At 43.9% G+C, this 72,089-nt stretch overlaps 4 protein-coding genes across 4 annotated transcripts in view; 1 reads left to right on the plus strand and 3 right to left on the minus strand.

Annotated features, from left to right (window-relative positions):
* Positions 1-1,786: 1,786 nt before the first annotated feature.
* On the plus strand, positions 1,787-5,468 carry LOC117548217 (N-acetyllactosaminide alpha-1,3-galactosyltransferase-like). Its single transcript, XM_034219358.1, has 6 exons — positions 1,787-2,165; positions 2,733-2,832; positions 2,972-3,061; positions 3,167-3,262; positions 3,738-3,875; positions 4,445-5,468. The coding sequence occupies exons 2-6, from the start codon at positions 2,828-2,830 to the stop codon at positions 5,127-5,129; spliced, it is 1,014 nt and encodes a 337-aa protein (XP_034075249.1). The 5' UTR covers positions 1,787-2,165; positions 2,733-2,827; the 3' UTR covers positions 5,130-5,468.
* Positions 5,469-25,218: 19,750 nt separating this feature from the next.
* On the minus strand, positions 25,219-55,009 carry si:dkey-264d12.5 (coiled-coil domain-containing protein 30). The gene is given in 16 exon segments (XM_034219211.1): positions 25,219-25,255; positions 25,355-25,405; positions 25,502-25,638; positions 39,061-39,202; positions 43,980-44,135; positions 44,266-44,363; positions 44,496-44,585; positions 45,120-45,194; positions 50,436-50,491; positions 51,386-51,457; positions 52,390-52,546; positions 52,986-53,082; positions 53,300-53,510; positions 54,787-54,839; positions 54,841-54,905; positions 55,001-55,009. Coding segments are annotated over 16 exon segments (1,500 nt in total). The 3' UTR covers positions 25,219-25,224.
* A 1,390-nt stretch (positions 55,010-56,399) lies between these two features.
* Positions 56,400-63,216, minus strand: LOC117548160 (double-strand-break repair protein rad21 homolog A-like). Its single transcript, XM_034219212.1, has 2 exons — positions 63,016-63,216; positions 56,400-56,461 (listed from the first exon to the last, which is right to left on the minus strand). The coding sequence occupies exons 1-2, from the start codon at positions 63,200-63,202 to the stop codon at positions 56,400-56,402; spliced, it is 249 nt and encodes an 82-aa protein (XP_034075103.1). The 5' UTR covers positions 63,203-63,216.
* Positions 63,217-70,223: 7,007 nt separating this feature from the next.
* Positions 70,224-72,089, minus strand: part of LOC117548161 (double-strand-break repair protein rad21 homolog A-like) — a 13,173-nt gene continuing 11,307 nt past the window's right edge. The window contains exon 3 of the mRNA XM_034219213.1: positions 70,224-70,285. Coding sequence (XP_034075104.1) covers positions 70,224-70,285 — 62 coding nt within the window. The remainder of the gene's footprint in view (positions 70,286-72,089) is intronic.

Here is a 72,089-nt window from a genome sequence, read left to right on the forward strand (position 1 = left end):
GTCTTCTGAGCTCATAAGCTCTTTCAGTACTTCCATTAACTTCTTTACTTGTTTGTAACTGAAGTTTCTTGCTTTTTGGCAGTTTGCAATAAACAATTCCAATCCTTTGGCAGTGTGAGTGATAATCCTTTTTTCTCTCACAGATTGCAGTCCTACAGCGCCATCTTGTGACGTGACGTCAGATGTCACAGACATGATTAATGTTCACTGTCCCTTTAAGTTTCGTTCTCAGGAATTGTCCGTTAGCTGACAGCGCGCTGTTTCAAACAGCTGACAATGTTGCAGCACCACATCCATTTACTAAGCCATTGTCCAATACAGCTTAATATCTCTTTTACAATCTACTTATCATGCTGCACGGTGCACATACCCGGCCGCTTTCCCAGTCCTCTCTCAGCCTCTTCGGTCCTCGCAGGTGGGAACAATCTCCAGCTGATTGTGGCGTGTGCAGCTGATCCGTGATGAGAAGTCGATGGTGCAATAATCCAATTATTTGTTTTCCCCGAAAACGATCCTTAATCCAATTTGAAGTGAATCCAATTGTCCAGTTTCACTCAAAAGTGTGATTCCACTTATTGCACGTGGCTCCTGGTTAATGGGCAGAATACTGGAGACAAAACCAGACGCACAAGGTATTGTGCGCACAGTTCGACTTCAAACCAAGAGCAACATCTTAGTGAGACCAATAACAAAGATATGTCTGCCAATTCCACTTAATGTAATGGCAATTTCCTTTTCCTATGTCCTATATATTTTTGCCGTTACTTTCACAGAAGGGTTGAAAAGTGATCCAGACGCAGACACAAACAGATGATTTTCCGGTCCTTAGTTGTGGTTTATGATGATGTTTATTCGTCTTTACATACCAGGGTTAATTTAGCGTTCTAGTGATTCTATGAGCATCTGCCGGGCTGATGGAATCGGTATGCTCTTCTCCTACTGTGTCCACCCCTCTCCTGTCACCTATGACCTCCTTATATACACCCGGTGCAGCTAAACCCCGCCACCCCGTGTTCATAAATAATATTGCACTATACATATAACTTAAATAAACTAACACACCAACATCACCCACAAAATGGCTCCTACACTTGGTAAAGCTAGTATTTAATGAATTATGGATGAATGCCGGTGATTCTCGGATAAGTTACGTTTGTGTGTCAATTTAATTATGTTATCCAATATCCTGTGTGCACAATTGGTCCGGTGAACAATATCTTTCTTATCTTTAAAATATTGTCTGAATTCAGTTTAAAGGTGTTTCCATACTATGAGTGATATTTTTCGAACATTGACAATAAATTGCTCCTGTGGGACTGGGGAGTGCCCACAGTATTGAGTAAGTCGCTTTGGATAAAAGCGTATAACAAGTAACATACAATGTAATGTAATGTTATCACAAGAAGTACAGCCTTGGGGTTTTTTAAATAGCTGATGGAATCATCTATGAATTGACACAGGTAGGAAGTTAGACTAAACAATTAACGTGCTTAATTCTTCTCAGTAAACACACAAATAATGACAGCGAAGACAAAATAAAAAGATCCAAATGTTAGCCATAAAATCGTTATCCACCGGTGAATCAGTGTGTGTATCCAGGGGCGCCGTTTGCCGACAGGCAAGGCAGGCAAGTGCTTGGACCAGAAGGGGGCCCCCAAAGAAGGTAGATTAAGAAGGTCCACAGCAACGACAACATGAAACACCCTTTAATTTACTGCAACGAAATGTCGGGAAATCCCCTCAAGGCGGCCCCATGCATAGTGCGCCGTAAGAAACTGCTTTCAGTTCAATTTCAGTTTCGTTGCTCCGCTCCGTTTCTGGGGGACTTTACTGGCATTTATCCGGACCAGTGACCTTGTATAACATTCACAAGTGGACCTTTAATAAAAAGTTTGAGTACCCCTGGTGTAAACATAGTAAACACTTAATGAGAAGCGTATTGGAGCGGTATCCGTCGGTAGAAAACATACCTGAAAAACAGAGGGGGAGGTAGTTTTCCTGTTAACGTCAGAGAATACCTTTGAACAAGAAGCTCCCCCTCTGCATTTTGACCCAGAACACAAAGCTGAGCCGCAGGGAGACGAATCGTGTCTTAAAACAACATCAAGGGTGGGGTACTACTTACCTGGTAAAGCTAGTATTTGACGAATTATGGTGACTCTCGGGTAAGTTACCTTTGTATGTCAATTTAATTGTTATCCTGTGTGCACAATTGGTCCGGTCAACAATGTCTTTCTTTGTCTGAATTCAGTTTAAAGGTGTTTCCATACTATGAGTGATATTTTCGAACATTGACAAGAATTTATGAAGGTTTTTGTATAATTGTTGGACGCTGGGCCTATATGTTTTTATTTACACTGGCAATTCCCGTAAAACGCAACATAACTACCACTGTTTGTGTATTTTCTAACTAAACTCTTCCAGAGAATAGGGGAATAAAAAACATATATAGCCTAAAATCAAAATGTTACCACATTTGTGAGTGTATTTTATTTTTGGCAAACTTCTTGAATGGCTGCTTGTGTTAATATTCAATAGTTTATTCTTTGAGATCTTATATTGTAAAATATAATTTTGGAATTAACACCAACATTAAGCTACCCTATCACCTCCACTATCTCGAAAGTTAAAAGAAAAGCACTGCCATACCTAGATGGGCGAATTTGAACCAATGAGGTTCAATGAGAATTATTTCAATAGGCTAAGTAAAATACTCCCTCTTCTTTTCTCAGGTGCGGGCCGTTTCATTCATGAAACATCAGCTGCTGCCAGTTCTTTCAGAAGAGAGATCACCTTCAACTGAGCCTTGACCCCAGCGTTTTCAACAATGGGGTATTTCACATCTTTAAAATAAAAAACGAACAAAATAAAGACTACTTTGTTGTTTAAGCTACGGTGCCACATACATGTTAAGAATCAGAGATTTCTGTTTAATCTGACTAATCTGACATCTTTGGCTCTTTTTTCGCAGACATCTTCAGAGGATGAGGAGTGTTTGGAAATGTGTGCTCTTTGTTCCCATCACACTCTGTGCAATCTACTTAATACCTGCATCTGTAAAGTGAGTCTGTGTTTAAATTGAGGGGACACTACATGCAAGAACAATTACTGTAAGCCTAAATGCTAACATTACTTAATGGACAAGTTTTTTTATTTTTTGTTTTAGACTTTTTATTGGCTTCCTACCTATGGAGAAATGCCATTTGGAAAGTGCAAAGATGCTGAATCTGGACAGCAGTGTGGACGCCAGCCTCAATCTCCAGTAAGACCAGAAGACCTGTTTACAATTTGGCTGAACAGATAGTCCTGAGACCAACACAGACATTTATCTATCATGTTGAGAAGCCGCAGGTTTCATCTGATTGGACATAAAGCAGCAACAACAAATAAGTGGTGGTTTTTGTATTTCACCTTTTTAAATAATTCCTAAGAAGAAGGTGTATTTATAAATAAATGTTGGCTGAATTAATGGAGCCACATAAAACTATTTTTTCTTAATCCATATCAGAAGGGTAGCTATTTTATATGTTTAACCTGAAATTGCAGTTAAAGTTTTAGTGCAACAGAATTTAACTGAATCTAAGTTGAGTGTAAATATAAAATAATACTACTAAAAATATTTAGATGCATATGACGTGTTTGAGTCACAATTTACCTGTAGTAAGCTTCAGGTTGGTAAAGAAGAGTATTATAAAAGGGAATTCAGTCTAAAAAAATACATTTGTTTTATATTTCAGGTCCAGACCTGACGTGCTAACCTGTACATATTGGAAAGCTGCCATCATCTGGGAAGGGATGTTTGACCCCCGCCTCTATGACGAGATGCACAAGATGAGAGGATCCTCTGTGGCTCTAACAGTCTTTGCTGTGGGCAGGTTGGTTTTCACATGAATAAAGTAATAACTCTAAAGATAATCTGTCATCAAACCTAAATACCTCCTGCTCAGCCAACTGTATTTTTAGTGCATTAATGTTTAACTGGGTGATGGTTGGACAGATTGTAAAAAAAAAAAAAAAAGTTGGCAGCACCAGGTTTCTGTTATCGCAGACAAACTGTATGACAAACTGTAAAACATGACAAAAAAAACACAAAACATAATGACCCTCCAAAAAACCCAGTGCTTATAGTTACTATAGCTAACTTAGAAAATATATGTTTTACTGTACTCATAAACATGTGAAGTGGACATGCTGCATCTAGTCTTAAAATTAATTGTAGTGCAGTTACAGATAAAGTCATAGGCTACTGTTTGTTTGGTCGGTTGAGGTCACCAGATCAGATACCACTGCCCCAGCACATTGCAGCAAACAGTTTTTACTTGCAGCAGCAGACTAAATAAGATCTGCTACATTTAGTTGCACGCATCAATGGACCTCAGTTTCCTCTGGAGGTAGAGTGATAAGAGTCTAACAGAAATGTGACTTGTTTTCTTTTCCTCAAAAGATACCTTGATGCTTACCTACACACATTCCTGAACTCATCCGAGCAACACTTTATGGTGGGTTTGCCCGTGACCTACTACGTGTTTACGGATATGCCAGAGAAGGTGCCTAACATCAAGTTGTCTCCTCTGAGAAGCATGAAGGTGATCAAAGTGGAGAAGAACTCCAGGTGGCAGGACGTCTCTATGATGCGAATGAAGAGCATATCAGATGTGATAGAGTCTGATATTCGCCACCACTGCACGCACGTCTTCTGCTTTGATGTGGATCAGGTATTTACTGGGAGATTTGGATCAGAGGCTCTTGGGGATTCAGTAGCTCTACTCCACGCCCACTACTACCGCCTTCCAAAGCATTTGTACACCTACGACCGCAACCCAAACTCCAAGGCGTACATGGAAACTGGGGATTTTTACTACCACGCTGCCATCTTCGGGGGCTCGTGGAAGAATGTGAAAGCGTTGACCGAGGCCTGCTATCAGGGCATCATGGAGGACAAACAGAACAATGTGGAGGCTCTGTGGCACGATGAGAGCCATCTGAACAAGTACATGCTGCTCCACAAACCCAGCAAGGTTCTCTCTCCAGAGTACTGCTGGGATACCAGCATCGGTTTCAGGAGAGACATACAAGTCACCCGATTACTGTGGGCACCAAAATATTATGACACACTTCGCACACCTTAAAAACTTGACAAATGCTAACAAATGTAATGTCTCAGGTTCTCATGCTCCCTGGCTCATTTTGTTCTCTCAGGAATTAATTTGCATATCTTCAAGTATTTTCATAATGGAGTGACAACTTCTTATATAAATACACACTTGTCTTTTATCCGGATATCAAATGTTTTGGTTGCATTTTTTTCGATGTATAATATATATATATAAGTCAACTTTTTACATGTTTGATCAAACTGGCTGCACTTATTGATCCAGCTTATTTATTTGTATGTCACTTTAAAAAAAAAAAATACTGCTGTTTTGTTTATTAATTTTACTCGCAAATAAATACAATTCTGTACAGTGTATTCATGTTGCAGATAAACATGACATTTTAGGAACTCAGATCTTTTGAGCTGCTGAGAGTCGTGTGGTCTGAGTGTCTCTGGGGGGGAAGTCAGATTCATGTAGCACATCTCTGCTGATCGAGTCCCACAGACAAAACCGAGAGGGGGGGGAAGTCACGTGTCTCTGCTTGTTCTGAGTACTGTCCGAAGAGCCCTGAATATCAGACGTCTCAGTCATCATCACACTAGGGACACAATCAAAGTTCATATACATTTAATGGTGTGTTTCTAAGCAGGCAACAGGTTGCGCTAAGATTCTGAATCAGAATCACCTTGAATCTTGCAAAGGGATGGATTTTAAAATGTGCCTGCGATTAGATGTGTTTTTAAGTTCTTAAAACAAAACAAAAAGTACGTGAGATTAATAGTTTATCATTCCAAAATAATTGTGTCTTTCTTTATAAGACTTAGCAAAGGTAAATCATTTTTTTGTAGAATCAAAAATCTTAGCAGTCATTGTACGGATAAATAAAGTATGGTTCCCCAGAGCTTTGTTCAAAACTTGAGATAGGGACAACATCATTTAAAATTAAGATTTCATATGAGATTAACGGTGATTAAACATGTTGTGCTAACTTTCTAAATATGAATGTGTACACCTGAGGCTGACAAAGGGCAGCTGAGCCTGGTAACCTGAGGCTTTGGTAGGTCTGAACAGATTAAATATCTCATAAACTACAGTGCTGAATGAATATTTTGTAGAGAGTCGATCACTTCCCAGAGGACGACTTCAGTGTTCTATGTCTGCAAACACACAGCCTTTCAGATGAGCATGCATAGCTACAAATGTATGGTCGTGTCCCTTGTTAGAAAGCTGATCTAAAGTTGCCTTACCATGGCAAAACTATAACAAAACAGCAGCAACTAGTGTGTGTAAAAAAGGAGGTGACTTAACTGTGCCTGTTACCTCAGCAAAGTGGAGCGACCTCATGTTTTGCAAGCTGCGTTCCAGGACAGCTAGCTAATTGACACGAAGGACTCACAAGAACTCAGATGCACGATTCGGTTGACTTCCAAAAATATCTTTTATTAATAAAATACTTTTCAAAAACAAAAGATCACTAGGTTCTACTAGGATTCTCACAAGATCTCTAGGTTCAACTAGGATTCTCACAATATCTCTAGGTTCTACTAGGTTGCTCAACAGATCACTAATGTTTACAGACATGGACTCGACGTGGAGACAAGACGAACCGACAAAAGGAGAGCAGGGCTATAAATACACACAACGGTTAATGGGGGACAGGTGAAAACAATCAGGGGCGGGGCTGGTGATGATGAGCACATGAGACACACAAGCTGGCAGGTGACACACAACGACAGGAAGTGTAGACACCTGAAAAGAGAGGGTAGAGTCAATAACAAAATAAAATGCAAGGCCACAATAATAAACACAAAACAATAAACTAAAATAACTCTAACGCTGAAATCTTACAGTACCCCCCCTCTTACAGACGGCTCCAGACGTCCCTGAAGCCTGAGACTGTTGTCTGTCAAAGTCCGATATTAGAGTCTTGTCCACAATGAAGCTGCCTGGGATCCAGCACCTCTCCTCTTATCCATACCCTACCCAATCGACCAGGAACTGTCTACCTCTGACCCTCTTACTTTCAGACAGTATTTTATCCACAGTGTACACTTGACCTCCGTCGACGATCCGGGGAGGTGGAGGGGGCGTGGAGGCAGGGACCAGTCTGCTCTCTTTAACCGGTTTCAGCTTTCTGACATGAAACGTGGGGTGGACCTTGATGGACTTTGGGAGACATAAACGGACAGCAACAGGGTTAACCACTTTGGCTATAGGAAAAGGACCAATACGCATACTCAACCCAAATCAGACTTTTACTCCAGGTGGTAGGCTTCTCGGACACCAGGCATCTCTGACAGGTCTCCAAATCCTGATTCATCCTCTCCGCTTGTCCATTAGACTGTGGGTGTTATCCGGAGGTCAGGCTTACAGTGGCTTGGATTAGGCGACAAAACTCCTTCCAAAAACGTGACACAAATTGTGGGCCTCGGTCTGAAACGACATCACAGGGAAAACCATGGATCCTGAACACATGGGACAACATGGCCTCTGCTGTTTCTTTGGCAGTAGGTAACTTGGACATGGCGATAAAGTGTACCATTTTAGAAAACCGATCAATCACAGTGAGTATTGTGGTATTACCTGCCGATGTTGGCAATCCTGTCACAAAGTCCAACGCAATGTGAGACCATGGTCTGTGGGGAATGGGCAGAGGTTGGAGAAGACCTGCCGCAGCTTGATGAGAAGTTTTGCTCCTGACACACACAGGGCACGCTGCCACATATTCTGCAACATCCTTCCACATAGCTGGCCACCAGAATCTGTGTTTCACCATGAAGATGGTCCTCTTATTTCCTGGATGACAGGTAAGTACAGACGTATGGGCCCAATGAATCACTTGAGATCGAAGTTACTCCGGCACAAACAAGCGATTCTGAGGACACCCTCCAGGCACAGGATTCCCGCCGTTTGCCTGTTTGACCTTGACTTCAATGGGCCAGGTCACACTACCTATCACTCGGTCTGGCCGCAGAATGGTTTCTGGACTCTTGGGGACTGGCTCAGGATCATACATTCTGGAGAGTGCATCAGGCTTTCCGTTCTGTGAACCAGGTCGATATGACAGAGTGAAACTAAATCTATTAAAGAATAGAGCCCATCTGGCCTGCCTAGAGTTCAAACGTTTGACCTTCCTGATGTATTGCAGGTTTTTGTGATCCGTCCAGACCAGGAAATCCTGCTCCGCTCCCTCCAACCAGTGCCGCCACTCCTCCAAAGCAATCTTCACAGCCAACAGTTCCCGATTTCCCACGTCATAATTCCTCTCAGCAGATGACAGCTTTCGGGAGAGATAGGCACAAGGATGAAGCTTGTTGTCCGACGCTGACCTCTGGGACAATATAGCCCCAACGCCGTCGTTGGAGGCGTCTACCTCTACCACAAACTGTCGGCTGGTATCAGGTACAGTCAGGATGGGAGCTGTTGTGAACCTTTTCTTCAGTTTCTGGAAAGAGTCCTCTGCCTGTGAAGTCCACACAAACTGAACATGGGGAGAGGTAAGGGCATGGAGAGGAGAGGCAATGGCACTGAAATTGCGTATGAAACGTCTGTAAAAGTTAGCAAACCCCATAAATTGCTGAACTTTTTTTCTGGAACTTGGCGTTGGCCAATTAGCCACGTCACTGACCTTTGCTGGGTCCATTTCCATTTTGTTTGGGGAAATCACAAAGCCCCAAAATGACACTGAGTTGACATGAAACTCACATTTTTTGGCTTTTACAAACAAATTGTTCTCAAGGAGTCTCTCAAGAACATGGATTTTCTCATCAGGAGAAAAGATGAGAATATCATCAAGATACACAAAACAGAATATATTCAGAAAATCTCTTAATACATCATTGATGAGTGTTTGGAAAACAGCAGGTGCATTAGAAAGTCCAAAAGGCATAACCAAATATTTGTAATGTCCTGTAGGTGTATTGAACCCTGTTTTCCACTCATCCCCCTCCCTGATGCGCAGTAGGTGATAAGCATTACTTAAGTCCAATTTGGTGAACAACTTAGCTCCTTGTAATAGTTCAAACGCAGTAGAGATGAGTGGAAGGGGATATCTGTTCTTTATCGTGATCTGATTTAGTGGACTGTAATCAATACAGGGCCTTAATGAACCGTCCTTTTTCCCCACAAAAAAGAAACCTGCTGTTGCTGGGGATGATGATGGCCGAATCAAGCCAGCTTTGAGTGATGATCCGATATATTCTTCCATGGCCTCCCTTTCTGGACCAGAGAGAGAGTACAACTGTCCTTTGGGGATAGTAGAGCCAGAGAGAAGGTCTATGGGGCAATCATACGGTCTATGGGGAGGCAAGGAAGTAGCTCGTGTTTTGTTAAAGACCTCCTTAATGTCAAGATAACACTCAGGCACTTTGGACAAGTCAGGAAAGTCAGAATGTTTCGAAGAAGTGACACTGTCACTACCTGGCGCCTGTTTAAAGTTCCTAGATCTGTGCCGTCCACTCAAAACTGTATGAGAGGCTAAACATGAACGAGAGCAATCACTCCCCCACCCCTTAACCTTTCCTGTATGCCAGTCAACATGAGGGTTATGTTTAACAAGCCAAGGGTAACCCAAAATGAGAGGATGTTGCGCAGAGTTAAATAAATGAAAACTAATCTGCTCACGGTGTTCCTGATCTATGGCAATAACTATGGGCTCAGTGCGATGTGTACATGTACATAAAAGGCGGCCGTCCAAAGCACTAGCCTCTAATGGCTGATCTAAAAGGACAATGTTTAAGTTCAAACTTTTAGCCAGCTCCCAGTCCAGGCCCGGACTGGCCATCGGGAGGACCGGGAGGTTTCCCGATGGCCTGGCCTGCTAAGTGGCCTGCTGGCCTGAGATTTTTTTTTTATGTATGTATTGTGAACTCAACGCTGCGCAAATGTGGGTCTGACTCTGCCTCACAGAGGGTGACTGGCTGTCTACATGATGTGGCCTGCCGACATAGCCACTTTCATACAGATCATACTAATGCCCTCGATTGGTCTGTGTGTCATTCAAGCTCGGGAGGGTGTGTGTTAGTGCAGTGGTTCCCAAACGGTGTGCCGCGGCACACTGGTGTGCCGTGAGGCAAGTCCGGGTGTGCCGTGGGATTTTGTGACAACCATACGTTATTATTGCAATATACAACTACACAAACAATTATTATTTTTTTATTTACTATATCAGTACTTTGTAGGTTTATATGTACGTAATCTGCGCGACTTGCGCGTCCACATCTCCACGTGTAGTGCTGCATAAACATGGCTGAGTCAGTATGCCCATTATTTTTGAGTTCGTCCGAAGAATAGACAGGAATGTGACGGTGAGGTGCAAACTGTGTCCAGGCCAGAAGCTGTTATCCACTGCTGGAAACACCACGTCAAACGTCAACAAGCACCTGCAAAGAACACATGCTAAGGTGAAGCTACCGCACAAGCTATTTGTTGTTTGTTTATATCACGTAGTCTGTTCTTTTTCTCTGTCTTCCGGTTGTTGCCTGTTTTGAATGACAAATACACACTACCGCCGCCTGCTGGTAAGGAAAGTTATTGCCACTCACGCATGCGCAGTTCGTACGTGCTCGGGCGAGTAAATTAACGAGTTACTTTATGTAGATAGTAACGAAGTACTGTAATATATTACTTTAAAAAAAAAAAGTAATATGTAATATATTACATTTTTTTAGTAACGACCCCATCTCTGGAGTTGGCGTTCTCTACTATGATTTACATGAAGAACAACAGGAGGTCACTGCTCTGTTGAACAGGACTTGCAAGTGGCCCTTTTCTCAGTGCCACCAAGAATTAAAGAATTCTGCGCGCCCCGACAGGCACATGTATCTCACTAATTTTTAAGTCTGCAAAAATATTTACAATAGCACATGTTTCAATTCTGATTGCTGAAATGTTACATGTATAATTTGTAGTTCAGGACCATGGACAATGCAGCTTCCTTGCATTGACAGTTATCTGTGCTGAATTTCCTTTGCCTCGTTTTTTATTTTGTGACCTGTCTGGTTTAAATGAGTGTGTTGCTGCTTTGATGAAGCCTAATTTGATAAAGTTTACATGATATGAGTGATAACACGTGTTATAAGGGCTATTTTGCACAATAGGTGTGCCTTGAGATTTTTACTTGTCCTTTGGTGTGCCTTGGGCACAACAAGTTTGGGAACCACTGTGTTAGTGTATGTGTGGCGCGAGCGAGTGAGATAAAGCGCGCGCACTGGTTACGTGTATTGTTGTTGTTAGCATCTGGTGCTAGCTAGCTGCGCTAAAGTATATAAGGAGCTTTTTCAACAACAAGGTGGAGGAGAGTCCTCTCCTGTCAGACTGAGAGACTGATAACCTCAGCTCAGGTGAGGTAAAGGACTCTGAGTGTTTAGATAGTTAACTTAGTCTAAGTTATCTCAGTGGGTCTCAAACGGTTTGGTCACCATTTATGTAAACACATATTTCCATTTGAGGGGGGAGTGATTAGTAAAATATGCATGAATAATAAAAAAAAAAGTTAACTAGGTGAAAAAGGTAAGATAAACTATTAAAACTTGTTGAGAGCTAAAACTAGTATTTGCTGCTGCCTCAAAGAGGAGCAGGGGGAGAGGAGGGAGACAGGTGAGGCTGGTTCAGGAGCACAGACACACTCACAACTATAAATGAACCAAAAACAAATAAATAAACAAGTTTCAATGTTTTTTCATATTGGATATGGTATGTTATTGGTTATGGCCCTGTTTTTATGATTTTATGATTATTTAAATGTATACAGTTATGTTTCATATGGGTGTAGTCTCTTTATTTCCCCCTCAAAATGCACCAGATTGATGCATTTAAGTCCAACATTTAAAAAAAAAATCTTACCGGGGAGCATGCCCCCGGACCCCCCTATAGGATTTGAGGTCCACCCCCACTTAAAATATGTTCACATAGGTTCCTAAATAAATGTGCACATTTTTAAAAATAGTAACCCATGTCCATATTTTTATTTTTGGGTAGTAGATTTAGAGGGCTATCACTACGGGCAGCAACGCTGTAAAAATTGACAAATAAATTCAGCAAAATGGCACAAAAAACTGGTAGTGGCCTGGCTGGGTGTATAATTCCCGGCCTGATTTATTGTCCCAGTCCGGCCCTGTCCCAGTCTAACAAGCTCTCATCAGCCCCTGAATCAATTAATGCATCCTGAGTCACAGTTTTATCATTAAGTTTCATTTGTACCTGAATCAATTTTCTCGAGGGAGGGTCGAAAGAAGTCACTCGGCTCACCAGCGTCCCTCTTCCTGCTGATGAGCCTGATCTGTTGCCGAACAGGCTGCCAGAAAATGACCCTGCTGGCCGCAGTAGAAGCACCGCCTCTCCCGTAGACGGCGCTGACGCTCCTCCAGGGTGAGTTTGGCTCTTCCGAGCTGCATCTGTTCCTCCATGGCGGCAGGGGGCGCTGGTCGTTCTGGAGACGTCCGGGTATTTCTCCGCCAAGCGTAGTGCTGCCTCGGTAACTCCCGTCTGAACAGTGGAGTGGATCCTGCATTCTCTCCTTTCTCCCGGCGTCTCTCTGCTAGGCGTTGGTCCACCCGGATAGCCATGGCGATGAGAGAGTCCAAATCTTCAGGCAGCTCTAATGGAGCTAACTGATCCTTTATGGGACCGCTAATCCATGCAGAAACGCATCAAAAAGAGCCGCTGAGTTCCACCCACTCTCCGCTGCCAGGGTCCGGAATTCGATAGCGTAATCCACCACTCTCCTCTGCCTTTGTTTGATGTTCACCAGGGCTCTCGCTGACTCTCTCCCGGGTGATGTCTGGTCAAAAATCTTGTTCATAGTATCCATGAATAGCCTTAAAGACTGGCAAACAGGCGAGTCTCGGGCCCATTCTGCTGTTGCCCAGGCTCCCGCTCTACCCGTCAAGTGAGACACTATGAAAGCAACCTTAGCTTGATCTGTGGGAAATGCTGCAGGCTGGTGTTTGAAATGGAGATCGCACTGTACCAGGAATGGACGACAGTTTCCAGAATCCCCGGAGAACTTCTCTGGCGAAGCGAGGCGGAGTGTAGACGATGGCATGGGTACTTGAACTGGGATATCAGCAAACCCGACCTCCGCTGGACCAGAAAACTCTGCCGCAGGAACAGCAGGGTAAGCCTCACGGCCTGTCCACACAGCGGCGTGCGTTGAAGCTTCCAACGCTTCTGCCCATTCACTTTGAATGGGGTGACGTCACTTTTAGCCGAACTGCATTTTGGGAAGCGACGTGGAGCGTTGCTGGCTTCAAAAGTTGAGCAATGTTCAACTTTTGACGCCTCGACGGAGGCGTCAGCCAATGAAATCCCGTTTATGCAAATCTGCCAGTACAAGCGCTAGCCAATCAAACCGCGTGTATTCTGGGAGAGACTACGCAGGTCATTTCCTCATATTCCAAAAAATGGAGGGAAAATTCATTATAGCGGTAGTGAATCACCCGGTGCTGTATGATCAGTATTAACCGTACACCCCAGCGCGTGCACTACGCTCTGCATCAGCCAAACGACTCGTTGCGCCCTCGCTGCGAGGGGGACCCAAGTTCCCATCGGCGAAAACACGTGGGTTTGCTATCCTGGCTCCAAGATGGTGGAATGAGCTCCCCATTGACATCAGGACGGCAGATAGCTTGCACATCTTCCGGCGCAAACTGAAAACTCATCTCTTTCGACTCCACTTCGAGCGTTAGAACGATTAACGAAGCACTTTTATACCAATAAAGGACTGGATTACCTAAAGCCAGTTGAGTAGCACTTGAAATGTTTGGCTCTATGAAACCTGATATACTTATATGATTCTGTTTTCTTCAAGGTTGTGTCTTCCTGGTCGAATGTACTTATTGTAAGTCGCTTTGGACAAAAGCGTCAGCTAAATGCAATGTAATGTAATCAGTCTCTGTTCATCTACCCATTCTACCGGGATACAACCCGGAGGAGCGAGGCATGGAGGGAGGTGGCAGAGACAGTGGATGAAACTGGTAGGTTTTCGCCTGTTTGGGGATTTTATATCCATTTTACTTCGTTTTAACATTGCTATTGCTTTGTATGTCGGGGGCGGAAGATTCATGTGATTGGTTGTTGGTCGCGTTGCCCCAAGCTTCAGATACGCCCACCTCCAAGCGTCAACGCACGCTGCTGTGTGGACGCTCCGTAAGTATGTCGTGCATTTTCTCAGCCAGGTGATTTATCTCCGTTGACACTGTTGACTGGAAGTTGTGCTGACGGGCATTTAAGTCCTGGACCCCTTGATTTATTGCTGTCAGCTGTCCCTCATGTTGATGAAGGAGTGTTCCTTGCGACTGCAAGGCTGTCTTTAACGCGGTGGAATCGGCTGAGTCCATCTTGTAAGGTCGGTTCGTTCTGACACGAAGGACTCACAAGAACTCAGATGCACGATTCGGTTGACTTCCAAAAATATCTTTTATTAATAAAAGACTTTTCAAAAACAAAAGATCACTAGCTTCTACTAGGATTCTCACAAGATCTCTAGGTTCAACTAGGTTACTAGGTTCTACTAGTGGCGCGTTTCCACTGCAGCGGGTAGCTCGCTTTAAGCGTGCCAAGCCGTGCGGGGCCCGTTTTTGGTTGCGTTTCCACTTGGCCTAGTACCGGCTAGCGGGTCCTAATTCACAGTTTTTCTGGTCCCATAAAATCGTGGTTCTAGGGCCAGGAACAACCAGGCTGAGTCGGGCTGAGTATGCTAAACTAGAGAGAGAATCGATGGCAAGGGGGCTACAACTACAACAAGATGAACATATTTGACCGTGATTTAATTGTAATACACGTTTCAAAATGATGCCGAAGTAACAACATACTGATACCGGTTAGTAAAAACCATGAATTAATGCTTTGACAAGTCTGTAGACAGACGGCAGGCGAAAAACCCTTTTAAAATGCGTGTTTTCTAAATGGAGCTTGGCTAAGCTAACGTTATATATGCTCCGACCGTCCACACTCACAACAACGGCCTATACAGACATAAATAAACCAGCGACTGTATTCTCCATGACACAGGCAGTCTGTGGTTTGTACTTGTTTAACTTGTTTCTAGTTTCTGAACAGATATGAGGAGCTGTGAGCTCTGAGTGCTAAGAGCTAACGGCTGTGTTGTTTTTCTGGGGCTCTCATTGAAGATGACGTCACGGCTCCGCCCTACACTGCGTTACTATAGTAACTACCCCAGTTCCTAAACTGTAATGGAAGCGCAGCATTAATGTGAGCCGGTGTCAGTACCAGATATGTTCGGGCTACCAGATATGTTCGGGTGTATTTCCGTCGCATCCGTCATCCGTCATATCCGTCATATACTCACCTCCCTCTGCTCCCAGCGCTCTGCTGCCACACACCGGCCGTCTGTGGAACTGCAGCCGGAGGAACTCGGGAAAGCTTGTTATGTGTGGCGTGCTGTGATGGGGTCCCATGTACTTGTGCACATAAATAATGTTTCTAATTATTTACAATTAAAAAATATATATATTCTGCGTTACTTTAGCCAACACTTTTATAAGGCCACTAGATTAGATAATTACGAAATGTGTAGATGGAATACATATATTTCAGGTTGTTATTTTGTCATGATGTTTAATGTTTTATTTACCTTTTAGTATTTTTATATAGTATCTGAACTTTGGAGAGGAGTTGGGAGACACACGACACATCAAATCACATCTACAGATCAAGGCGAAGCGAATGGAAGTACTCCCATACTCTATATACTAGCGTGAAAATGTTTGTGAAAACGTGTGCAAAGTCTCCGAAAATCCTAAAAATAAGCTCATATTTTAATTCCCCATAAAAAAAACACATCATTCAGTAAAAACAAGGCCCCACTGATCATCTACTCTCTGAGACGATTCCAGGGATGTCTGGCTTGAGTTTCGACCACCAGGGAAAGTGGACAAAAGTGCCCGAGATCAGCCTCTTAATTTACCCAGGGCCTAGTGCTTGGTTTTGGGCATGAAAATTCAGGAAACTCCCCTGAGTATTTTATTAAATATCTGAACTTTGGAGAGGAGTTGGGGGACACACGACACATCAAATCACATCTACAGATCAAGACGAAGCTAGTGGAAGTACTCCTAGCGTGTGAAAATGTTTGTGAAAACGTGTGCAAAGTCTCCGAAAACGGAGCAGTGGCTGTGATGCTAGCTTTGCGGCTAGCGATTAGTTGTTATTGTTTGAAGTTGTTGCTATGGAAACAACATGACGGAGAAAAAAGTAATATCTTCTACATATAATAACGGACAAAGTAAAGAATGAAGTGTAGGCTATGTCTGTTTGAAGTTGTTGCTAAGGAAACAACATGACGGAGAAAAAGTATAATCTTCTACATATAATAACGGACAAAGTAAAGAATGAAGTGTCGGCTATGTTTAAATGTTCGGAATTTGACCGTGATGGCCCTCTTGAGTTGCCGTAAAATATGACGAATATGACGGATGCGACGGAAATACACCCGAACATATCTGGTAGCCCGAACATATCTGGTACTGACACTGGGCCTAATAAGGCCTAACCAAACCGAGCGAGGCCGAGCGAGGCCTGCAGTGGAAACGCGCCATATGGATTCTCACAAGATCTCTAGGTAGCGATGGCAGTTTGACACAGAAGCTTCGAACGGAGCTTCAACCCTGGACTTCCTATTCCATAGAAGCAGTGCTTCGAAGCTTGCTTCAAATCACGTGACATATGACGTCCGAAGCAGCAACTGCTTCAAATCACGTGACATGTGACGTCCGAAGCAGCAACTGCTTCAAATCACGTGACATGTGACGTCCGAAGCAGCAACTGCTTCAAATCACGTGACATGTGACGTCCGAAGCAGCAACTGCTTCAAATCACGTGACATGTGACGTCCGAAGCAGCAACTGCTTCATTTCCTCAATGAATCACTTGACTGGTTCACGGTCCATTCACGCGATTCACTGCCTCGTCTTGATTCTGACAGGTGACAGGTTGAAACAGTTTCAAACTTGAGTGCTTCAACACTTTATGACCGCTCTAAACAATGCACAATGTGTGGGTTGTTGTCGTAGTTTGCGTTGTTGCTGTTGAGTTGTTGTTGGCATTGCATTTGATATCATTATAGAGCAAGCCAGGAAGAAAGATAGGTCGTTCTGGCTCGGGAAACACTTCGAAATGTGGAGAAGTTGTGAACAAAAAGACAATTATCAGTAATATAAAAACAGTTAAATATTTCAAGGAATAGATCAGTGACGTGCGGTGAGGTTCACGGCTGGTGAGGCACTGTCAGATTTACAAATATGATATTTTGACCTTAATCGAAATATTCGGTTATTTTCAAAAGCTTTTTTAGTCTGATGCTTCGATTCATTTTAAACAGACTGTTCAACAAAAGGATACCCAACATCTAAATATTGGATTGTTCTTTCTTAGTAAGATCCAGTGGCGACTGGTCATTAGGGGCAGGTGGGGCACAGCCCCACCTAGTGTCAGCAGAAAGTATTAAAAGTAATGATTACAAAAAAATGCAAAAAATAAATTAAAAAATATATAAAATATATTTTAAGATCATGTTTAATCATCTGATTCGTCTGTACATTGCTGTTTTAGTCTGTGTTCTTCTAATTAGTGTCTACAGTGTGTGCCTATTGAGCTGTTTAGAGCCATGTGGGACAAAACCCGATCCTGCCCCTCCCTCTCCCTGTTTAAGTCAATGGTGACTGTAAAAACTACACTGCGCATGCTCAGAGTATTGTCCTATTTAATGTGTGTGGCAAAAAAATAATGACCATAGGGGCATAGTGCTGCCATCCCCACCATACGTCATCTCACATCATTCAGAGCTGATTGGCTGTAAGTACGTGTGCCGCGAAAAGTGTGGTGTGTGAAGAGGAGGAGAGAGAGCTGCAGTGAGGCGTCCTACAACCCGGAAATAAACTGCGCATGGCTTCCCTCCACAAAAAAGCAATGATATTTCTCCATAGGATTTTAGAAAATAGCTCCAAATAAGATCTGTGGGAAACAAACCTGTTAGATAAATGCACGTTTTGTTCAGCCGGATAATATCCACATGTCTACCCTACTTTTATAATTTTCGAATCATAAATCTATTGATTAGATCAGATTTATGATAGACTTTTGAAACTACAAGAACATAAGGAGGACTTTTACAAAAAAGTAATAGAGATTTTTGTCCAGAAGGATAGGCAAATGGACTTCATCTTCATGTCAAGGTAAGACTGCAATTTTACCACCGCCATGAAAATGGGATCTTACTAAGAGAGAACAATTCAATATTTAAATGATACAATTACATTTTTTGGGTATCCTTTTGTTGAACTGTCTGTTTAAAATTAATTGAAGCATCAGACAAAAAAAGCTTTTGAAAATAATATTATATTTTGATTTAGGTCAAAATATAATATTTGTAAACCTGAAGAGTCAGAGCCTCACCAGCCATGAACCTCACTGCAGAAGCTTATATATAGACATCTAAGTTTTTTGTGCCCCACCACTTTTGTACATATAAAAACGCCACTGGTAAGATCCCATGTTCATTACAATTGTGGTCTTACCTTGACTTGAAGATGAAGTCCATGCTATCCTTCTGGACAACAATCTCTATTACTTTTTTGTAAAAGTCCTCCTTATCTTCCTCTAGTTTCAAAAGTCTAGTTTGTTGTTCGTGTCTACCGTCTCTGCGTAGAATAACAGTAGCAACAAGAACCTGTGGGCTCACTTGCGCCCCCTTCAGTGCGGCAGAGGTTATGGCTGCCTCTCCTGGTGCTTTTTTCATTGCCGTTGTATGATGAGACCAGCGGGCCTAAATATCATATATACGTGAAATAAGTTATTTAGAGACTATGGATGGCGAGGATAAATGTAATAAAGGGATCTACAAACATTACATTGGTGACATACAGTGAGATGGTGCAGGCATGCGCTTAGTGCCCGCTTTCCAGCCAGTTTCTGTGGGGTGACGCATTCTGAGGTGAGGCAGAGCTCATCTGTGCCTCACCTCACCCCAGAGTAACTGGCTTGAGCGCGCTCACAAAATTAGTGCCCGCGTTAAATTAGTGCCCGCGCTCCAGCCAGTTACTGTGGGCTTACGAGAGGCAGAGCTCGTCCCTGCCTCTCTTCTCATCGCTACCCGTAGTTGTAGCGGAGCTCGGCAAATTTGCTGATTTTGACTATAAAAAGCGATTGGAATCATACATAAATCACACTTACAACACAGATCAGTGGAGACATTTTATTATTATTACTATTTCGTTTTTCTTTAGTTGTTTTTCCGTTACATTGGAGTATGACAGGTGAGGCTCTGCCTCCCCTGCCTCCCCTGACCGCACGTCGCTGGAATAGATAGCCCAGTGGGTACAGCCGGCGGCCCGAATGCGGCGATGTCCTCCGCACAGCTGGTTCAAAGCCCGGAATGGATGTATTTTAATCATTGCTTTTCAATTTTAATAACTGATAAAAGGCCCTCTCCGTCTCTTCTCAATAACCCAATACACACAATTATCAATCTTTAATTGCAAATACAACATGATATTCAGTCTTAGTGTGTGTGTGCATCGAATATTTTTCACGGCAAAGATACGTTAAACCCACTGCAGCCTTGCACTTCGTCAGGAGAGGTCGCTGTAACTGAAGCTTCGAGAAATGAACCTATTTCCGACACAATTGTCCAAGTGGTTCGACGCTTCATTCAAAGCTTCATTTTGCCATCACTATCTCTAGGTTCTACTAGGTTGCTCAACAGATCACTAATGTTTACAGACATGGACTCGACGTGGAGACAAGACGAACCGACAAAAGACAAAAGGAGAGCAGGGCTATAAATACACACAACGGTTAATGGGGGACAGGTGAAAACAATCAGGGGCGGGGCTGGTGATGATGAGCACATGAGACACACAAGCTGGCAGGTGACACACAACAACAGGACACCTGGGGGGTATACTACGAAGCAGGATTTTCGCTTAGCCGGCTAAATTCAGGGAAAACTCCGGCTTTCCGGTCCTACGAAGCTGGATCTCTTTTTAGCAGGCTAGATCTCCATGGTAACTTATGCTTAGCGGCTAACCTGGTCGGGACCAGGTTAGGTTGCAGGCTAAGAGCTCAACTCAGTGAAAGCACTGCCTGCTGACCAATCAGAGCTCAGTGTACGGAGTTTAAAGCGATCAAGTCATATTACAGGAGAAAGGAAATACAGAAAAGCTGCCGTCGCAGGAAAGACGGCCGGCAAAAATCACCGACTGTGTGAACGTGAACATTAATAGAATATTGTAGTGCCGTGAAAAGAGAGTCGGAGGCGGTGTATTAAGAATGGAGTTCCAATCTTTATTATCCATTACTTTCAGAGAGGTTAACACATGCACTGCTCTGCCTGATGAGCTAGCAGGAATGGCAGCTAAAGCTACCGGTGTTCCCCACTAAAGGGTCCGTGTGGCAACACAATAAGCAAGGTGAATTATGTCCAATAACGTGTCACCACACAAGCCCCCCCAGAATTCACACATAAACAAAATCAGCATGGCGGGGAGGAACGACACGCCGACCCCCACGACTCCTGAGCACGGGAGTCGGAAAAGTGACTCCCGCCTGTGCGGCCCCCGGAAGGGGAGGGACCGGAACAACAGGTTTTAAATCCGTGACAGGGGACGAGGCCGGGGGGCGGCCCCGTCGCGGAGGTCGAGCCAGCACCACAGGCTGGTCCAAGTCCAGGTGAGCAGCCTTCACCCGGTCCACCGAGACGTGCTCGGCCTTGCCACCCAGGTCGACCGGTCGACGGAACCTGGGACACCTGAGTACCGTGCTGAGTAGTAGGGATCGGAGCAAAGGCCTCAGCGGCGTCACGCAGGAAAGCCCGCTGGGCCGACGCCGACCAGGGAGCCGATGCATTTGGGAGGAAATCCCCCGGAACTCTCAGCGGCTGACCGTAGACCATCTCCGCTGTAGAACACTGCAGATCTTCCTTAGGTGCGGTCCTCAGGCCCAGCATCACCCAGGGCAGCTTGTCGACCCAGTTGCCTTGAGGGCCGCCTTCATGGAGCGATGAAAGCGCTCGCAGAGGCCGTTAGCCTGAGGGCGGTAAGCGGTAGTCCTGTGCAGCTTAACCCCCAAACCGCCTGCCACAGCGTTCCAGAGCTCGGACGTGAACTGAGAGCCTCTGTCTGAGGAAATGTCTGACGGGGTGCCAAAATGACACACCCACGTTGCAATGAAGGCCCGGGCAACGTCTGCGGCTGATGTCGAAACGAGCGGAACCGCCTCCGGCCAACGGGTCGTTCTGTCCACCATGGTGAGGAGGTAGGAAAACCCCTGAGAGGAAGGCAACGGACCAACCAGGTCAATGTTGACGTGATCAAACCTCCTCTCAGGCACCAGGAAACGCTCCAACGGGGCCTTCGTGTGGCGGTGCACCTTAGCGCGTTGACAAGCCACGCACTCCCTGGCCCAAGTCCTCACGTCCCTTTTCAGTCCTTGCCAAACGAACTTCGCCGCTACCAAACGCACTGAAGGTTTAACGCCGGGGTGTGACAGGCCGTGCACAGCCTCGAACACAGGACGCCTCCAGCTGGCAGGGACGACAGGCCGCGCCAGGCCCGTAGAGACGTCACACAGGAGAGTAATGCCCCGCGTCGCCGAACACCACGTCCTCCAAGCGCAGCCCCGCGCTCTCCACCTTCAGGGCCTGGACGCCGGGATCTGTGACCTGGTCTGCCGCCATGCGAGTATAGTCCAGGCCCAACTGGACGGCACCGATGACGACCCTGGAGAGGCAATCAGCAACCAGGTTCGACTTGCCAGCCACGTGCTTAATGTCCGTAGTGAACTCCGATATGTAGGACAGCTGCCGCTGCTGACGTGCCGACCAAGGCTCCGCCACTTTTGACATGGCGAAGGTGAGCGGCTTGTGGTCGACAAACGCCGTAAATTCACGGCCTTCCAGCATGAAACGGAAGTGCCGCACGGCCAAATAAAGTCCGAGGAGCTCCCGGTCAAAGGCGCTGTATTTGCGTTCTCTAGGCGTCAGCTGGCGGCTGAAAAAGGCGAGCGGCTGCCAAGCGCCCTCCACCCACTGCTCGTGCACTGCGCCGACCGTGTAGTCTGACGCGTCCGTGGTGATGGAGATGGGAGCCGTAGATGATGGGTGTGCCAGCAAAGCCGCCTGAGCCAACGCGGTCTTGACCTCAGCAAAAGCGCCGTCCGCCTCTGCTGTCCAGTCGATCTCCTGGACGGGGGTCTTGCCTTTCAACGCTTCATACAGCGGCCGCATGATGTGTGCGGCCCGGGCGATGAAACGGTGGTAGAAAGTCACCATCCCCAGAAACTCACGGAGCGACCGGGCTGTGAGCGGGCGAGGAAACGCCGCAACAGCCTCCACCTTCGCTGGCAGAGGTGTCGCACCGCCCTTGGTGACGCGGTGCCCCAGGAAATCGATGTCCGACACCCCGAACTGGCACTTTGCAGGATTGATGATTAATCTGTGTTCGTTGAGCCGTGTGAAAAGGGCTCGGAGGTGAGACAGGTGCTCCTGCACTGAAGCGCTGGCGACGAGTATGTCGTCGAGGTAAACAAACACAAACGGCAGGTCCCGCAGCACCGAATCCATCAGGCGCTGGAACGTCTGAGCGGCATTCTTGAGTCCAAAAGGCATCCGCAGGAACTCAAAAAGTCCAAAAGGCGTTATCACTGCTGTCTTGGGAATGTCCAGGGGCTGCATGGGCACCTGGTGGTATCCACACACCAGGTCCACCTTGGAAAACACCCCCGTACCGGCCAGATGCGCCGAAAAGTCCTGAATGTGCGGCGTAGTGGCGTCGTTGAGTCGGCGGTAATCCCCGCACGGGCGGAACCCGCCGTTCGATTTGGGAACGACGTGCAGGGGGGAAGCCCAAGGACTGTCGGAGCGGCGGACAATGCCCAGGCGCTCCATGGTTGCGAACTCCGCCCTCGCTACAGCCAGCTTAGAAGGGTTCAACCGCCGGGCCCTGGCGTAGACAGGAGGCCCCCCGGTAGTGACGTGGTGTTCCACGCCATGCTTAGTGGTAAGCGCAGAGAAGGTGGGTAGCGACAGGTCTGGAAACTCGGCCAACAGTCTGAGAAACGTGTCTGCACCTGACAGCGAGCCTGACAGCCTGACAGCGTACGCTGCGCTGCCAAGTGTGCACACGAGGGAAGAAAACGTTAAGGCATCAACCAAACGCCTATTCTTAACGTCCACTAAGAGTCCATGAGCACACAAAAAATCTGCTCCGAGGAGGGGAAAAGAAATGTCCGCTGTCACAAAATCCCAGCCTAAACGCTGTCCTCCGATGCACAAACACATAGGCCTCACGCCGTACGTGCGAATGGGACTGCCGTTAGCCGTCGTCAATCGCGGTCCGTGCCCCCCACGGGCGACGTCTTCACTCGACGCTGGAACTACGCTCCGTTGAGCGCCCGTGTCACACAGAAACAAGCTCCCCGAAACGCTGTCGCTGATGAAGAGGAGCCTGCACGTGCCGCCGACACTCAGAGCCACTACTGAGCGCCGGCCCCTCCGTTTCCCGGGGGTTTGTAGCTGCACGGAGCGATGCATCTCTTCGCCCTTCTCCTGAAACGTGCGTGGTAAACGCACTCTCCGGCGTCTCCACGCCGGCTAGCCACAGCCGTGTCCGGCCTCCGCCACGCTTTCTTGACTGCCGGTGGGCCGCTGAGCGTCGCGGCTAACGTCTCTGCCCCGGGCTGTTGCGTAGCCAGGAAAAAACGATCCGCTTCCTCAGCCAAAGCACGGGGCTCCGTGACAGGCGTGTTGGCCAGCGCCGTCTGTACCCGGGGAGGCAAGTGACGCAGGAAAATCTCCGTGAATAAAATCCGGGGATCTTCCCCCCCTAGCAGATTTAGCATTTTCTCCATTAGCTGGGATGGCTTGCTGTCTCCTAGGCCTTGAATGTCAAGTATCTGACGGGCCCTCTCCTTAGCAGATAAGCTAAATGTCTTAAGGAGAAGGGCCTTAATCGCCTCATATTTGCCATGATGTGGGGGGGCTGCGATGAATCCCACCAACCTGGACGACGTGGAGCTCCCCAGCGCTGCTACCACATGGTAGTATTTTAGGTCCCCGTCATGGACCTGTCGGCAGGCGAAATGTGCCTCCACGTGTGCGAACCATGCCTCCGCGGCGTGCTCCCAGAATTCCGGCAGCTTTATGAAAACATCGCGCTCAGCCATGTTCGTTAATTTTCCGGAAACTTTCTCGGAAAAGTCAGGGTCACCAGTGTAGTGCCGTGAAAAGAGAGTCGGAGGCGGTGTATTAAGAATGGAGTTCCAATCTTTATTATCCATTACTTTCAGAGAGGTTAACACATGCACTGCTCTGCCTGATGAGCTAGCAGGAATGGCAGCTAAAGCTACCGGTGTTCCCCACTAAAGGGTCCGTGTGGCAACACAATAAGCAAGGTGAATTATGTCCAATAACGTGTCACCACAATATCACCTATCTTCAGAGCAATCTGACTATTATAACATTAGCGTTAAGAACACTTACCACATATCTACCACAACATAAGTAACCGGATCAGAGTAACATTAAGTAGGCCTACAGTCCGCGGCATATCACTTTATAATGTATCATATATTTTCTTATCTGAGTCAGCTGAGCCGTATCTGGCCGTGCAACACTCACAGTGTCACATAGGCCTACTGTGTGCAGAAGTATTATTTTAAGCAACACATTAAGTTGACGAAACACTCGAGACAAATGTAATTAAAGTCAAATCGTGTTTTAGACAGGGCAGTGATATCATAAACCTGTTAATGTACGCATTCAAACACTTTTTCTTTTGCCAGCTGTATTCACCTTGCAGGTGCAGACTATGTGGCTTTTATCCTGGATAAAGTGTTTAAGTCATGGATGTTTAAAGTTTAACTTCTTCATTTTTGACTAGTATTAAAGTTCACTTTTCATTCAGGAAGTATGACGCTGCGCTGTCAGTATGCTTCTCCATGTTTGTGATTGGTCGAATGCTCCAAATACCACCCCTTTCATGTGAACGCGCACCTAACTAGATAGGACACGGCTGGCTTGAGCGATCCACTTGATAACCAGCGTCGTAGTACAGTTTAGCGAGAGCGCGTATGTTTTGGATTAGGCCAACCGGCTAACTCAAACATATCCAGGTTAGGTTGAACCAGCTTCGTAGTATAGGCCCCTGAAAAGAGAGGGTAGAGTCAATAACAAAATAAAATGCAAGGCCACAATAATAAACACAAAACAATAAACTAAAATAACTCTAATGCTGAAACCTTACACTAATTGGTCATGTGGAGTATCCTGTTTCCTAGTTTCTTGTTTTCCATATCTAAGAAATCCACACACAAAAGTTTTCATTAGCTAAATATGAAATCATCCTATCAACTGGTGTCTGTTTCATGTGTTGACTGTGTAAAGCCAGTACCTGCATTTGGACAAAGAAGCTGTTAGATAACTGTCTTTCTTTTTGTGCTCCTCCTCGTTTAGCTGTTTTAAAAGCCTTCTCCTCTCCACCAGCAATTTCTCATTCTCCACAGTAATACGTGTGATGAGCTCCTTTTCCTGGAAAACAAAAAAACAAATAAAGTTCCTTCAATTAATCTCACGGATTAAAAAAAGTCTATAGAGTAGTAGAGGAATTTAGTTCTCCCCTGTGGACCTTCACCACATATATAATAATTTACATACTTTATGACAGGTTGTTGCCATGGTCACTAAATCAATAATACATGCTGTATCTACAGAAGAAAAAAAAACGAGTAATCCTTTTTCCAGAGCAAACACTCCTATACCAACAAAGGTATGAATAAATATTGATATTGAGATTCATGACTTAAAGCACAATTATATATACAGTGGGACAAAAAAGTATTTAGTCAGCCACCAATTGTGCAAGTTCTCCCACTGAAAAAGATGAGGCCTGTAATTTTCATCCTTGGTACACTTCAACTATGAGAGACAGAATGGGGGGAAAGAATCCAGGAAATCACATTGTAGGATTAATGGTAAATTCCTCGGTAAAATAAGTATTTGGTCACCTACAAACAAACAAGATTTCTAGCTCTCACAGACCTGTAACTTCTTCTTTAACCCTCCTGTTATCCTTGGGGTCAATTTGACCCCAGGCTGTTTTAGTAGTATAAAACATATAAAAATGTCAATATTTTACACATATTTGTGTTGATTGTGTAGGATGATATTGAGGTGACTATTACATGCAAATGTATCATTGTAAAAAAAATCTACCCTATGCTTTAGTTATTGGTCCTTTTAACAGCATCAAAAAGATCACTTTAACATTTTATTTCAGTCAGTGAGATTTTATGGTGATTTATATATTTTTCGATAGTCACATAATAGGAATTCTGGATGTATAAAGGGGTATTACGTTACCATTGACTGTTAGCAGGCTCAATGTCGAGTCAAGGCAACATAATAAAGGAGACGGTAGCCGAAGTAATCAAAAAAAGAATTTAATTAATAATTACCACCATGGTTGAACAAAGGAAATATAAAGTAGTGACAGACAAGAACACATACTGCACAGATAGGATCAGCCCCAGACAAAGGGGAAGGCAGAATACTTATACATGAGGAAATGACGAGACAAGACACACCTGGGTTAATTACAAATGGGTACACCTGGAGGGGAAATGATAAGAACTACAAAACCATAACAGGAAACTACAGCTAGACATGACACATCACACTAGGAGCGCCTGATCAGGGCACAAACACCCCCACACCCAACTTTATGTCCATAACCCCAAGGCGAAATGGGGGAATGAACATAAACAGAAGAAGGAAACAAGAAACAATAATACTGTCAGCACAATAACAAATACGAATTGTACTAACAGCACCGGTATGGACGGCCATAACCCCCACACCACCCCATGGATAAATAGCACCCCCCCCCCTGACTACAGCCGTGATAGCGCGTCAGCCAACACATTGTCCTTGCCCTTGACGTGAACCACGTCAACATCAAAGGCCTGCAGGAAAAGGCTCCAGCGCATTAGCCGCTGGTTCGAATTCCGCATCCTGCCTATAAAGACCAACGGGTTGTGATCGGTGTATATTTTAATCGGTACCTGGGATGAACCGACATACACCTCGAAATGGGAGAAAGCCAAAATCAAGGCCAATGCCTCCTTTTCAATTGTCGAATAGCGCCGCTGGTGTATATTAAACTTTTTAGAAAAATACGACACCGGATGTTCTATACCCCCGTCATCGTCCTGCAGAAGCACCGCGCCTGCGCCCAGCTCACTAGCATCCACAGCCAACTTGAAAGGCTTTGTGAACACAGGCGCTGCGAGGACAGGAGCACTGACCAGGATGGACTTTAATTGCTGAAACGCAAAAGTGCACCTAGGCGTCCACTGAAATGGGATCTTCGGGCTCAAGAGATCCGTGAGGGGAGAAGCTACCGCTGAGAAATTCCTGCAAAAACCCCTATAATACCCCGTCATCCCCAGAAAACACCGGAGGTCCCGACGTGTAGCAGGCTCTGGAAAGCCTCCACCTTGGAGTGGACAGGGCGGGCCTCCCCCCGCCCCACTACCTTGCCAAGATAGGTGACGGTCGCCCTGCCAAACTCGCACTTGGCCAGGTTTAGGGTCAAATTTGCCTGACCAAGCCGGTCAAAAACTTCCCACAAACTAACCATGTGCCCCTCCCAATCGTCAGAATAGATGACGAGGTCATCGAGGTAGGCCTCACAATTAGCTACGCCTGACAGCACACGATTCACCAGCCTCTGGAAAGTCGCAGGCGCGTTGCGCATACCAAACGGCATTACCGTATATTGCAGGAAGCTGTCAGGTGTCACGAATGCAGAAATTAGTTTAGCGTGATCCGTAAGTGGCACCTGCCAGTATCCTTTCAGCAAATCCAGCTTGGTTACATAAGACGCACTCCCCACCCTGTCGACACAGTCCTCCATTCTGGGCAATGGAAAACTATCAGGCCTAGTCACGTTATTTACCTGGCGAAAATCCGTACAAAACCTATCTGTCTTGTCTGACTTATCAACCAATAAGCACGGCGAGCTCCATGGGCTGAAACTGGGCTCAGCGATATTGTTAGTGAGCATGTATTCCACCTCTTTCTGTAACCGCGCCCGCTTATATGGATTCACGCGATACGCGTGCTGTTTAATGGGTAATGCGAAGGAATATCGGAGAACAGCTCACAATGAGACCCAACCAAACCCCTGATATCATCTCGCTGCGTTGTTGATAAATGGCCAAGATGACAGTCAAGAGTGATCAATGACTCAGTGTTTGTCAACCATCCCTCCACGACCGCCTTGGACGGAATAATGACGTCATCTTCCAGTTCTCCAACCCCCTCTGAAAAACAAAGACTGTCATTACTCTCATCAACGCTAGATGGGGCCAACATACAAACTGACACCGGCACAGTGGACACACTCGCAGAGGGAACAACAATACTGTCAATAGGATTCTCCAGAGGCTCCCTCACATAATATGGCTTAATCATATTAACATGACACAAGCGAGTCTTCCGCCCACGATCCGGTGTCTCGATCAGGTAGTCCAAATCCCCTACTTTCTCTCTAACCAGGTACGGCCCACTAAACCGTGCTTGTAAGCTGGAGCCTGGGACAGGCAACAACACTAAAACCCTCTCCCCTGGCACAAACGTTCTATCCCGAGCCTTCCTGTCATACCAGCCCTTCATCCTCCCCTGTGTGTCACTCAGATTTGTCCTCGCTAGTTCACATGCCCTCTTCAGCCTCTCCCTAAAGCCACAGACATAGTCTAACAGGTTCTTCGGCTCGCTCTCCCCCAACCACTTCTCCCTCAGCAGCTAACCGAATGTGCAAATACCAGCTCTGCAGGACTGAATCCCAAAGATTCCTGCACCACCTCCCTTGCGGCAAACAACATTAAATGAACCCCTTCATCCCAGTCGTACTTCGTGTCACGACAGAACGCCCGAAGCATTGTTTTTAGCGTGGAGTGGAACCTTTCCAAAGCCCCCTGGGATTGTGGGTGATATGGGCTAGAGAAACTATGCGATATATCCAGCTGCTTTAAAACCTGCGAGAAGATGCGGGATAACAAATTCGTACCTTGGTCGGACTGTACCACGCGAGGCAAACCAAAAACGGAGAAAAACCTCACCAAGGCCTGTGACACTGTTTTGGCCATTATCCGTTTCAGTGGAATCGCTTCCGGAAACCGTGTGTTGGCACACATAATGGTCAAAAGAAAGCTATTACCTGCCTTGGTTCTAGGGAGTGGACCCACACAATCAATGATAACCCTCTCAAAAGGTTCCCCCACTGCCGGGATAGGGTAGAGTGGCGCCGGTGGAATGACCCCGTTAGGTTTACCCACCACCTGACACGTTGAACACCCCCTGCAGTGCTGCACCACATCCCGTTTCAACCCTGGCCAAAAAAATGGACGCAGCACTCTATCATATGTCTTATTGACCCCCAGATGTCCTGCGAGCCTGTGATCGTGAGCCAAACACAGAATATCGTGACGGTATCTAAACGGAACCACAACCTGCGTCACCACATTCCAATCATTCTCCGCTGACGCGTCGAGGCTAGGAGACCATTTACGCAGCAATACCCCGTCCCTCAGGATATAGCAACTTTTAGAAACCTCACTCTCTCCCACTCCCACAGTGTTCGCAAAAAGGCCTGACAGGCTTGGATCTCTACCCTGTTCCGCGATAAGCTCCTCGCGAGCAAAATAAAACCCAGCCGCGCTACTGGCATCCCTACTCAGAGATGTGTGTGTGGGTGTCATTACCAACGATATTTGTTTACTGGGACGGGTAAGGGCAAAACAGTTCTCCTTTATGTGGCCTTTTTTACCACAGTGGAAACACTCACGCATTTCTCCCCTCATTCCCTGCTCAGCAACCTCGCCCACACTGCCACCGCCAGAGGCCACAGGCCTGTCACTCAAGTCTACTCTCCACACTGCGCACGGGATAATTAGGTCTGTCAAAGAGCACTTTGTGCGTCAACACGAACTCATCCGCAAGGCTCGCAGCCACCGAGCACTCAGTCACCTTATGTTCATTAATGTACATCGCCACATTATCGGGCAAACAATAGGACTTAAACTCCTCAAGAAGCACGAGTTCCCGCATCTTAACCAAAGTGTCCACCTTCTCCGACGCGCACCAACGATCAAACAACAGCTCCTTCTCGTAAGAAAACTCCACGTAGGTCTGCACATTGTTCTTTCTAAGAGCGCGAAACCTCTGCCTATACGCCTCCGGCACAAGCTCGTAAGCCCTAAGGATAGCAGCCTTCACCACGGCGTAATCCTGGGTGCAAAGTGACGCGTAAACGTGTTGTGCTTTCCCGGTGAGTGCGCTCTGGAGAAGTAATGTCCACTGGTCATTAGGCCATTTCAGAGTTGTGGCTATATTTTTGAACATAGAAAAATATTTGTCAACATCCTTCTCTGAAAATTGCGGGACCAGACGTAGGTGCCTAGTAGCATCGAACCTAGCTTCAAGATGCACTGCCCGCGCCTCTACCCCAAGCCTTCCAAGCTCAAGCTCATGCACGCGCCCACGTTCTGCCTCCTCCGCTTCCCGAGCGCATAACCGCTCTGCATGTCTCAGCTGCTCGAATTTAAACTCTAGTTCCATCTTCCTCAGCAAAACCTGGTTCTCCGAAACCGGGTCACATGTGACTACCTCCTCCTCCTCAGGTTTGCCCACAGAGCACTCCATAACCTCCTTGGCGGTCAAAGCCTCCACCAGCGCTAACCGCTGCTGCTGCTTTTTCATGCTCGGGGCAAGCCTGACACTGTAATGCTCTGCTATCCCCGATAATTCCTCCTTAGTGCACAAGCCCAACAAGTTGACCGTTGGCCTAGCCACAAAATCACATACCTTCACAGGCATACCTGCCCTAGTACCGTCACACCGGTGGAGGAAGAAACTAAAGAACCAACCCCGCTTCTGTGATGAAAAACTTCTGATGTTGCAATGTTGAGGTGGAATGAAGGAGACGGGATCGTCGTTAGCCAAAGCACTGAGAGTTTATTTTACGTACAAGTACATTAATACAGCCGGGGAGATCACTTCGTTTCACACATTTCTGTGCACCCACCAAGCCATCTCTGCCACAAAGAAACCACAGCACGCATCAACATGAGAAGAGGCGGAGCCATGCGTTTACCTAATCAATAGCAGATGTGGGACAATAATCTGTTTGTCCCGCAAAATGCAGGCAGGCCTGGACCCTTCCCCCACAGGAAAGGGGCGAAGCTTTTGACCCGTGACCTCAACTTTCAGAGAGGAGCTTTGACTTTAATACAAAGCATGTTTGCAATATCACAGATTCTAAGAAACAATAAGAAACTCTATAATCAAGATCAGATTAAAATATTCTCTTACAGTTTCACTCTTTTTATCAATCTATTGATAACCAATTAACATTAGTCTAAGAATATTTCAGTCATTACTTAAATCAATAAGCGTCTTCAGAGTTGGGTGCGCTCAGATACATCCATTACATAAAAAAGTAGAACAAGATTGAAAACACTTCAATCACCATGATTGAACACAGTCAATCATAATAAAAATCATCTCTCTTCAGTGCTTGGCATCTTTTGTCAAAAAGCACAATAATAAACACGTGAAATACAAAATATAATAGCAAAATATATGTTTCAAAAATAAGATCTTTTATCATTTATCACTCAGTTAATCTCATTCATCAAACACAAATTCTAAATCAGTTTACATCTCAAAGATTTACTTCAAGGCAATTACTTATTAAAAACACAATTAGAATTTAGGATTATAAGAAATCCAATTGAGGTATAAAATCAGAATCATGAGAGATCCAGCTAAGGTTCCTAGTTAAGGTATAAATTCAGTGATGAATCGATCAATCTGTAATCTGTAAAGTTACAGTGTCCTCAATCTTTAACATTACTTTACGTTTACTTCATTACGCTTTATTCAAGAGTAAGGCACTTAGTGATACATATATTTCATTCAAATACATTTGTTCAAAATCTGAAAAGGAAGAATCAGACATTTTATTTGTATAACAACCTGAAAAGGAAAAATCAGACATTTGTTCTTTAATCCAGTGTATCAACTGTAATCAATTATCAAAACATCTGTTCTTTATTCAGAATATCAACTTTAACATCTCAATCGCTGAACGGGGGTACCCATGGGTCAGAAACCGCGATGGAGACCCAGGGATCTGGAAGCTCAGCGTTGTACATTAATATTGTGTCCTTTACAGTCGAATGCCCCACTAGCCTTTGTGGGGCCTGGAGGGCAGTCTTGGCAACCCCTCGTATGGCTAATTTAACTACAGTGATCAAACAGATCACTAGGATTAGCACAACCAAGATAAACACTGAAACAGTAACAACAAATTTAACCAACCCCGCTCCCCAGGATCCAAAGGTTCCACTTAATTCCCCAAATGTAAACCCATGAGTTTCATGCAATTCTTTTATCCCCCTGGCAGTGTCATGAGCCATATCCATAACCTCAGGTGTGGCATCAGAAATGAAAGAACAGCACTCACTTCCTATCACCTTGCATGTGCCCCCCTGGGCAGCTAAGAGGAGATCAAGCGCCATGCGATTCTGTAGTGCTACTGTCCTGACTTCCTGCAATTCTTTGTGTTCAGCTAACATCGCTGTGTTGGATACATTTAGATGGTGTTCTACAACTTTGGACAGTGCCACAATTTCCTGCTGAGTAACATAAATACCGTACCAAGGCAAAAATAGGCTAGCTATCTGTCCTTGTGTAATTGACCTGCTGTTCCTGTGTAGAGAGGGAAGAATCGCTGCGATCTCCTTAGCCTCTACTTTACGGATTAAAGGGATTAGGTAGGCTAGATAACAGGTGCCATAAAAAACGTCATATGGCACACAGCCGTACGCGCGATCCCCACAAACTAAGTAAACTCTCTGTGGGAGGGGAATTCTGGCTAAATGTACTCTCACTATGGTGTTACAGTCGCTGTGTCCCACATCAGGAGAGGTGTGAGATCCTACTTCATTTTGGAAGCAGATGGACACATTCTTCCATTCATGCACCACAATTGGGGGAACATATACTGAGCAGTCACGTGTAGGGGAATTGCCTAAGGGTATTGGCTGCGTACAGTCATGTATTTTAACCTCAACGGAGTCCACTGTTCTAGAGCCAAACCAGGGCACAACTGTTACCAAAGCTTCAACTAACAAAGCGGGTGTGTGTGGTTGCATTATGCATGGACTTGTGACGTTAGCCGAACAATTAGTCTGAGCTAGAGCTAACTGGAATCTATATTCAAAAGCTAGGTTAACGTATTTCTTCATATATATTAGTTTTAAAAACATCAACCGTTTGAAACCGTCAGGCAGGTAATTTTTATTTACTGTATCAACAATGAGAGAGACTAAGCCCTTGTACTGTAAAGGTTGCTCAGAGTCTATGGGGTAGGAAGGAGTATAACAATCCTCCGCCTCGTCGCTAATTCTGGATGCTATGTCATTCCAGCTTACTAAACCGTAATCAGCTTTTGTGAAAGGAATTGGGCTAAACATAGGAGAATTAAACATAATTAACATAATCTATTACTCGAGAAGACTCAGTATCACCTGTGTGCAGCTTGCAAAAAAACAAAACAATTGTGAGAAACATATATTAAGCAGGAAATTGATACCTTTGTTGAAAAACAAAGCATATCTGATTTGGGAGGAAAAGCTTCTTCCCCCTAACATCTGAGTCACTACTGATGGCATAGCATGAATGGAATTGGGTGTCTGAGGGTGTTATTACTGAGAAATGTCAAACAAATTCAAAACCTTACATTTGAAAACAGGTTTGCATTCCTTCACTTAAGGTGACGTTATGATTGGAAACAATAAAAGCTAATTGTTTTGATGTAGAATCTATCAATTGAATCATCAGAGCAGAACAGAATGGTCGTATTGTAGCCTGAGTACCGTGCAGCCTTTAGTTTCACCAGGTGGAAACATTGTCCATATAATGTGAATACATGTAGAACTAAGAGGCCCCTGACATTAGGCCTATTTTCAAAATAGTAGGGGCTTTTAACAGCTTGCCAACTTACAGGCATCCTCTGCATAGCAGTATGAATAGCCTTAAAAAAAAAAACCCACTCTGCGGTAACGAGAGTCATATTTCTGAACCAAATGCCCTAAATTAAGCCGTTAGTCCCATCTGACTGACCCAAGAGTTGGTGCTGGTGTGACCGGGAGGCTTCCAGGTGTTCAAAGCAGATGTCAAGCTTTCAGTTCATGGCTTGGTGGGGGGAGTGGCCCACGTGAGACAGTATCAATGGCTGTATTGTTCAGTTTGAGGAAGCATTGTCTCTGGGAGCAGGGAATGGTGTCCATTCTCGGACCAAACCATTAATGTCATTTCATGTAGAGCAGCCATAGCATCTCTGTGACTGCACTCAGCCGGACTGTAGCAGGGCAGAACTGGGTGACTCTTAGTGAAGCCGTCCAAGGCCATAGACAAAATGGAACCACGTACCAACTAAAGGGACACAAGTTCATCAATGTCTCTCTTTACCATTGGCCTAATTGCACAACAAATTAGTGGAAAAAATGTGGAGCACTAATCCATCATCATGTGAAATGTTGAGTTAATCTAAATAATTACTTATGGGTTGAAATCAAATTAACATTAACATTAGAACTAAAGTCAGTCAAAATTGGACTTGCACGGATCAGAATCTAAGCAATACACCATTTTCCCAGCTCTGTAATGAAAAGGATAACAAGATTAGGTACATTACAGGAGTGTTAAAACACCCAAACATGGACACTTATCTTATTCTAGTAGAGATTAGAGGACAAGGTCTAATGTTGTGAACAAATGTATCAAGTCAAAGTTATTTTGTTTATTATATGTTATGTACCTAATTTAATTTAATAATTAATCTTGAATTACTAATAACTTTAAAGAAGGCAACAATTTACAATTTGGATAAAGTGAATACTCATGCAAAGTGTGTGTGTGTGTGTGTGTGTGTGTGTGTGTGTGTGTGTGTGTGTGTGTGTGTGTGTGTGTGTGTGTGTGTGTGTGTGTGTGTGTGTGTGTGTGTGTGTGTGTGTGTGTGTGTGTGTGTGTGTGTGTGTGTGTGTGTGTGTGTGTGTGTGTGTGTGTGTGTGTGTGTGTGTGTGTGTGTGTGTGTGTGTGTGTGTGCTTGTCTGCCCAAGGTTTAAAACATTTGGGACAGCACAGCAGTGAGAATGTTATGAGAACTAATATGTTGTTTACACTAAACTCGAAGGAAGCTAGACTGGAACATTTTTAAATAAATCAAAACACTTGCACATTAATTAAATACATTTGAAATTTAGCTCGAGCTGGGTTCAATACTTATTTAAAATTGGGCTCGAGTAGAACCCCTGGATTTGGCTTGCAACACAAAAGTGATACTGATCTAAAGAGATTGCCCAAGGTTTAAAACATTTATTATGCACACAATAAAAACTTCAACAAATATATATTGATCCTGGCTTAACCAGCGACCTTTACTCTATTGTCCATAAGCTCGGTTTCAGAAAACTTGTCAGTAGTTTAACAACTATTTTAATTTTAGTAATGTCTATGGGGACCAATTGGTTAATACGAGAAATAATTTGAAGCAGTTTAATAAAGAATGTTAAACTATTTTGAAAACTGTAATTGAACTTCAACTTATATTAATTATCTGATTCCAGTGGCCAGTTGGAACAGACAATCAACAAAGTTTCCATTTTGCAACAACAGCGCAAAAGTTTTCAACAACAATTAGTAGTCTGAGTCTAGTTCTGTCTTATCTGATTTGTTTCGGAATGTGTTCAATACATTATGTTTTTATTCATTATTACCATACAATATATAGATTTAGGAATAAATTAAACAAATAATACAAGATTGACCTAAAAAAAAAACAGATTTTGCAACCCTGATCTCCTCAGGCAGGTCTCTGAGGGTCTCGGGGCGCAGGACGGGGCATATGGTTTATACAAGGTCACAAAGATATCTTAACATACCAGCAATACCATTTAAGAATGGATTCTTAAAGCAATAATCTTCTTTTCTTCTTACACCTAGCGCACACCCTGAACAGTGGGCTTCTTGTTTACATTTTCCCCTGCACTCAGAGGCAGGACATAAAAACACACTTTTGCTATTTATTTTCATTTTGCAGCACATTTATACGATCAGAATTTTGCTTTACATCTTTATATTATTTATTTTTCTCAAGTCATTTACTTTTGGTGAGATAACTAAAGTTTAGTTCATTTTACCCTGTCTATGGACTGATTCATTATTAGTTGTTACAAAACATACACAAGACGGCGGGACAAACCAATATAGACCCCCCATACAAACAATCAGACAAACAAAACATGAACCCCTAATAAACACCAGCGTGACAGCAAAGCCCATCCAGCTCAATTTAGTCCGAATTAGGAGGTTTCAGAGGGGGTAGGGAATTATAGAAATGGAGCACCTACTTGCGCATCCACCCTTGTACAAGTGCTAAGATCGTGCCTGAAGACCGTCCAAAAGCGATAACTAGCTTATCCTCTTGCGACAACCACTACTATATTCTAGTGGCGCTATGATCCCCCGACCAGGAGAACATAGACTTTTTTTTCTCTACCCTTTCTCTCCAAAAACAGCACAGTTAACTGTAGTCCTACACGACCAGCCTATATACCCGCCATCGAGTTCATCACAACGGTGAAACACAGCTTCTGTTCCACACTTGCTTGCCACTGCCCACCTGTGATCAATTAGCCTATACTTTTTTATGTATGCACCCCGGACCGCTACCAGCTGGTCCAGCAATGTAGGCAACACTTCCAAGCAACGTAGGAAATGTTCCTCCAGCAGAGTAGAGAGCTGTGGCGCATCAGGTGATGCACGCACCTCGTGCTGCCCCAGCCTTACCAGCAATGCAGAAGACGGTCACAAACAACGAGTGCTTTTAGACCATCCCGTTTTTAATAGGGATGGCGGTGGTGTGAGTTAAAGATATAGACAGGACTGTGACTTTCTTCCTCTCAGCTGCACGGCTGCAGCCACCCAGACACGGGGGATGTTTACACACACACCCGTGGCTGCTGCTGGAGCCGTGCTCACAGAGGCGATGGGGGGAATATCTCTGGCTGCTTATTTTTAACTGCTGTTTTGGCCGCTGAAACCCCAGAATTCGGCGATTTGTTCAATACAAATCTTTACATTGCTTTCATACAGAAGCTCCACTTTACTGATGTATTTCTTTAAGGTTACTCTAAACATGAGCTGTGTATGCTTGTATGGCACTTCCGTCCCGAGCAGCACACACAGAGGAAATCATCCAGGACTGAGTCCCCAGACACTGATCTCCTGGGTTTATTATCCCCAAATGTTCATTAACCAAAAACGAAACGCAGCCGCTCAGTTTCACAGGTAATTTTAGGATACCGTCAATCACAGATTCTGGTAAGGCAATGTCCAAATGTATATTTGAAAATCACACTTACCAGCTCTGAAGATTTGTTGGTATCCTGCCGACAACGCCAAATTGTAAGGGAAACTTCTGTGTAGCAATGCAGTGGGAGTCACCGACTCAGGAAGGAGACACGGTAGGAGCAGGAGCTTTGATGTCAAAACACTGTAGGTTTATTTGGAGTTACGGCCGGAGAGTTCACATCACAAATCACAGCAGCCTCGGTGAGACTGCACGGGTGGGTTGCTACGTCAATTCTAAAGAACTCTACCTCAGATCCATGTATTTAACTAGTTCTAAGAGCATCATCAAACTGCTGCATAACAAGATAAAATCATAACACCTCTATCAGCTAACGTCAACAGGCAGGGACATAGAATCATAACACCTCTATCAGCTGACGCCAACAGGCAGGAACAGGGAGACAGAACACTGAGAGCACAGCAGCCAAGGTTACGAGGTGCGTGTGCTCAGTCAGGACAGTTTGAACTGATAAACTGGGTCAAAGTTATGGGCCTTGGAAAATATTCCACAACAATATGGTCAGATGAAACCAAAATAGAACTTTTTTGTAAAAACTCAACTAGAGTTTGGAGGAGAAAGAATGCTGAGTTGCATCCAAAGAACACTATACCTACTATGAAACATGGGGGTGGAAACATCATGCTTTGGGGCTGTTTTTCTGCAAAGGGACCAGGACGACTGAGCCGTGTAAAGGAAAGAATGAATGGGGCCATGTATCGTGAGATTTTGAGTGACAACCTCCTTCCATCAGCAAGGGCATTGAAGATGAAACGTGGCTGGGTCTTTCAGCATGACAATGATCCCAAACACACCGCCCGGGCAACAAAGGAGTGGCTTCGTAAGAAGCATTTCAAGGTCCTGGAGTGGCCTAGCCAGTCTCCAGATCTCAACCCCATAGAAAATCTTTGGAGGGAGTTGAAAGTCCGTGTTGCCCAGCGACAGCCCCAAAACATCACTGCTCTAGAGGAGATCTGCATGGAGGAATGGGCCAAAAATACCAGCAACAGTGTGTGAAAACCTTGTGAAGACTTACAGAAAACGTTTGACCTCTGTCATTGCCAACAAAGGGTATATAACAAAGTATTGAGATGAACTTTTGTTATTGACCAAATACTTATTTTCCACCATAATTTGCAAATAAATTCTTTAAAAATCAGACGGTGATTTTCTGGATTTTTTTTTCTCATTTTGTCTCTCATAGTTGAGGTATACCTAGGATGAAAATTACAGGCCTCTCTCATCTTTTTAAGTGGGAGAACTTGCACAATTGGTGGCTGACTAAATACTTTTTTGCCCCACTGTGTGTATATATATATATATATTTATAAAACAAACAAATGGTGATACATTTCAGAAAGATAAAGAGACATTCATTCATTCATAAGCAGCTTCATAATGTATGACTTATATCTGGCTGCGTCACCTCAAACATCCTATTTTTTTAAAGAAGGACAAAGCGGCGGATTTACCTTTGCTACTGAATGGGAACACAAGGACAGCTCTCGCTCCAGACTTTTTATCTTCTCGTCACGCCACATGGTTTCATGACCACATGTCTGTTTGGCCTGACACAGTCTCACCTTGTGCTTTTCCTTAATTTCATGTTTTTTACTGTAAGAAAATAGACCAAATAACAGATTTACTAATATTATATTGATTTAAATGTCATCAAAAAAAAGCCATACAACATATATTATTATCATTACTTGATATGTAATATATTATTGTACTATGAAGGGACATTGTTATATGTTGTCATTAATGTCAACGTTTTAAATGTACTATACAGGATGGAGGAAGTGTCTACTCTGTATGTATATAAACATAGTGGCTAGAATACAAAAATGACTTTAGAGATTATCATGAGATTTAGATTTGTTTTCTGCCAGGACAGCACCTACACATAGATTGGAGGCATCCACCTCCACCACAAACTGACGGCTTGGGTCAGGAACAGTTAGAATGGGGGCAGAGGTGAACATACTTTTGAGTCGAGTGAAAGCCTCCTCGGCCTGAGTAGACCACACAAACGGAACCTGAGGGGATGTAAGAGCATGAAGTGGTAGTGCAATAGCGCTGAAGTTTCTAATAAATCTTCGATAGAAGTTAGAAAACCCCCAAAACTGCTGGACCTTCTTTCTGCTGTCAGGAGTCTTCCACTGGGCTACTGCACTAATCTTAGCAGGATCCATTTGAATAAGACCCGGGGATATGATGAAACAGTAGTGGCATGGAAATCAAATTTTTCAGCCTTGACAAATAACTGATTCCTGAGGAGAAGCTGGAGAACCTGGCGTACATGATGGATGTGGGAGTCTTTGTCGGGTGAGTATATCAGAATGTCGTCGAGGTAGACAAAAACAAACCGATTCAAGCAGTCTCTTAAAACGTCATTGACAAGGGCTTGAAAAACTGCAGGAGCATTGGTGAGACCAAAAGGCATAACTAAATACTCATAATGGCCTGTTGAAACCAGTGTTCCATTCACCACCTTCGCGAATTCTGACCAGATGATATGCATTCCTAAGATCTAATTTGCTCCTGTCGCAGCGGTCGGAGAAGGACAACAAGATGCACCCCTGTGCTTTCCTCTCCAGAAAACTCTCGCCGGCTGAGCAGAACTACGATGTGGGAAACCGTGAGTTACTGGCTGTAAAAATAGCTCTGGAGGAGTGGCGACATTGATTAGAGGGGGCTCAGTTTCCATTCTTAGTATGGACGGATCATAAGAATCTGGAATACGTAAGAAAAGCTAAACGCTTGAACTCTCGTCAGGCTAGATGGACTTTATTTTTCAACCGCTTTTAAATTTTACTTTGTCTTACAGGCCGGGGTCCCAGAACATGAAGCCCGATGCCCTGTCACGTCTATTTGACCCCGAGCCTATTGCCAAAGAGCCTGAAGCCATCCTGCCACTGAACCGTGTGGTTGGAGCGGTGACTTGGCAGATAGAAACAGAGGTGAAGCAAGCTAACGGTAAGAGCCCTGCACATAGTGGTTGCCTGCAAAATCGTCTGTTTGTGCCCATTACCATGCGTTCACAGGTGATCCATTGGGCTCACACCCTGCTGCTCACTTGCCTTCCAGGGGTTAAGAGAACAATGTTTTTCATCAAGCAACGTTTTTGGTGGCCATCAATGGAGCGAGAAGTTCAGGAGTATGTGGGGGGCCCTGTCTGTGCTCGGAATAAAACATCCTCCAGGGCGCCGATGGGGCTTCTCCGGCCACTCCCTATTCCCAGCCGGCCATGGTCTGAGATCTCTGTGGACTTCGTCACGGGTTTACCGGAGTCTAAAGGTAACACCACCATACTCACGGTGGTGGACCGTTTCTCGAAGATGGTACATTTTATTGCCTTGCCCAAGCTTCCATCAGCCAAAGAGACGGCTGAAGTAATGATGACTAACGTTTTTCGTGTTCATGGTTTTCCAAAAGACATTGTTTCAGACAGAGGACCACAGTTTATATCGCGGTTCTGGAAGGAGTTCTGTAACCTGATCGGAGCCACAGTCAGCCTCTCGTCCGGATACCATCCAGAGTCCAATGGCCAAACAGAACGCCTGAACCAGGAGTTGGAGACGTGCCTTCGTTGTTTGGTTGCTCAGAACCCTTCGTCCTGGAGCAGATGCCTTACCTGGGTTGAATATGCCCGCAACTCGCTTCCCACCGCTGCTACCGGGTTAACCCCTTTCCAATGTGCCTATGGTTACCAGCCACCTGTGTTCCCGGAGACTGAGAAGGAGGTCACGGTACCCTCTGCCCACGCCCTGGTGAGGCGTTGTTGCCGCATCTGGAGTGCCGCTCGCAAAATACTTATGAGAAACTCTGAGCGAATGAAAAAGGCAGCAGATCAGAGGCGCCGACCAGCTCCCGTGTACAAGCCTGGCCAGAAGGTCTGGCACTCAACGAAGGATCTTCCTCTTCACGTCGCCTCCAGAAAACTTGCACCTAGGTTTGTAGGTCTGTTTCCTGTGCCAAAGGTTATTAATCCTGTGTCTGTCCGTTTGCGCCTTCCCAGGTCCCTGAGAGTCCACCCAACTTTTCATGTGGGAAGACTGAAACCAGCAAAAGAAAGTGTATTGGTCCCCGCAGCCAAACCTCCTCCACCCCCCCCGACTGATCGAGGGTGGTCCGGTTTATGCAGTCAAGCGTCTGTTGGCGGTACGCAAGAGAGGAAGAGGCAGACAATTCCTCGTTGACTGGGAGGGTTATGGGCCTGAAGAACGCTCATGGGTTCCATCAAGTTTTGTTGTGGGTCAGGATCTTTTTGACGATTTCTACCAACGCCATCCACAAGTGCCTGCGCCGTCAGGAGCCGTCCCTAGAAGGGGGGGTACTGTTATATCTCGTAAAATCTGTTAAGTTAATGTTTTAAGTTCAGTCTTGTATCCTGTTTTATTTTGTAGTAACCTTTCCTTCTTGTTGCAGATTACCTCACTTCCTCCCCTTGTGTGTTTTCCCTCCACTGTGATTGTCGACTCCGCCCTAATTGTCTGCACCTGTTCCCCCTTAGCCTGCCTATATATAGTTTCTGTCTCCCTTGTCTTGTTGCCAGTTCGTTTCGTTCCATGTGCCTCACTGCCAGCGTGAAGTCCATGTTATCTGCTGAGAGCTAAGAACCAAGTTTTTGGAATTTACTTTATCTTTTTTACTTTTGATACTATGTTAACCTTTTCCTCGTAAGAGTGTTTTTTGTTATCGAAACCTGTTACCTCTACGGAGAGCTCACAGTGTCACTATTTATTCAGTAAAGACTTTTATTTGTACTTTAATTGTCGAGTCGTGCTTTTGGGTTCATACTAGTGATGGCAAAATGAAGCTTTGAATGAAGCGTCGAACCACTTGGACAATTGTGTCGGAAATAGGTTCATTTCTCGAAGCTTCAGTTACAGCGACCTCTTCTGGCGAAGTGCAAGGCTGCAGTGGGTTTAACGTATCTTTGCCTTGAAAAATATTCGATGCACACACACACTAAGACTGAATATCATGTTCTATTTGCAATTAAAGATTGATAATTGTGTGTATTGGGTTATTGAGAAGAAACTAGAGAGTGCTAGACATGTTTTTGGGCGGTGAGGGCCTTTTATCAGTTATTAAAGTTGAAAAGCAATGATTAAAATACGTCCATTCCGGGCTTTGAACCAGCTGCGCGGAAAACATTGCCGCATTCGGGTCGCCGGCTCTATCCACTGGGCTATCTATTCCTTGAAATATTTAACTGTTTTTATATTACTGATAATTGTCTTTTTGTTCACAACTTCTCCACATTTCAAAGTGTTTCCCGAGCCAGAACGACCTATCTTACTTCCTGGCTTGCTCTATAATGATATCAAATGCAATAACAACAACAACTCAACAGCAACAACGCAAACTACGACAACAACCCACACATTGTGCATTGTTTAGAGCGGTCATAAAGTGTTGAAGCACTCAAGTTTGAAACTGTTTCAACCTGTCACCTGTCAGAATCGAGACGAGGCAGTGCATTGAATCGCGTGAATGGACCGTGAACCAGTCAGTTGATTCATTCAGGAAATGAAGCAGTTGCTGCTTCGGACGTCACATGTCACGTGAATTGAAGCAGTTGCTGCTTCGGACGTCATATGTCACGTGATTTGAAGCAAGCTTCGAAGCACTGCTTCTATGGAATAGGAAGTCCAGGGTTGAAGCTCCGTTCGAAGCTTCAGTGTCAAACTGCCATCACTAGTTCATACTGGTTTGCCTAGCCGTGACACCTTTACTGCGTCTTGATAATCTAGAGACTCCTGCGATCCAAATTACAGACAACAGCAGTAAAATATACAGTGCATGTTGAACGTGAAACTACAGCAGAAACAATAAAGGGAATGAATAGCTTTGTACTGTTAGTTTGTCACATGGGTAGCAAGAGTTATTTCCGTCTTTTAGTACCTGTCGACAGTCGTAGGATGAATGGGAGTTATGAAACATAACTGTTGTGTCAAATCATCATATAGTCTTTTACTCTGATTGCTGTTAAATTGTATTTTTAGTCTTGTATGTGTTTAACAGAGACATATGTTAAGGGTTTACATTTCAGGAGGGCAAAAGGAAGTGTAAAAGGACAAGGGGGTTTTATGGTTTAATGGTGGGGATGTTTAGATGATGCCTAAGGGAATGTAAGGGTGGGACCAGTTGGCTATTCTCTCTACTATATAGTGTGACTGTAAGCTGTGTTCTGGGTGCAAAGCCATATTATCCTCTGAGGATGAAGTGGCTCTGTTCCTACATTTGGGATCGATTTCACTTTTATATTGACTTTCTTTATTACTTTATTATATACAATAAAAGACAAACTGTGTCCATTTATCACTTTCTCTTAAGAATTTCCTCCACAATAACCACACATGCAGTTGACCTGATTAATTACACATTTTCCGGTAATTCAAATATAGAATAAATTACCTTAAGCAGTGTGTTTTCCTTATTCTGCAGCTGTTGTTGTGTCTGTAGTTCTTTATCATCTTTCACCTGGCAGTCAGTGTTTTCAGAGTGCTGGGAATCTGCCTCTTTTGGCTTACCCAGTCTTCAAACAAACACAGAAACTTTCACTTATCTAGATGTTACTGCAACAATGAGAATTTGCATGCACATACAGCACAGTATGTATATATATATATATCTGCTGGATGGTGTGTGGAGTTAGAGTTCCCTACTTTTGCTCCTGAAGATGGTTTTCTTTGGTGCAGACGGTAGCAGTAAGGTTATCCAGTTCATTTTTAGATGTTTCCAGCTGCTGTTTGAGGGAAAGTATCTGAAAAGATAAAAGAACAATTTTGACATTATATAATAGGAAACAAGCTATATTGTACCGTTACTGTGTACTCAATATCTCTTGTAAAAAATAATCTGTTTCTGAGTTATAATCATAATTTATATCACTCACTTCTGACTCCTCCAAAAGGCATTTTGACTGGGTGCTGAGCTTATCTTGTAAATCTCTGCAGAACTCTTTGCTCTGATTTAATTTAGTTTCCTGGGACTGGAACCAGAACAAGATCAACATTCAGACATGTATCAACTCCAAAATTCATTTAATGAGTTATGTTTGGTAATACCAACATGTTTGACAATGTGTTGCAACTGCAGTTGTTTCACTTCCCTCTGCAGAAGCACCACCTGGGAAAAACCACAGATCAATGTAGCTACCAAAAGTCTGTCTCATCACAGCCTCTACATTCAGAATGCAATTCACAAGTTTAGCAAATGGGGATTTCTACATTTCAAAATGATACAGACACCTAGGCTTCCAACAGGTAATATTTTGTAATGTCATCATAATCCATGTCTTGCTAACTTTACTACAGTTTCTCAATGTTTGCACACACATTGTTATACAAATGAGTAAACTAATTACTTTGCATTATTTAAAGTGTAGGACACTCAAGCATTTTACATTCCAAACAAAAGATCTGAAGCTGTTAAATACTGAATTACAGTTACTCAGAGTTAGAGACTGACTGTTTCGGTGTCCGATGTAAAGGCCGGGGTTCTGTACAGTGAGACTTACTTTAGCTAACTCATCACTCTGGTTGACTTTCCCCTGCTGCTGCTGCTGCTCCTCCTCGCTCTGCAGAGATACCACCTGAGACACACAGATATACAGGCTGCCTTACATTTTTTAAGACCTATTTATTTACTGATTATTTCTTGTAAATTGATCATTCAGCTTTGCAGTTCATTTATTTATTACATCAATGCACTGTTGAGGAACCTGCGATCTAAGTTTTTCATACATTACATACACCATAGTATGTATATGTTATGACAATAAACCTTTGAACCTTGAATAAATGTGTCATATCTTTATCTATACCAGTGGCACACATTAGTTCGACACTTAAAACAAAAACTATTAAAAAAAACACAGAAAAATGAATGTCTCAGACCGGATATGTGGTTTGTAGAAAGTGTTCCATCTGCTGGTTTGAGTAAACAGGATGTGGTGTATTGGTTGGTCTAAATCAATCCGGACCGAACCCTGTGTCCCATTATACAAAAAAAAAAAAGAATTCTGATTGAAATTAAAGTGGACCTATTATGATATATTGGAAAAATATATTGTAGGGCCATACCTATACAACACATGTCTGTGAAGTTTTTTGCTTAACATACAGTTCACCCATAGTGGCCATGCCTCATACTGCTCATACCCCTCTTTTGCAGCCCTGTTAGAGAAATGCGGATTTTGGGTCCAACTGCCCTTGGATGATGGGTTAGGACAGTGGTTCTCAAAGTTTTCAATAATGTACCCCCTTTGAAAAAAAAATTCAGCCAAGTACCCCCTGATCAGCGCAAAAACAATTTGTTTGTATGTCGTTCAGTATGCGTTTACAGGTGAATACGTCTGCATTTCCTGCCAAATTCTAGCCTAAAAAAGATTAAAATATAATTAATGCAAATAAACTACTTCTACTAATAACAATACTCATAATCATAATCAATTCAATAATATAAATAATATATTATAATATAGTTGTAATATAGGCAAGACAAAACAAGCTTATTACATGCTCAAAAACTGATATTTCTTAAATCTGTATCCAAATGTAGTTCCCTCTGTCAGCACTCAGCAATGTATCAACAACTACACACACATTTCTATCAGTGTTTCTCTGTGTTGTGGTTGACATGATGATGACTGTTAGGAGTTAAGGGGAGAGGCTGAGCATCACCATGAAATGTGCAAATTGACATAAAAATTAATAAAAGGGGAAAAAATGCTCCATGTTTTTTAGGCTGTAAACTTTAACTGTTATGTAAGCCAACTAGACAGACAGTTTATCACTCTTCCTCCTGTACATTAGCAGATAAAAGGCATACAATATGATCAGATCATGCATCTGCTGATGTAAAGGACTGTAGTACATAAACAATAGGATGCGGGTGGTGTCATATAACACGCGTGGCCTACGTGTGGGGCACAGTGCTGGTGATAAAGCGAGGCGGCTGGTTGTTGATAAACTGTTGGAGGAATGTGATATTCTGTGCTTACAAGGAGACATGGTTACCCAAGCAAGATCTGGAAAGGCTGAATACACTACATGCTAATTTTCATGGAGTTGGAGTCAACTACTGATCTCTGTGATAAAATTGCCCATGGCAGGTAACCTGGTGGTGTGGCGATTCTCTGGAACAGTAAATATGATCCTTTAGTTACAGTGGTAAGATTGGACGTCAACTGGGCCATTGGTATAGAGATCAAGTATGAAAATAGGTCATTTATTATCGTAAATATTTACACACCTTATGAATCATATGAAAATGAATATCGCAATAGAATGGCATTTGTTAACGCATTCATTAAGGATAATGCCACAACCTGTGTGTTAGAACGGGGTACAAAAATACTGGACTCAAATGCGACGGCTCAGATTTTAATTAAAAAATAAAACAACGTTTTAACAAAAAATCACTCATGCGAAGACAAAACAAAACTTCTCGATTTCAAACAAACAAAACTCTCCTCTCTGGTTTTAACGCTGGGTCTCTGGACATGGAAGCACACTGAAACAAGACAACTGGCACAAGACAAAGGGAGACAAGGACTATTTATACATGAGGGAATAGGGACCAGGTGGAAACAATCAGGGGCGGGACAGACGCTGACGATGACGGAAAATCACCCAAAGTGAGGAATTAACAGGACCTGAAAGGAAAGACCAGAGGTAAGTACAAAATAAAACAGGAAATGGGAAAACGAGACATGACATGAAATAGGCAGACAAGACATGAAGTAACAAGAAAACCTGACTCTACATAGAAACCTGACTAGACTTGGAATTACATACCTGACTAAACATGAAGTGACAACAAACACGACTAACACATTGACGAGACACAGCGATTGGAATCATACATAAATCACATTTACAAAAACAGATCAGTGGAGACATTTTATTATTACTATTTCGTTTTTCTTTAGTTGTTTTTCCGTTCCATTGGAGTATGACAGGTGAGGCTCTGCCTCCCCTGCCTCCCCTGACTGCACGTCGCTGCTGTATATGCACAGCTGATGCACACGCTTCTCTGGACAACATTGACATTTGTTATGAGTTGGCCACTACAGATCATATTCCATTTATTATCGTAAATATTTACACACCTTATGAATCATATGAAAATGAAGATGAATATCGCAATAGAATGGCATTTGTTAACGCATTCATTAAGGATAATGCCACAACCTGTGTGTATGTAGTGGGGGACTTGAATGCTGACATTTCGGATGATAAATCTCTGTTTGGCAAATGTTTACTGCATTTTTGTAATGATAATAATCTCATACTGTCAAGTAAATCTCTTCTACCTGAGAAAAGCTTTACATAGTGAAGCATGGCATACTATGTCATGGCTAGATCACTGTATATGCACAGCTGATGCACACGCTTCTCTGGACAACATTGACATTTGTTATGAGTTGGCCACTACAGATCATATTCCTTTTGTATTGACCCTAAATGGTGAAAATATTCCGGTGCTATCTGTTGATGACAATAAAACGTACACAGGGAGCCTGGATTGGTCAAATTTAAGTGACAAGGATATTAATCACTATACCTCACTCACTGACAAATCATTAGACTTGGTTGTAATTCCTAGAGAAGCAATGCTGTGCAGTGACATCAACTGTAAAAATGTGCAGCATGGTAGTGATCTATGTTTTACATATGATCTTATTATTGATGTGTTAAAGGGCCCATTGTATGCTTTTCCGGTTATTACCCGTCTCCTTGTGAAGGTCAGCCAAAAGAGTGTCTGATTTAACCGCTTTATCGGTGCACCCGAGTTGTTTAATGATCCGGGGTGACCAGAGCGGAGCGACACTCAGACCGAAACCCTCCTTTGTGCCCAAGAGCCTAAGGAGTGCGTTCAGGTCGAGGGCTATTCGGTTGGGGGGTTTTAATCTCCCCCCCCCATAGTGGGGCGAGGGAGGCTAAATTACACCTCCTCTGCCCGGTGCGTGCGCTGGCATATTATGTGGAGCGCACGGCTGCCCTTAGACACACGGAACAGCTGTTTGTGTGCTTCGGGGGTGGGGTAACTGGAAAAGCTCTGTCCATATGCACAGCGGCATCTTGGTCAACGCCAGGCCCCGTCATAAAGTTTTATCTCTTGGACATGTCTGGCTCCTTTTCATCGTCTGTGCTTGCTGGGGCAACGCAGGACTGGTGAGGAGGGAGGGGGCTGTGGGTCAGTGGGCATCTGACCCCCTCCCCGGATGTAATGCGCTTACACTTTTCCCCGGGCCCCCAGCCCCAGGGGACGTGACGTGCACATGGTTTATATAATACATAACATATTATTATCATTCTAGTAAAAGGGCTCGCTTTGGCAAAAACCTGATCCATACAGGCATTGCAACCGTAAATAATAACAAGTAGCTAACCATCATGTGTGGTGCTATATGTAGATGTCCGTCTTATTTTTTGCCGATTTCATATTGTTTTCACAGTGCTGTGAAAATGAATTTCCCCCTGGGTACAATAAATCTAATCTAAACTAATTTAATATTCAATCCCGTACTTGGCGATTGAGAACATACATTCGTAATTGACCTTGTTTAAAGCACATTTGTTGTAATACTATGGATTTAGTTGACACTACTAGCCGACTTTCTTTTGTCCAAGTACATTCAATTAGAAGAAGAAGAAGTAGAGGTAGAAGAAGAAGAAGTAGAGGTAGAAGAAGGAGAAGTAGAGGTCTTAGAAGAAGAAGTAGAGGTCGAAGAAGAAGAAGTAGAGGTATTAGAAGAAGAAGTAGAGGTAGAAGAAGAAGAAGTAGAGGTAGAAGAAGAAGAAGTAGTAGAAGAATAAATACGTTAACGCTACAAACAGGCATAACACTGTTACTCTGTTTTTACTGACATGTAACATTTTATTTCACCTTGCTCTATGTTTGTTTAACGCATATTCAAAAATGGGAACATTTTCGGGAGTTTCAACCGGGTACTGGCCACCGAAAAAGGGGACTTTGCCCGGAAAACGGGACTTTGCCCGGAAAATGGGGACGTTTTGGTCACCCATCCGACTGTGTTTACAGCTAAGCACACACGCTAACATTAATTAAGACTACAAGCTCACTTGGGGTTGAGGCTTTTTTACACGTTGCTTGACTGCCTGCTCTAGACATAGTAACGTGTGTTGGGGAAAATAATTATTTAAAGTTATTTAATAATTGTGACATTTATTTTCCTTTCGATGGATGAATGATGCTCAAAGTGAGGGGGCAAATAAGACAACTGAGGGGGCAATGCCCCCTCGTGGCGCCGGGCCCATCATCACACGGCAGGCAGCGGCGGCCACACCGTAGATCAAGCTACTAATTCGGCCTTGCGGCCCAATAATCGCTCTGACCTGGTGAGGCGGGGGCATCTCTAGCAATGAGCGAGTAGCCCACACACCCGCCGCCATGATCATCACCCAGGGAGAGTACAGCCCTGGGCGTGGACTTCCATGAACGTCGGACCCGGAAGTGCCCGACAACGGCAACGGAGCCATCCGCCCCACTGGAATGGCAAACGTGAATGGCACCGCCTCGGCCATATCCTGGTCCCCCAAACACTCGAAGCAGAGGTGGTGGGGATCGGCGCCCACTATTTAAGCCAGGGCACGAAGGACAGGCCCGGGTCTCTAGAGGTGGCGACTCCCTGGAGGTATGATAACTCTTTCTTCTTCTGTCAAACATCTTATCTCTGCTTCAGTTGTTGCCCGCTCGCTGAAGAGAAAGGGATGACGGTCAGGAGACGAGGCCTCCTTTTATACGGTGAGATGCGCGTGCATTCAGGTAGGCCCGCCCCAAGGCTGGCTACGTCTTAGAAATCTCAGTAGGTGAATGCTTGCATAGAGGGTAGTACCCATAGAGTCCAGTAGATGGCAGAGCCTGTGAGAGATATAACCATTACAGCAGTGTCAAAATAACATGGCTGCATCTCTATGGTATGTGTGCTCACACATGTGCACTTGTGTTTATGTATGCTATGCGGGTGTGGACATGCTTGCATTTGCATGTATGAGTGTGTGTGTGTGTATCTGTGAGAGAGTGTATGTGTCTGAGAGTGTGTACTCAGTGGGCCCGGGGTCTCTGAGTGTGGGCCTGAACCAGCCATCTCCAGTTTTATTTGCACAGGACATGCCTCAGGAAGCTGTTACCTAAGCATGCATACAAAAGTACTAAAGATAAAAAAAGAAATTATAATAAAAAAGTTACACATTTTACAAAATACACATCCTGTAAAAGTTCTGAGGATTTAGCAGCCAGGTATAAATTGCATGTATTGCACATATTGATCATAGTATTTAACAACAAGAGGTGTTATAGTGTTATATTTCCTCTGTTAAAGGCTGGGTGATTGTGAGTATTCTAACATGTTGCACACTTTATAAACTTTTATACATGTTTTATTTTTATTTTAGGCTCTTTTTTAAAAATGATTTAACAAAAACACCGTGTGGAGTGTGCACATTCCCCCCCTTGTTTGTGTGGGTTTCCCCCACAACCTAAAGATCTTGGCCTAGATCCATAAAACTTTAGTTTAGTAAAATAGAAACTATAAATGGTGCTTTCCCCTTATTCAGTTCATGCTAGACTAATCTCCATCCTGTGTGAGCTTTATACAAAAAGAATAACTCTGAGCTGTGTGGGGACTTTAGAAAAGGTCCTGTCTCCATTTTACACCCAACATGAGCTTAATCACATATGTAAATGACCTGGAAACACTTTCAAATATATGTATATATTGCACATTATAATAAAATAAAAAATAACAATTCTCACCATATTTCTTCAGTTTCTGTACTTCCTGTCTGAGTTGCTCTTTCTCCTGCTGGGCTGCCTGCAGCTCAGGCTCTAAAAAGCACAGACGATAGGATAAACACAAATCTCCTGACTGTAGAAGTAGGTAGTAACTGTTTTTCAGTTCAGTCTATGCAGATATTGTATGATGGTAAAATCACATGTTATATGCAATATTTAGAGGAGTAACATGAACAATTGAGATGATTGTTCTCTACTTGATTTGATTTTTGATTTGATTAATTTAGAATGTGCAATAATACAAAGAAATAATAATAATAATGAAATGAAACATGAGAATTATTATACTATACATACTTAAGCAGTGTCAAATTGATAAACAAAAATATTACTGATTTACAAATTATATAAACAAATGAACTACCTATTTACACATCCGAAAAGGGGTGAGAAGAAGTTTACACTTACGTAATCCCACCCCTTCTCCTAAAAAAACAAACAAAGCAAAAACATAAAAACAACAAATAAACAAACAAATAAATAAACAAACAAGTTGATGAAAGAGGTAAATGGTAATCAAGAAAATATAAAATAACAAACCAAATAAATAAATATTTCAGCTTTCAACCTTGTTTTAATGATAAATAAAAAATGTAGGAACTGTTACTGTGTTACCATAAAACAATATCTCTTTAAAAATCACATAGTCTGCTTGCAAGTGGCTGATTAATCTCAAGTCAAGTCAACTTTATTGTCAATCTTCCAGTTTGTGTGTACAGAGAGATTGAAATACCATTTCCCACAATCCCGAATATAAAAACAAATGTATATAACATTTAAAAATATATGTGCAAATATGTATACATACACAGTCTATGACACATTTTTACATGTGCACACATTATGACCTACATAAAAACACAACAATCAATATATACAGAATAACAGTCACTTCAATATTTTGAGAATGTACATTAGTGCAAGATTGTCCATAGAATGTGCAAAAATAAATATTAGTCACTCACCATAAGCTCTTTGGGTCAAATGAGAAGACTCCAGCTCATCAGTCAAGTGTCGGATCTCATTGTGGGCCATGGCCAGACGGCGGGACCCTTCCTCCAGGTCCCGCTCCAGATGGGAACACTCCCTCTCCAAACTGCCTGCCAAATGTCTGGCCTCAGCCTAAAGAAAGAGTGAGGGATGGCAACTTATTTAAATGACCAAGAGTTAAGTGATTGCTGGACAATGACGAGAACCGACAAACTAAAACAAGAATGTTCATACAGGCATGCAAGAACAGACACGAGACCTTAAGAAGTGCACCGGATCAAGATGCATCAGTGGTGTGGGATCTTGCATTTCTTCTGCCATGCAAAGTGCCCTAGTTTGAGCTGGAAACAGAGCTTAACAACGCTGGAAGAAAAAAAAAGGTTGCAGATAAAGTTGATGCTGTTTAACAGAAAACATGCAAAATACTCATACGCTAGCATGCATCTTGGGAGAACAAAATTAAGTCAGTTTGGCTGATGTTCCCTGATTTTTCAACTGACCCGAGTGCATTTTTAGTGTTGGTTAGTACTGTATGGAAAGCAGAAATATTACTCTAGATAAAAGGACCTACAGGAATAAAAGTATGTTTGCTCTGAGCAGCTTTGTGGAGTCCAAATAGTCTCTTCCATGGGCTCTGGCTGTGATGAGATGCCCCCTTGTGGAAAGACCAGAGCAGAGAAACATAGACTAAGTCCTATGCCCAAGTACCAGATATAGATGTATGGTTTGTAGAACGTTTTCCATCTGCTGGTTTGAGTAAACAGGAAAACCGTGTGGTCAACCACAGTATTGGTTGACCTGTGTGTCGACATCATATACATCGAACACACTGTAAAGCTTATCTGTCCATTGCTTTGTTAAGAACTGAGTGTACAATTGAAAATATCATCTAACCTGGTGTTCAGTGGCTGGGTTTCGGTCCCCAGTGGGCTGGGTATGTTTCCATTACCCATCAGATTGCTTGGACCCTGGCTCGTCTCCAGTAAGGAGGCTCTCTCCACCAGGAGGTAGGCCACCTGCTCACTGGGGCTGCTGTGAATCAACTCTGTGAGACCCTGCTGGTACAGCATTTTAGCCACCTCGCTAATCTGGGAATCTATCACAACAGAGAATGGTGACAGTGTAATATTTCTAAGGTATTAAGTTATTTCATTGTCATTTTCACAAACTGCAGTTGTTGTCCCTTGTTGCTAAACATGAGAAAATAATACATGAGTTTGAGTTTATGAGTCTCACAGCCTGAGGAAAGAAGCTGCTCTGTAGTCTGCTCTCCAGTCCTTTGTTAGTATGTAAGTGCTTAGTTAGTATATAAGTGCTTTTTATTTTATTTAGTTTTTTGTTTTCTGATTTTCATTTTATTGCTCGAAGTGGAGTTGAAAGAGATGAGTTTTCAGTCTGCGCCGGAAGATGTGTAAGCTTTCTGCTGTCCTGATGTCAATGGACTTGCTAGTTTGCAATGTTTCTCAATCCTGTTTTACCCCTATGTTCCTCCCTTGTGCCACATGCTCACTTCCCTAGGTATTGCTATACCCAATCAGTCCGACTAGACGAGTCTTTCACCTGTCCCAGTCACCTGACTCTCATTCACTCTTGCTCACCCGTTTCTACTTTGCCTCATCAGCCCTTTATATATCTGTCCGGTTTGCTTTCATTCTCCTGCAGATTGTTTATTTTGAGTCATGCTGTTGCCTTCCAGACCCTGAACCCTGCAAGTATTCTGTTACCTGGAAACTGACTCTGAATATGTGCCTTTCTGCCTGCACTATTTATCCCCTGCCCAATTTCTGTACCTTTGGGCTCTCTTTTTCTTTTGACTGGACATTATAGGCCTATGTCAGTACATAGGCCTACTTTCACTTTATCAAAAAATCCCTGATATCTTCCTCTCTATCTGAATTTGGGTCCTTTTTCTTGTTGCCTCATCGTCTCCCACCATGTTAGCCTGTCACGACAAATATATATTTTTAAGTATATATTTTCCCAGAAATATTAGCTTTTTATGGGACCACCTTGGACTGTCTCCCAAACAGTCAAACAACAAAGACAACAAAGCTGATGACACAGTCCAGAACCTGAAGATTGACATCTCAACCATTGCCAAACAAGATAGGTAAGTTAACATGGCTTGTGTTACTGAAAAAACGTGTAAATTATATTGTAAAGACATAAGTAGAAAGCCTTCACATTTTTTATACCTGCAGTCCTGCACTGCAGTATAATTTAAGAATTTGAACGATTAGCCTTTTGGAAAATACCATACAACAAATTAGAAATACTATTTCATAGTGCAGATTGAAGGTTTGGAAGTTTGAATGTGGTCACTTACACTTTTATAATTTTAATATGTTTATTTATAGGTAAAACTGTCAAACCTTGAAGGGATACTAGGCGTTACATCTGGTCCTTGAGGAGATCGTTTTCATCTTATCTCATGCGCCAAAACATCTTTGTGATCTGTAAAGAATCGGATCTGCTCCAAGGACTTGCGTACCTTACAAATGGACCGAAGCCGATGCAAAAATTCACTAAATCTTGCTCTTATTGGCAGTTTCTGATGTCACTAGTAAAGCAACAGTGATTACATACCTCTGCCATCTCTGCTAAGTGCTGTGAGCGCTGCGTGTCCAGGTCCCATGTCACCAGTTGCGGCGCCAGATATTTTCTCTAGGGGGTGCTGTGGGGTAGCTTGACGTTTCATAGAGGGTGCTCACACATTTAGGGTTTCCCATTCATGCACCAGCGCTACAGTTGAATTTTCTACTGCAACACTCCCCACGCACACACACACAGTGCACCCGCGACTGTTACAATGAAGGCTCGATAATCAGCTCACGGCATATAGGCAGGGGTAAAGTGCTATTTTTACAAGTGGGGAGCGGACCTCACCTCCTCTAGGAGGGTCCTCACCTCCTCTAGGGGGGTCCGGGGGCTAGCTCCCCCGGGAAGATTTGTTGTTACATATTTAAGTTAAAAGCATCAATCTGGTGCACTTTGAGAGCAACATTAAGAGATCTATGGATACATCTCTCAACACCCATACGAAACAGAACTGTCAACAGATTTTCTATTTCTTTATAGATATTTTACAAATTCACTCCCCTTTTAAAACAAACCGTTGAGACCCACTGAGATAACTAGACTAAAGTTAACTATCTAAACATTGAGAGTCCTTTACTTCACCTGAGTTGAGGTTACCTGAGACTCTCCGTCTGACAGGAGAGAGTTCTCCCTCCACCTTGTTGTTGAAAAAGCTCCTTATATCCATTAGCTTGGCTAGCTAGCACCAGATGCTAACCACAACGATCTCCGGTAGATACCCACTGGTGCGCGAGGCGAGCTCTCTCGCTCGCTCGCGCACGCACGCACACAAAATGGCTCGTGCCACACACACACACACACACACACACACACACACACACACACACACACACACACACAGAGCAGGGCTTGAATGAAACACAGAGACCCAGAAGTAAGCTACTTGTACTCACGAGGCCTATTATGTGCAGAATCCCTCTCGCTTTCAGGTGGTTTTGATTGAGTGTCCACACGTGGTCGTTTAAGGACTAAAAAACGATCAATTTTTCACTTTGCTGTTAGCAAATCATTTGGCGCAGCTAACAGGAAGTCAATCAAGTGTCACAAAGTAATTTAGCCTATGGGTAGGTCAAAAATCCAATGGGTGCTGACCATTGGCCTAATCATATCACCTGTGTTGGCTTTATGTTTTTGGTCAAAAATGTGTTTGTTTAACATATGCATTGATGTAATCAATAATATTTCTAATTTAATAAAAATAATAATAATAATTTTCGAAAAAAAAACAAAAAACACATATTTCTTGGGGGTGCTTAGGGGGTGCTTTGGAAATCCTGGGGGGTGCTTCAGCACCCCCTAGCTCCCCCCTGGCGCCGCCCCTGCATGTCACACTGTTCAGATGGCTTCTGGTGCGCTGGAGGGCACTCCACAGCAAACACAGCGGAGCCTACTTTGAGGAGTCAGGAGCGAGTCCTCCTGTAACCATGTGGCGATCTGCTCCATTTCCTCCTAGAGATGGTTGACATGTAAATATGGTTACAGACAAACCACCTTGTGTCACACTAAGAAAAAGGCTCTACTTGTAATGAACATTGTAATATTGACTGCCATGTTCTTTTGATGTTTTGAACTGTTATTTTTCTTGGAAAAGTTGTACAGTATACATATCATTCATAAGTGGGAGTGTTAAGTGTAAGTATTAATATGTCTGCATGTAACTGCACTATAACTGTTCCACAGTAACAGGGCGCTATAGGCGTAAGGAAGCGCAGCTATTGTAGCTGACGTCAGGTATCAGATATAAGGGATTGTTCCCTCCCCTTCTACCTCTCTAGCTCTCATGGAGAGCAGGTCAAGTGGGGCAATGCACATATGAAAATAAACCACGCCAGTTAAGGCTAAAGAAGATCTCGTCGTCATGACCAGTTTATTGCTATACATGTGACTCTGTCAACAGGTTATGGGCCCAGATCACGGAAGAGCGAAATAACGATAGCTAGTTAGCTGAAAAGTTTAGGCTAGTTTAGCGGCGGGAAAACCGCGGGACGTTAAAGCTAAGCTAACGGGCAGCTAAGCTAAGCTACAATCAAAAGATGGCGACCAGAGGCAGAGAAGCAAGTGGCCCACGTTGACGGAAGGGCAGAAGAATACGAGCTCTGGGAAGAGCGGATCTTGTGCTGTATGCACGGAGTGGGGCTGAAAAAGAAAATTTTGACGGGCCTCACAGGAGAAATAACGGAGGCCGCGCGAGCCCTGGATACTAAGCTGAACGCCGACGCATACTGCGAACTAGCACCACTCCTAGACAACACAAGCTTGGGGCTGATATTCCGGGACACAAAGGCCGAGAGAGTCTAAAAGTGTTAAGAGAACACTACATCGGCAGAGGTAGGCCCCGGATTGTATCCCTGTATATAACATTGACCGCGCTGAAGAAAGCTAACACAGAGACTGTGACTGAATACGTCATCAGGGTGGAACAGATCATCACGGTGCTCAAAAGTGCAGGAGAAGCACAGAGCGATGGACTAATGATGGCGATGGTTATGAGGGGACTACCGGAGATGTATAAACCACTGTTGGTGACGCACGGTTCAGCGGACATGTCGCTGGGGGAGTTCAAGGCCAAGTTGCGGAACTTCGAGGCCTCAGAAGACTCAGACCCGGTCGCCGAGGAGGCGGGAGAAAGGGTAATGAAGGCCCGGGCAGCGCCAAAGAAAAAGACCGGACCCCCGACGGAGATGGCGTGTTGGCGATGTGGAGAAAAGGGTCACCGAAAGGATAATTGCACAAAAACTGTTTGGTGTAGTTTCTGTAAAACTTCGAGACACGCAGACAGTGTGTAGAAAGAAGCGCGAACAGAGCGCTCGGTACGCGCGCGTGCAAGATGGCGGCTGTGGACAAGATGGCGGCAGCGGTGGACGTGAGGCGAGTCGAGACGATGCCTGGAGAGCAGCGGGAAGAGAGGACTTCACCTTCGGGGCGCAGACAGCATACGCTAGCCGGTCAGCGCAGCAGCAGCAGGCCCAAAGGAAGGGACTGATCGTGGACACAGGTGCGTCACATTATCAACGACAGGAACCGATTCAAGAACTTTGACAGCACCTTCGAGCCGGAGAGACACAGCATGGAGCTGGCAGACGGGAAGCGCACTTTCGGGTTGGCGCACGGGAGAGGAGACGCACAGGTATGCCTCATAGACAGTGAGGGGCGCCGGTGTACAGTGACGTTGAAGAACGCCCTCTACATACCCTCGTTCCCCCAAGAACTATTTTCTGTAAAATCTGCTACTGCAAATGGTGCCAAGGTGTTCTTCAATGAAGGTAACGATGTTCTTGTGGAGCCTGACGGTACGAGATGTAACATTGAGGTGTACAAGATAATGTATTATCTACAAACAGAATGTAATGAAAATTATGTGTGTAATGTCAGTCATGATATTCAGACATGGCATGAGATCATGGGTCATTGTAATTACGAGAATATACTGAAGCTGCAGGCGGTAACAGTAGGCATGCACATTAACGGTGAAAAGCATAGACCTAACAAAGAATGTGATGTGTGTATAAAGGGAAAGTTCACTCAAACAAGGAACAGAGGTCCCACAGAAAAAGTAAACACACCACTTGAGCTAGTTAACACAGATCTAGCCGGTCCAGTAAATAATGAGTCCATAGTAGGGTTGCCAGAAACTGACCATGATCAAAATCGATTATTCGGCAGCCCTGGCGAATAATAATCAATTATTCGACCGACCCCTGTAGGGCTGTAGCCTGTATTATTAATAATAGCAGCATTGCAATAAATAAATTGTGCGCGCATCGCGCATCTTCAAATGGATGCACTCAAAACGCATTGTTGAGCTGTGATAGACCAACGTCTTTTCGCAGAGCTTGCATTTAACTTCCTTTGGACATGTAAGTTCGAAGTAGTTCCACGAGGAGGAACTCTTTTTACCTGCCGCTTTGTTCATTTTACGTGTTGGGGGGTGGGGGCGGGGGCGGTGTGTAGCGTGCTGCAGCAGCAGTCTGCTCTGCACGCAGGCTTCCTCCAAGTTTACAGTAAAACAAACTGGTGGTGTGACCAATGGCCATTTACAATTATTAATACTATTACTATTATTAGCATTAGTCTATATTTTGGTTGAAACTAAGCCAGAAAAAAAAAAAAAAACATAAATAATAATAAAAAAATATATAAATAAAATCGATTTTTAAAAATAATATTCGATTATGGAGACTGTAACGAATAATCGAATAATCACTGGCATCCCTAGTCCATAGGTTGCTTTAAATATATGCAGTCTTTCACAGTGTATACAGGGGCAGTGTTTGTTTACTTTCTCAAAGCAAAGAGTGATGCACTTCAGGCCACAGAGGGATTCCTTGCAGATGTAGCTCCGTATGGCAGCGTAAAATGCCTGAGGTCCGTCAACGGAACAGAGTTTACAAATAGAGAGTTTCAGTCACTGCTGAGAAGGAGCAAGATCAGACACGAGACGTCCTGTCCTTACTCCCCGCACCAGAACGGGATAGCTAAGAGGTAAGGGCGCACTCTTTTCGAAATGGCTAGGTGTAAGCTAATAGACGGTAACTTACCTAAGAGTCTATGGCATTATGCGGTCCAAGAAGCAGCTTACACCAGAAATCGGTGTTTTAACAAGCACACGGGCACCACCCCATATATACTGGCACTGACAGGAAAAAGGTGTGATCTAGCCAGGATGCACAAGTTTGGGTCAGTGTGTTATGCTTACCAACAGGACAGAGGAAAACTCGAGTCCAGGTGTGAGAAAGGACTTTTTGTAGGACATGACAAGGGCAGCCCCGCTTTTCTAGTCTATTATCCCGGTAAGGGGAAAGTGCAAAAGCACAGGTTAGTAAAGTTTGTCACAAAGACAACATGTGAGAACGAGACACAGACACAGGAGCCAGAGCTGGACTCCAGAATAGGGTGTGAGAAAAGAGACGCCACAGCCTAGTGTACTGAGCACAGACATGCAGACAGATGGTCAACAGCCACCGGAGGATGATGGCGAGAAGCACCCTAGGGTGACGTCACGTGCCTCATGCAGTGGGAGATATCCCTCCCGGGAACATAAACCCCCAAAGTATCTGAAAGACTATGCCCAGAGAGAAAGTGACGAGGATGACAGTACACTTACCAGCATAGATTACTGCTACAGAGTAGTGAGTGGTGTACTTCAGACCTTTAAAGAGGCCATGATATCCCATGAGTCGGGAAAATGGGACAGAGCGATGGATGAGGAGATGAGGTCTCTGGAGGACAATCATACTTTTACTCTAACAAAGTTACCCGAGGGTAGACAGACAGTGGGAGGCAAGTGGGTGTACTCAATCAAGGAGGGTATTGAAGGGCACGACAGGTACAAGGCCAGGTTTGTAGCTAAAGGCTACAGTCAGAGGGAAGGAATAGACTACGGTGAGACATTCTCCCCTACAGCTAATCTGACCAGTGTACGGGTAGTTATGCAGAAGGCAGCCGAAGAAGACTTGATTTTACACCAGATGGATGTGAAGACAGCCTACCTGCACGCACCCATTGATAGGGACATATATATGGAACAACCTGAAGGTTACGAGAAGAAAGGAGAGAAGCTAGTGTGCAAGCTAGAAAAATCCATTTACGGCCTGAAACAGTCTGGGCGAAATTGGAACGAGATGCTTCATGCATGTCTAATTGAAGACCACTTCATACAGAACCCAGTAGACCCCTGTGTTTACACAAAGGAGTCAAAAGAGTCAGGAAAAGTGATAATTGTGATTTGGGTGGATGATTTCATCATCGCAGCAGACAACACTAGAAACCTAGAGCAGGTGAAAGGTATGCTCTCCACCAGATTCAAGATGAAGGACCTGGGCAGGTTAAAACATTTTCTAGGCATGGACTTCGAACAGTCTGCCAGTTGTGTAAAAATATCCCACAAGAGATATGTGGAAAAGATCCTGAATCGTTTTGACATGCAGGAGTGTAGAACTAGGGAAACACCATGTGATTAAAAGCTAGACTACAATGAGGATGCACAAAAATTGACGGATGTAAAAATGTATAGAGAAGCTGTAGGCAGCCTAGGGCTGTGCGATTATGGCAAAAATCATAATCACGATTATTTGGTCAATAATTGATATCACGATTATTTTGACGATTATTCATTGACCATTTATTGAACTTTAAAACAAATATATTTTACCAATAAACAAGATCAATAAATGTGTTGGAGCGCACTTCCAAAACCATACTAAACATATATTAATATGATAAATAAAAATAAATTAGACCAAAAATAAATGAAATCAAATATGTTGCAGTGCACTGTCACAACCTACTGAAAACTCCTTAACATATAGCTGACATTTTGGTAAAACATATTCAACATATTCCACTCAGTTAAACGTTGAAGGCTGGCCCACCGTCATGGTCCAGAAGTAACAGGAAATAAATGTTGAACTACAATTTAAGACCAAATAAAACATTTTAGGCCACCATGGCAAATGCTGGTAAGGCTGCTCATGTCATCTCTTAAAGATTTTTTTTGCAAGAAATACCAGCCTGTTTACATGGTCTGGTTTCAGAGATGAGCGCAGGCAGGTGACAATATTGCCACCTGTACTGAAGACCCTCTCTGAAGAGGAACTTGTGGCAGTGCTGCCACATATGACACAGGAAAAAAAGAAAAGACTCTGAAGAACCCTTTCTTTGCCATTATATAAAAATAGTGTTGCTACAAAAGTATAAATTAGGCTTACTAATAAGACAACTCAGATCTGAAGCTACACAGTAATCTGCTGCAGCAACAGTGCAATAAAAAAGACAACATTAATAGAATCAAACCCATTTTTTGTTGCATTTTATTAGAGTATAAAAATAAATGCCTTTAAAATAGGATGCAAGCAACACTAGTTTCTGAACTGATAGACTATAATCAATTTAAACAGAACAGATCTTAATGTTTGCATTCTTATACCATTTTGTACAATAATTATCATGAATAAATTCAAACAAACTAAAACTTACAGCAGATTAATAACGGTATCTAAATTGAGTTTTTATTATATCAAAAACCTGTTGAAATGCTGCTATTATTTTTACTGTCCCACAAAAGCGCGTCGCAGCCTCCAGGAAAGCTTCTTTCACAACTTTGCCGTCTTTGAAAGACTTCATGTGTTTCTCAAGAACGTGACGGACACGATAAGATGCTCTGGTAGCAGCCTTGCTCTTGTTATTGGGCCTGGTGAAAATGGACTGCTGTGCATTTAGCTGTGCTCTCAGGCCCCTCCCCTTTTGGAGCGTAGGGCAGAATTAGGAGGGAATTCCGTCTCGTAGCGTTTGTGCACTGTTTTGAAATGCCGCTCCTAAATTACCCTTCTTCGATAAAGCCACGCTCGCATTGCAGATGAGACAGACGGACTTTGAATTGGAATAGATACAAAAATAATGATCCTCCCACTTGGAGTGAAAATTTTATATTTTGGGCTTTTTTGCTTCTCTGCCATAATTGCGGTCTTGTGTGTGTGCGGACTGTCACTCCTGTTGACCATCCATGCTGTTGACACGGACAACGTCAGCGAACTAGTGCACTGCTCACCAGCCACGCCCGGACACATGGGGTGAGGCCGGCCAATCACAAAGCTTTGATGCGTTCAAGTGCATTATTCTAAAATATATCATTTGGGAAACTGTTTTGCATTACATAAAGAATTCATTTTCAATTAAATATCAATGCTGCACGGTTTTTTTAAAACAGTCCTGTGCATATTTGCAACGTTGCCTGCAACTGCACAATACAACCAGTAGTGTTTCATAGGTTAGAAAAGGTACAGCAACATCTCTAATGGCTAACAAAGGTATATTGATAATCTTCATGCACTTTTTATTATATCTTCCTGCTTTTGCTATATTGTTCAAATTGTGGAACATTGAAAAAATTAGAACCTTGAAGATGAGACTTTCTGCAGAATGAACTCCGAATTGTATACAAAAATAGAAAAAATAAGTAGTTTAGATACAGACATCTCTACAGGAAGGTTACGGGAGGGTCTTACCAGTGATGTCAATGGGCTCCAGGGCAAAGTCGAAAAAGTCCCCGAAGTCGTAGTCCATGTGGTTGCACTTGTCAGGGAGAGCAGCTGGGCCTGGCTCAGCCTCCAGCAAAAGGTTGGAGGCTGTGGCGCCGTGCATGATGTCCTCCTCAAACGTGCTGGGATCACGCATCGACTCACGGTCATCCATACCAAAGTTAGCTGAAGTGTAGAGAAGGTTATTTTTAGACATGAGTAACAGCTTTAAAATGTTGATCATTAAATGCTGTATGTTAAAAAATGTTTCCCTTTAATCATGTTGAAATATAGGCCTACATATGCAGTGTATGGTAGGAGTTGACATCAAATATATACAATGCATGTATAGTGTCGTACCAAAGTCATTGTCCTGCAAGAGGCTGAGGTTGCCAACATCTGAACTGCACAGCAGTTACAAAGGTCAAACTACATTAGAATAGAATTGTCCCCATTTTGTCTTTAATAGTTACTAACATTAGATATTTTAATGAGATATGGACCGCAAAACAAAGAATTTCCCTGGTCTTCATTTTTATAATCAAGTCACCGAATGCAAGTAGTCGCCATAGCTTATTTTGTTATGAGATGTGAATTACTGTTCAATTTAGTGTAATAATCGTTTGGTTTATTTTACATTAAAAACAAGTTAACATTTTCAAAAGGTCTTATGTTTTTTTTCGGGGGGAGGCCCTTTTTCCAGTTTAGAGCAATAGCCCCTCCAAATGTCTGTGCACGTCCCTGCTTGGTTCCCCTATTCTTTATCAAGTAACATTTAGATGTGTTTAATTTATTATTGAACATATTTATTCATTAATTTCTTTATGAATTATTCTTCCGCAATTTGAATGAATCCAAAACACATTCAAACTAAAGTATCAATGTATGTCACATTTAACCAACTAGTGCCGACATGTATGGTAATATTTAAATCAGTACATTAAATGGCATATTATTCAATGTATGTATTTTTATAAATATATTTATTTTGGTAGGTCTGCTCTTCCGTAATACATTTTAATTATTATAATAAAATACATGTGTCTAATAATACATACTTTTACTTAAATAAGATATGAATGCAGTACTTTAACTTGTAATGGAGTATTTTCACCGTGTGGCGTTTGTACTTTTACTTCAGGATCTGCTACCTGCAGCAAGTGCTGATAAAGGGTCTAAAGTAGGGCTGTGCGATTATGGCAAAAATCATAATCACGATTATTTGGGGTCAATAATTGATATCACGATTATTTTGACGATTATTCATTGACCATTTATTGAACTTTAAAACAAATAATATTTTACCAATAAACAAGATCAACAAATATGTTGGAGCGCACTTCCAAAACCATACTAAACATATATTATTAATATGATAAATAAAATAAATTAGACCAAAATAAATGAAATCAAACATGTTGCAGTGCACTGTCACAAACCTACTGAAAACTCCTTACATATAGCCAACATTTTGGTAAACATATTCAACATATTCCACTAAGTTAAAACGTTGAAGGCTGGCCAACCGTCATGGTCCAGAAGTAACAGGAAATAAATGTTGAACTACAATTTAAGACCAAATAAAAATGTTTAGGCCACCATGGCAAATGCTGGTAGGGCTGCTCATGTCATCTCTTAAAGATTGTTCGCAAGAAACCACCAGCCTGTTTACATGGTCTGGTTTCAGAGATGAGCGCAGGCAGTGACAATATTGCCACCTGTACTGAAGACCCTCAGACACGCCCCGACCATGGGGTGACGCGGCCAATCACAAGCTTTGATGCGTTCAAGTGCATTATTCTGGCACAGGAAGATTATGTTTACAGGACATTAACGATAAAACAGAATATTGTTGTTCTATTTTTAGACACATCTCGCGATCGACTGGTTGGGCAACCCCTGGGCTAGACCATAGGTCTGTTTGTGGTAGCAAAGTAGTCAGCTGAAGCCACATCTCTCTCAACTTCCCCACGGCATTTGTCACATAGTGCAGGCGCGCAGACCTGCTGAAATAATACCGAGACGGCATCGCGTAACGCTTGTCCAACGTGTTGACAAGTTGCTTAAAGCCCTGGTTGCTAACAGTGCTAACTGGGCACATATCTTTAGCGATGTGAAATGTAAATGGCACCTGTAATATCTCTGTGTCTCTGCGAGCTCGTCGCGTCGGCCGTTGCTCGGTACAATGCGTCCAGAATCGATGACTGTGATGATGTGGTGGATGAAGTCGAGCGGGCATCTGCTTTTTGTTGTATTACTGCCTGGTCGTATTGCACTTGTGGTTGTATTTCAGGTGATTAAAGAGATTGGTTGTGTTAGCGTGTGGTGCCAACACAACCTGGTAACAAATCCTGCACTGTACTTTTGTTTTGCTCCACGTCGGACTCCTGAAAGCCAAAGTACTTCCAAATAGTGGAAATAGTTGTAACCCTTCTTTTTAACGAGTTGCTGCTCTTGTTCTGACATCTTCGCTCGCGCTGAACACTCACAACACATGTCACTCCCACGTGGCCAGAGTGGGCTTTTAGGGAGGGGCGAAAGCGCACCAGCAAAAAATAATCGTATTTTGTCAATTATGCTGTTTTCATAATCGTCGCAAACCATAATCGTAATCGCGATTAAAATACGATTAATTGCACAGCCCTAAGGCAGCCTCATTTATTTGACAACATGTACTCGCCCTGACCTATGTTTTGTCGTGAGTAAGTTATCACAGCATTTTGCTGATTCCCACAGAAGAGCACTGGATTACAGCAAAACATGTTTTTCCGTTATCTTAAAGGTACAGCAGATAAACAGCTTTGTTACAGGAAGAGCAGCGAGGGGCTTAGGGCTTCAAGCCTATAGTGACGCAGATTGGGCGGCAGACCGCCACAGACAGGAGAAGTACCACAGGGTATTGTGTGAGTAATGGGTACAGACAGCTCACTGGTTTCATGGAAAACAGGGAAACAGCCCACAGTGGCACTATCAACTTGTGAAGCCGAATATATGGCTCTAGCCTTGACAATACAGTAATGTATTTATCTGGGAACAACTGCTCGAAGGAATGGATACCTATGTATATAAGAAAACGGTTGTTTATGAAGACAACCAGGGAACCATTGCACTTGCCAGAAACCCTGTGTGCCGACAGAGATGTAAACATGTGGATATAAAATATCATTTAATTAGATCTGTCATCAGAGAGAGAAAGATGACACTGGTTTACTGTCCCACAGATGACATGGTTGCAGATGCTATGACCAAGCCTGTCTCCAAACTGAAATAGAAAAAATTTGCAGGGGTCATGTTCGGTGTGTAAAATATTGCCTATTATGGAATAGTGACTGCCATGTTCTTTTGATATTTTGAACTGTTATTTTTCTTGGAAAAGTTGTACAGTATACATATCATTCATAAGTGGGGGAGTGTTAAGTGTAAGTATTAGGGGTGTAACGGTACACGTACCCGTACCGAAATTATTCGGTACGGGCACTTCGGTTCGGTACGGGTGTGTACCGAAGTGGTACCGAACGAATATAACGTTAAAACGTAAAAAAATTTAGAACGTGAACAACTTTTTGGAAGTAATCTCAGGTGCTGCGGGCGCAAGCATTCAGAGTCATTTGCTCACATTGGGTTCCACGCGTCATAGAGCGAGCAAGTAATTTCATTGGACGAGAGAGGCATGCTATGAGAGCTGGTCACAGGGATGCGTTCAAATTTAGTCAGTATTTGAGGAACTCTCAAAATGGCGAACGCCAGGGGAAAGTGGAGCTCGAAAATCCTCCACCAACATTAAAGTCTCCGGTTTGGGAACATTATGGTTTTGCAGTTGCATACAACGATGACGGACAAAGACAGGTGGACCGAACTAAAGCTGTTTGTCGGCATTGTTCGACACACATTGGTTACGCGGCCGGCAATACAACAAACATGCACACGCATCTGAAAAGACATCACCCCGAACGTAAATATTACCGGTACCAAACGAAAAATGACTGAAGTGCAAACTCAACTCCCACTATCATTTAAGCCTCCACCACTCGTAAAAAGTTCCGACCGAGCCACAGCTATCACAAACGCCATAGGTGTTTTCATAGCAGCGGACATGCGACCATATTCCGTTGTGGAGAATATAGGGTTCAAACACATGTTGAGAGTGGTCGAGCCTCGTTACCTAGGTTCCCTCTCGTCCGCACTTCAGCCAGGAAGTGATACCAGCACTTTACAATAAAGTAAAACAACAGTTGTCCACGACCTATCCAAGGCATCTTCTATTGCTCTAACGACCGAGTGGGTGGACATCTCGGGCCACCGAGAGTTATTTAACTGTAACGGCGCACTACATTAACCACCCGACTGCAACTGGAACATGCAAAGCCAACGTCCTGCAAACTCGCCCCCTTTACGAACAGCACACAAGCACAAATCTGGCAGAGGTACTGAAGGAGGTAGTGTTCAGAATGGAAGTTGGAGAGGCCAGGTAACACAATTCCAGTCACAACAGATAACGCAAGAAACATTGTCAATGCAATCAGTGAAGCTGGACTGGGCCCCCAAATTGGATGCTTTGCTCACACAATTAATTACCAGGTGTCCAGGCTGCTAGGCAGAAATCAGGAGTGTTGTGTCTTTCTTCCACCGTAGCACACAGCTGCACATAATATTGCAGTGCAAACAGGAGATGCTCAATGTGCCAAAACACAAACTCATCCATGATGTCCCCACTCGCTGGAACTCTACAGTTATGACATGGTGGAGCGGTATCTTGAGCAGCAAGCTGCTGTTTACTCAGCATTGACAGAAAAGACCCTCAAGAAAAACAAAAACATTAATACATTGAGTGACCAGGATGTGAGAATGGCAGAGGAGGTAATTGAGGTCCTTAAACCCCTAAAAACAATTACAACACTGATGTGCACTGAAACAACTCCATCAGTTTCAATGATCCTGCCTCTCAAAACAATGCTGATTAAATCCATGGGACCAAATGAGAAGGACGTGTAACTAAGGAAGTCAAAGCTGCCATGCCATCAGAGGGAGCCTAAAGGACAGATACACTGACCCTGCTCTTCAGGACTTTCTTCATAAATGCACAGCTGTAGATCCAAGGTTCAAGGCCCTTTCTCATGTGGATAATGCCTGCCGTGAACACATCTACAACAGTCTCACCACAGAGATTGTGGCCATTGAAGAACAGGTATACAATTAATTAATTTCCTTATGCATAAATTCAATTTTTGCTTAATTTGAAACATGTTATAGCTGTTACAATGTGAATAGTACTCTCATGTAAAATATAACATTATTTCTGTCATTTAATTCTGCAGAGGGAGGCCACAGAGACAGCAGGAGCCATGTCATCCGCAGGGAGAGCAGACCCAGAGGAATCTGTAGAATCTTCCTCCTCCTCCTCCTCCTCCCATCCTCCTCCTCCTCCTCCTCCCATCAGGAAGTCAGCCATGGCAGAACTGTTTGGTGAGCTCTTCAACACTGAGGAGAGAAACAAGCCCACTTTGCACCTGGTGAAGGGAGAGGTTACCTCATACATGGCAGCGGACAGCACTTCACTGGACTCCGACCCACTTGCATGGTGGAAGAACAATGAGGCCAAATATCCTCATGTTGCCATGTTGGCAAAGCGCTACCTGGCTGTATCTGCTACCTCTGTCCCTAGCGAGAGGGTGTTATCCACAGCAGGAGACATTGTTAGTGCCAGCAGATCTGCCCTTTCAGCAAGCAATGTGGACAAGTTAATTTTTCTAAAAAAAAACCTGAAAATACAATGAGAAGCAATCTGCCGGCTAATGTCAATCTGCTGGCTGCTCAGGTCTGAGTACTAGTATTACGAACAGAGTACTACAGTACAGTTCAAGCACAGATTTCAGTTCATCGAAATGCTGCACTTTTGTTCATTTTGTTATATTTTTATTTATTAGAGTTCACAGTTTAATAATAATAAAAAATATATATATATATTTTATGTTTTTGTGAGAATTTTTCTGCTGTACCGAAAACGTACCGAACCGAACCGTGACCTAAAAACCGAGGTACGTACCGAACCGAAATGTTTGTGAACCGTTTACACCCCTAGTAGTATTAATATGTCTGCATGTAACTGCACTATAACTGTTCCACAGTAAGAGGGCGCTATAGGTCCGGGGGCTAGCTCCCCCGGGAAGATTTGTTGTTACATATTTAAGTTAAAAGCATCAATCTGGTGCACTTTGAGAGCAACATTAAGAGATCTATGGATACATCTCTCAACAACCCATACGAAACAGAACTGTCAACAGATTTTCTATTTCTTTATAGATATTTTACAAATCACTCCCCTTTTAAAACAAACCGTTTGAGACCCACTGAGATAACTAGACTAAAGTTAACTATCTAAACATTGAGAGAGTCCTTTACTTCACCTGAGTTGAGGTTACCTGAGACTCTCCGTCTGACAGGAGAGAGTTCTCCCTCCACCTTGTTGTTGAAAAGCTCCTTATATCCATTAGCTTGGCTAGCTAGCACCAGATGCTAACCACACGATCTCCGGTAGATACCCACTGGTGCGCGAGGCGAGCTCTCTCGCTCGCTCGCGCACGCACGCACACAAAATGGCTCGTGCCACACACACACACACCCACACACACACACACACACACACCACACACACACAGAGCAGGGCTTGAATGAAACACAGAGACCCAGAAGTAAGCTACTTGTACTCACGAGGCCTATTATGTGCAGAATCCCTCTCGCTTTCAGGTGGTTTTGATTGAGTGTCCACACGTGGTCGTTTAAGGACTAAAAAACGATCAATTTTTCACTTTGCTGTTAGCAAATCATTTGGCGCAGCTAACAGAAGTCAGTCAAGTGTCACAAAGTAATTTAGCCTATGGGTAGGTCAAAAATCCAATGGGTGCTGACCATTGGCCTAATCATATCACCTGTGTTGGCTTTATGTTTTTGGTCAAAAATGTGTTTGTTTAACATATGCATTGATGTAATCAATAATATTTCTAATTTAATAAAAATAATAATAATAATTTTCGAAAAAAAACAAAAACACATATTTCTTGGGGGTGCTTAGGGGGTGCTTTGAAATCCGGGGGTGCTTCAGCACCCCCTAGCCCCCCTGGCGCCGCCCCCCTGCATGTCACACTGTTCAGATGGCTTCTGGTGCGCTGGAGGGCACTCCACAGCAAACACAGCGGAGCCTACTTTGAGGAGTCAGGAGCGAGTCCTCCTGTAACCATGTGGCGATCTGCTCCATTTCCTCCTAGAGATGGTTGACATGTAAATATGGTTACAGACAAACCACCTTGTGTCACACTAAGAAAAAGGCTCTACTTGTAATGAACATTGTAATATTGACTGCCATGTTCTTTGATGTTTTGAACTGTTATTTTTCTTGGAAAAGTTGTACAGTATACATATCATCATAAGTGGGAGTGTGTTAAGTGTAAGTATTAATATGTCTGCATGTAACTGCACTATAACTGTTCCACAGTAAGAGGGCGCTATAGGCGTAAGGAGGCGCAGCTATTGTAGCTGACGTCAGGTATCAGATATAAGGGATTGTTCCCTCCCCTTCTACTCTCTAGCTCTCATGGAGAGCAGGTCAAGTGGTGCAATGCACATATGAAAATAAACCACGCCAGTTAAGGCTAAAGAAGACCTCGTCGTCATGACCAGTTTATTGCTATACATGTGACTCTGTCAACAGGTTATGGGCCCAGATCACGGAAGAGCGAAATAACGATAGCTAGTTAGCTGAAAAGTTTAGGCTAGTTTAGCGGCGGGAAAACCGCGGGACGCTAAAAAGCTAAGCTAACGGGCAGCTAAGCTAAGCTACAATCAAAAGATGGCGACCAGAGGCAGAAGCAAGTGGCCCACGTTTGACGGAAGGGCAGAAGAATACGAGCTCTGGGAAGAGCGGATGTTGTGCTGTATGCACGGAGTGGGGCTGAAAAAGACAATTTTGACGGGCCTCACGGGAGAAATAACGGAGGCCGCGCGAGCCCTGGATACTAAGCTGAACGCCGACGCATACTGCGAACTAGCACCACTCCTAGACAACACAAGCTTGGGGCTGATATTCCGGGACACAAAGGCCGAGAGAGTCTAAAAGTGTTAAGAGAACACTACATCGGCAGAGGTAGGCCCCGGATTGTATCCCTGTATATAACATTGACCGCGCTGAAGAAAGCTAACACAGAGACTGTGACTGAATACGTCATCAGGGCGGAACAGATCATCACGGCGCTCAAAAGTGCAGGAGAAGCACGAGCGATGGACTAATGATGGCGATGGTTATGAGGGGACTACCGGAGATGTATAAACCGTTCACACTGTTGGTGACGCACGGTTCAGCGGACATGTCGCTGGGGGAGTTCAAGGCCAAGTTGCGGAACTTCGAGGCCTCAGAAGACTCAGACCCGGTCGCCGAGGAGGCGGGAGCAAGGGTAATGAAGGCCCGGGCAGCGCCAAAGAAAAAGACCGGACCCCCGACGGAGATGGCGTGTTGGCGATGTGGAGAAAAGGGTCACCGAAAGGATAATTGCACAAAAACTGTTTGGTGTAGTTTCTGTAAAACTTCGGGACACGCAGACAGAGTGTGTAGAAAGAAGCGCGAACAGGGCGCTCGGTACGCGCGCGTGCAAGATGGCGGCTGTGGACAAGATGGCGGCAGCGGTGGACGTGAGGCGAGTCGAGACGACGCCCGGAGAGCAGCGGGAAGAGAGGACTTCACCTTCGGGGCGCAGACAGCATACGCCAGCCGGTCAGCGCAGCAGCAGGCCCAAAGGAAGGGACTGATCGTGGACACAGGTGCGTCACATTATCAACGACAGGAACCGATTCAAGAACTTTGACAGCACCTTCGAGCCGGAGAGACACAGCATGGAGCTGGCAGACGGGAAGCGCACTTTCGGGTTGGCGCACGGGAGAGGAGACGCACAGGTATGCCTCATAGACAGTGAGGGGCGCCGGTGTACAGTGACGTTGAAGAACGCCCTCTACATACCCTCGTTCCCCCAAGAACTATTTTCTGTAAAATCTGCTACTGCAAATGGTGCCAAGGT

Source organism: Gymnodraco acuticeps, unplaced genomic scaffold (assembly GCF_902827175.1).
Source record: "Gymnodraco acuticeps unplaced genomic scaffold, fGymAcu1.1, whole genome shotgun sequence".
NCBI lineage: Eukaryota > Metazoa > Chordata > Actinopteri > Perciformes > Bathydraconidae > Gymnodraco > Gymnodraco acuticeps.

Bases quoted from the DNA above. Each gene is read 5' to 3' on its own strand.
- LOC117548217 (XM_034219358.1), top strand. The intron at 3,062-3,166 runs GTGAGTCTGTGT...TTTTTGTTTTAG, and splicing joins TTAATACCTGCATCTGTAAA to ACTTTTTATTGGCTTCCTAC. The intron at 3,263-3,737 runs GTAAGACCAGAA...TTTATATTTCAG, and splicing joins GACGCCAGCCTCAATCTCCA to GTCCAGACCTGACGTGCTAA.
- LOC117548160 (XM_034219212.1), bottom strand. From the start codon at position 63,202: ATGGATGACCGTGAGTCGATGCGTGATCCCAGCACGTTTGAGGAGGAC. The intron at 56,462-63,015 runs GTAAGACCCTCC...AACCATCTCTAG, and splicing joins GGAGCCCATTGACATCACTG to GAGGAAATGGAGCAGATCGC.